We start from the raw sequence: 72089 nt of genomic DNA, 5'->3' as shown, positions 1-72089 counted from the left end.
TCCCAAACTCATTCTATGAAGCCAATATCACCTTCATTCCCAAACCAGGCAAAGACCCAACAAAAAAAGAACTATACACCAATCTCTTTTATTAAGACAGATGCATGCAAAGCTCCTCAATAAAACTGCAGCCAACAGAATCCAGAAACCTCACCAAAAAAATCATACATTATAACCAAGTAGGCTTTATCCCAGAGATGCAGGGATGGTTTAACACATGTAAGTCAATAAATGTAATCCATCACATCAACAGATCCAAGGTCAAGAACCACATGAATATCAACATTGATGCAGAAAAGGTTTTTGATGAAATTCAGCACTCATTTATGTTAAAAGATCTGGGAAAAAATAGGAATATATAGAACATTTGAAAAGACAATAAAAGCCTTACATGGCAGATCAAAGGCCAATATTATACTTAATGAGGAAAAACTACAACCAATTCCCCTAAAAACAGGAACAAGGCAAGTATGCCCACTCTCTCCACTCTTCTTCAATATAGTTCTGGAATTCTTAGCCAGAGCAACAAGGCAAGAAGAAGACATTAAAGGGATCCACACAGGACATGAAGAAGACAAATTATTTTTTTTCAGATGGCATTATTTTATAAATTAATGATCCCTAAAGCTCAGCCCCAAACTCTTAGAGCTTATAAACCAATTTGACAAAGTAGCAGGATACAAAATTAACCCACAAAAATCAGCCGCCTTTCTGTACACCAACAATGTACAAGCAGAAATGGAAATCAAGGAAACAACCCTATTCACAATAAAAAAGTATCTAGGAATTAAACTAACCAAAGAGGTACAGGGTCTATTTCATGGAAAGTGTAAAAGCCTTAAAAAATGAATCATAGAGTGTGAAGATTCAGGGTCTATGTTGAGGGGGTAAAATGATACAGGCTCCAGTCTCAGGATTATCTGAGGACTGTGTTTGGTATTAGGAAAGCTCTTGGTACGCCGGGCTAGAGAGGGAAAATGTTCTCTCTCCCTATCGCAAAACACATGTCATAGACTCCTGGGAGCTGAGGAAGTAGCTCTTCTGCTTACTTAAGCATAGATGAACAGCTGGTCAAGCATTTTCCTGAGATTGGAGAAGTGGTTTGAGCTTGTTCTAAAATAGTTTAGATAATAATATACCAAGACATTGTCTCATAGGTCAAGTAAAAATGTATCTGTTGAAATTTTTGTGTGAATATCTTCTGACCAAATCTTGGCAAAGATCATGCTTGCTTGTCTTTAAATACCTACTAACAATAAAGCACAGCATGCAGTGGAAATTGCATTTTTCACTCTGCATCCCCTGTGTCCTGGTGATTTCGTGACCCTTACCCAGGGACCCCAATGAACTAGACGTTGACAATTGGCGCCCGAACAGGGATCCTGCACTGTTGAATTCAGGAAGGGTTATTCAGGAAAGTACTTTTAATTACAGGGTGATGGGACAAGTTAAGTCTACTCCGTACTTACATATGCTTAAACATTTACTTGCTGCCTATGGTGTAAATATTTCTTCTTTTGACATAGAAATGTGTATTAATGTAGTTAGGGAATGGAATCCTTTGGTTCCCCGATAAAGGAACATTAGATGTTGATAATTGTAAACGAGTAAAGAATAATGTAGAAAGAGCTGTTCGAGAAGGGGAAGAGATTAGATTTTGGTCAATTTGGGCTATTTTACATACCCTTTTTAAAGCTTTGAATGAGGAAACATTAATGGCAGACTTAAAGAAAGAGGCCACCCCTTCTATTGAAGATTTACAATTGGACTCTGAGGTTAAGGATGCAATAGATAAGGATGCATTGCAATTAACAAAGAAAAAACTAGAGGTAAAAATGGGCTGAAAAGGAACAAACTGAAAGTGTAAATAAAATTTCTGAGCAAATGGAATTGATTTTATCAAAATTACAGCAAATGGAGTTGGAAATTAGCAGAGTGAATGGAGAACCTGAGAAAGTGAAAGTAAAGCAGCCTTCGGCTCTTCCCCTGGCCGATGCAATATTTACAGCATCACTCCCTCACAAAACAGAGGGCTCAGACAGTGAGTTTGATGATGAAATGCCTATTTTTTCTTATCCTGTAATTCGACCACCCCCTATGAATGGTATAGCTCAACCAGCCCGATATGAAGGTGTTGCTGTTGATGATATTGGTAAACTTAAAAAGGCAGTGACGTTGTATGGTCCTCAGTATCTTTATGTTAAGGAATTGCTTAATGGGCTTGCTCGACATTACAATAATTTTGCTCCCGAAGATTGGAAGATGCTTTGTAAAGCCTTGCTTAAGGAACCTTAATACCAACAATGGCAAATGTGGTTTACTGAGTTATGTACAGAAAGGTCAAGACAAAATGCACAGAGCAGTAATTCACGCCTACAGGTGATAACCTTTCCCATGTTGAGTGTAACAGAACAATATGTGGATGCTCCTATGCAAGTGAACTCTCCGAAAGAGATCCATGAGCAGTTACAAGACATAGCATGGGAAAGGATTCGGCCAGTAGAAGAGCATTATGGCTCTTGGACTAAAGTAATTCAAAAATCTAATAAACCCTGTGTTAAATTTTTATCACAATTAAAATAGCACCTAAAAAGATACAGGGGTAAAATATTTAGGATACGTTGTTTCTAGACAAACAGTGACACCTCAAAAATATCTTTATGACGTGATCAATTACATACGTTAAATGATTTTCAAAAGCTCTTAGGAGATATTAATTGGATGTGACCAGCCTTAGAAATTCCTACTTATCAATTACATAATTTGTTTTAATTGTTAAAGGGGAGCCTGATTTACATAGCAAAAACTTTAACTTAGGAGGATAAAAATGAATTACAATTTGTACAGCAAAAAATAAAAAAGAAATGCTTTTACATCGAGTAATGCTGAATCAACCCATAAATTTATATATTTTGGATACTTGGAAATACCCAACACGAATTATAGAACAAAATGAGCTACCATTAGAATGGATTTATACACGGCATGGATTTACAAAGAATATTATGCCTTATGAACAACAGTTGGCAATTATTATTCAACAGGACAGGCAACGGGTATTTACCCTATCGGGGTATGATTTATTTAAAATTATTTTTCCTTTGCCAAAAGACCAAGTAAAATATTTGTTAAACATGTCTGAAATGCTACAAATAGCATTAGTAAATTTTACTGGGCAATTTTCCTATCATTTTCCCAAAGGTAGATTGTGGGATTGCTTGCATAAACAACAATTTGTCATTAATGATATAATTACCAAGGCCCCTATTCCCACTGCTCTTACCGGTTTTACAGATGGCTCCAAAACAAAAAGTGCTTATTGGACAACAAATAAATATTAGGTACAAACAACTACTTTTGCATTAGTTCAACAAAATGAACTTTTTGCTATTATTAAGGTGCTGCAAGATTTTGTGGGAGATATTAATATTGCTGTAGTAGTTGTGACTAATATAGTCACTGCCGTTACATATTCATCTAAACCCCAGCTAAATCAATTATTTAAACAATTACAAGCATTACTGCAACATACTGCAACAACGTAATGCCTAAGTGTTTGTAACTCACATTGAGGCTCATTCTTCATTACCTGGGTACCTTGTATATGGCAATAATCAGGTTGATAAATTAGTTAGTTTTGCTTCTGCTGAACAGGATCATGCTCATTTACATACAAATGCTGGCCTTTCACATATGCATTATAAAATACCTTATTCTCAAGCTAAACAAATTATTAAAAGGTGTCCTATCTGCAGACCAATGCATTTGAGAGTTGTATTTGCTAGAGTAAATACTCAAGGATTACAACCTAACGAGCTCTGACAAATGGATATGACCAATGTACAAGCCTTTGGCCGTTTTTCCTTTGTACATGTTACAATAGATACTTATTCTAAATTTGTTTGGGCTTCTGTCCTTATGGGAGAAACTGTTAACCATGTAATAGAACACTTTTTGGAAGCTTTTGCCATTATTGGAGTACCTGCCAAAATAAAGACTGATAATGGACCAGCCTATAAAAGAATCAAATTTAAAAGATTTTGTGAACTTTATGATATATATGATATACTGTATATATTACAGTAATAGAATATAACCCCCAAGGACAAGCCATTATTGAACGAGTTCATGGCACACTAAAACAACAAATTAAAAAATTAAAAAGGAGGAAAAGGTTAGATGAAGGTATGGATATTTTGTGGTTTTCCATGCAAAATCCTAAAATAATTTTACATCAAGCTCTTTTTGTTCTCAATTTTTTAAACTTACCACAAGGAGATATTTTAACTACAGCTGAGCACCATTTTGAACAAGTTTCAGAAAATCCTTATTTAAATGCTCCCGTATGGATTAAGATTGCATTGGATGCAGAATGCCAACCAGGAACATTATTACATAAGGGGCGAGGGTATGGTTTTGTGTCTACACAGGATGGCAAACAATACTGGCTTCCAGCACGATGGATACAGACGCTGCCCAGTGAGGACAGCCAGTATCCCGCAAGGAATCAGCCACCAGTTGAGGAAGAAGAAAGCCCAGCTGCCCACCTGGGGGCAGGTTAAAAAGTTGACTGGAGAAGGACAAAACATGTTACAACGTGCTGGTAAACCTGTCACTGCTGAGAACTTGTTCTTGGCCATGTGTGCCCTGCTTACTGTAAACTCTGGCCATGCTAATGCTAATGTAAGTTATTAGGCCTTTGTTCCTAACCCTCCTTTATTGGAACCTGTTGTTTGGAGAGACATGGATATAACCATCTATACTGTTCCTGCTATTTTATCTCCTCCTTGGAATAATTTGACATTTTACAATAAGGATGATGGTAGCTTTTTAAATTTTACTTACTATATTCATTCCTTGCCTGTTTGGGGCCTCCTCCATGTTTAGTTATGAATTGGCAACATTGGGTTTTACCTGGGAAACACACTTCCGATTCTAGAACACAGCTACAGTGATTAACTACTTGGTCCATTAATAGTAGCTGGGAAAGTGTCACCTTTGATGGCGAGTTATCCTTACCTATGTGCCCTGATTTTACTTGCCTTTTGTGTGGCAAGAGTGTAGAGGAACATTTGGAAAAAAGTTCAATAATTTTATTAATTGAGGAACTTTTGAACAATTTATTAACACATGTTCAGAATGGAATATTACAAGATGTGATTTATCAAATGTTACTAGGATGCCGGATGCCATTAATGGATTGCTTACTGGAGCTCGATTGATAGCCTGGGGAGATGGAGGCATTACAGATGCTCGATGGGCTTTCATGGCTGCACCCACTGCTGATCAGGCTCATCGTTGGAAGGGCGCAGCGCCGCTATACCCCGTGATGCTACCAAATGGATTGTTTTCGGGGATGGCCAACTCTGCATCCACTTATAATTTTACTTTGTACAAATCTTATAATGTAACAGCTTGTGTACCTCTGCCTTATGTATTTTTAGTGGGAAATTTTACATTTTCTCCTACTATTTTTTTGTTTTAATTGTCGCCTGTATTCTTGCATTAATTCCTCTCTTAATTTTAATGACAGTGATAGTATTATGATTTTCCACAAAGAACTCATATTTGGCTACCTGTTAAATTAGGAAGAGAATAGTCCCCAAATCCTTTGGATAGTGTTGTTATTGAATTTTTTACCAAACTACTAAAACGTACAAAACGTACAATTGGAGCCATTATAGATGTGATTTTAAGCCAAATTGCTATTACTACTGTTGCTGCAGTGTCTGGAATTGACCTACACACTTCTTTACAAACTAAAAACTTTGTGAAAGAATGGCACCGGGATTCACATAAATTGTGGGTCTTACAGGCAAAAATTGATGCTCAATTACAAACACAGATTAATATTCTTAAACAGACAGGGGGATGGTTAGGAAAAAGTTATTGGCTTTAGAAAAACAGTTATTGTTAAAATATGATTGGAATTCTACAACCTTTTGGATTACTAATGTAAAATATAATAAATCTATACATGATTGAAATGGACTATAGCAGTATTTATCTGGAAAGTCTACTGCTGCTCAATTAGTTGCTCAGTTACAATTTAATGTACATGATATTTTTGGTAAACAATTTGCAAATGATGATGCTTCTAATATTGCTGATACATTTATTAAACGGTTAGAAGGGTTAGATCTGAAAGGAATACTACAAAGCATTTCACATACTGCTAGTGGTATGGGAATTATGATTGTTATTATTCTGTTTGCATTTTTGCTGTTATATTTGATTTTTATGAAACCAAAGCAAGTTTCTATGATAACCCTGTGGAAAGCTTTACTTTTAAAACAAAAGAAAAAAGAAAGAAATTGTGAAGACTCAGGGTCTATGTTGACGGGGTAGAATGATGCAGGCTCCAGCCTCAGGATTATCTGAGGACTGTGTTTGGTATTAGGAAAGCTCTTGGCACGCCGGGCTAGAGAGGGAAAATGTTCTCTCTCCCTATCTCAAAACACATGTCACAGACTCCTGGGAGCTGAGGAAGTAGCTCTTCTGCTTGCTTAAGCATAGATGAACAGCTGGTCAGGCATTTTCCTGAGATTGGAGAAGTGGTTTGAGTTTGCTACAAAATAGTTTAGATAATAATATACCAAGACATTGTCTCATAGGTCAAGTAAAAATGTATCTGTTGAAATTTTTGTGTGAATGTCTTCTGACCAAATCTTGGCAAAGATCATGCTTGCTTGTCTTTAAATACCCACTAACAATAAAGCACAGCATGCAGTGGCAATTGCTGTTTGCACTCTGCATCCCCTGTGTCCTGATGATTTTGTGATCCTTACCCAGGGACCCCAACGCACTAGACCTTGACAATAGAAGATACCAGGTATCGAAAGATTTCCCATATTCCGGGATAGGCAGAATTAATATGGTGAAAATGACCATACTGCCAAAATTAATTAACACATTCAATGCTATTTCCATTAAAATTCCAGTGACCTACTTTTCTGAAATAGAGAAAATATTCCAAAAATTCATATGGAAAAACAAAAAAGTTAGCATAGCCAAAATAATTTTAGGCAAAAGAAAGAATGCAGGAGAGATCATGATACAGGACTTCAAGCTATATAATAGAGCCATAATAACAAAGAGAGCTTGGTACTGGCACAAAGAGAGACCCAAAAATAAATGAGTCAGGTTAGAGGACACAGAAATATAGCCGCATATGGACAGTCAGTTGATATTTGACAAAGGAGCCAAAGATATACAGTGGAACAATCACAACCTCTTCAAATACTGTGTTGGGAAAACTGGCCACATGCAGAAAACTAAAAGTGGATCCTAGCCTATCATAATGCACTAACATCAACTCAAAATGGATTAAAGACCTTAACATCAAGCCTGAAAATCTGAAACTACTGCAGGACTGGGTATGAGAGACACTTGAACTTACAGGCATAGGCAGGAACTTCCAGAACAGATGCCCAGGGTCATTACAATTTTGAGAATGACTCGATGGGACTACCTTAAAATAAATAGTTTCCGCACAGATAAAAAAATAGCAACCACACTAGAAAGAAAGCCAAATAATTGGGAAAATATATTTACCAGCAATTATCTTGTACATGTAATTGTAACCCCTCTGCACAGTTTTTTTGCAATAAAAATAAAATAAAACAAATATTTACCAGCAATATATTAGAAAGGGTCTAATAGCCATTATATATGGTGAACTTAAAAAACTAACTCTTCATAAATCTAACAAACCAATCTTGAAATGGTCAAGGTTGCTAAAGAGATACTTCTCAGAAGAGATAAAAAATTGCAAAGGAACACGTGAGGAAATGTTCATAATTCCTGGCTGTAAAGGAAATGCAAATAAAAACAACTCTGAGATACCACCTTACTCCATTCAGAATGGCCCACATCCTAAATTTAGACAATGACAAATGCTGGAAGGGATGCAAAGAAAGAGAAACATTACTGCATTGCTGGCAGTAATGTATATTAATACAACCACTTTGGAAACCAGTCTGGAGGTACCTCAGAAAGCTAAATATCGACCTCTCCTATGAACTGGCCATACCACTCCTAGGCATCTACTCTGAACAATAGGAACCAGTATAGAAAGACACACACCTCAATGATTATTGCAGCACTGTTCACAATAGCCAAGATTTGGAAAGAACCCAGATGAGCTACTACTGATAAATGGATCCAAAAATTGTGGTACCTATATACAATGAAATACTATGCAGCCTTTAGAAAGGACAAAATGATGGCATTTGCAGGGAAATGAATGGAACTAGACCAAATTATTTGAGTGAGATAAGCCAAGAACAACAAGACAAATGGCACAGGGTCTACCTGATATGTGGATGCTAAAGCCAAAATGCAAGAAGGTATGACAAAGTAAACAGGACTCGAGAAACAAAGGACAGCCACTCATTTTGTTGTATCACCATTAATGACTCCATGTTCTTGACCATGTAGATGGTAGAAATATGCATGCAATAGAGGGAAGCCAGGAGGAGGAACACAATAAGTGGGAAATGGAACAACGTACAACAAAGTGGCCCATCATTTGCACTGGACATAGAAGAAAAATAGCTAAGCAACCCAAACACAGTGATGGGAAGGGAGGAATGTGTGGGAAAGAGGGAAAGAAGGAATAGCCAACACTAAGCAAAAGGAAAAAAATGTAAGCATCATCTGAGGTGGGAAAAATAATTTGGATTGTCAAAGCTCATAGAATTAACAAACTTTAGACCATGATAACAATAATTTGCCTTGTCAAGTTTAAAAAGTGTTTGTGACTTTAACTAAGTATCACAATTCCACAATACTGTGAAATATGTGAAATATATGTAATCACCTATCTCAATTTTTCAAAACGTGTGAGAAGGGAAGGGTTATGAGGGATGAGTGACAATATTGTCAGACACCTTGTATTCATGTACTGTTTTGTAGGATGGGAACATCTTTGTAAAACTACTTAAAGAAAATAATAATAAAAACTGTTTAAAAATAAACATTAGGATGACGATAAAAAAGTTCAAATATAAAATAAGAAATTAATCCAGTTGGAACGAAAATTTCTTTGGGGAGAGTAATGTAGTGTATTCTATAGCAAGTCTCACTTCAGCATTAAATTCAAAAGCTAGACCTCAAGTAAATGAAATAAACTAAGAAATTGAATTGAAAAAAGAAAAAAAAAAAGAAACTCCACCCACTCTTCCTTGCCTGGACAGCTGGTGTGGGTAAAAATGCATCATGCTCCTGAATTGGAACTGAAGTGGCAAGGACCTTACTTGGTCATTCTAACTTCACTGTTGCATATTATATTAGCATGAAAACAGCATTAGATTCATCAGTCTCTAGTAAAATAGGCAGTGGAGCCATATACAGAGAAGGCTACAAGATGGACTGTGCAGACACTCAGAGGGACCCTGAAGGATAAGACTTACTAAGTGTTAATTAGCAATAACTAGTGTGTTTCTATAATTTACTTGTTTACAATTAAATTTACATTTTAAGCCTGTTCATTGGGTGGAGAGATGGGATTTTTTAGGATTTGGTAAGAACGAATCAAGGATTTGATTTGACATGAAAACCAGTGGGGGATGTATAAAGCAGCAAAGCCCTAATAATCAGCATGACCCATTAATCAATGCGGCCCCATGTCCTGGCCCACAGGAGTGCATGAGTCATGCCACCAAAGGGGCCAGGGCATGCTGTTGGAGGGAGTTGGATGTCATCCTCAAATGAGCTGTTAAGAAGTTATTGAGGAATGCGCAGTTCATGAAGTGATGGATGAAAACTGTTAGGCAGGAGACCCACTAGGTCTGGGAGGGGTTCAAGCTATATATAGGCTGCATAGCCAGAGCAATGGAATTGGAGAAAATCAAGTGAAGACCTGGAAGGAAGGAAGTGGTGAGATAGCAGGGGGGAAGGACTTGGGAGAAGAGGAATTTGAGGGAGTGTAGGAGGGGAAGGACGCCAATTGGCCACCAGGCCAAAGAATTGTAGGCCTGTAGATAGTGGAGAGGCCTAAAGAGAAGAAGGAAGTGATGGAAGGGAAAAAGGGAAATGAAGGACATGTCTATAAAAAGGAGGGAGTTAGAGGAAAGGAAAAAGCCTTACCTATTGAAGTATGAAGTATTCGAGATGATAATTTGGGGGGTTGGTGGTTTGCACATAATTAACTATGTGCAGGGCTGCCCATTGGAGGTCTGAGATTTGGTGGTTGGGGCTGGCTTGTCAATGAGTGTACAGCCCAGGGCAAGGCAAATGCAGCCCCATTTCTAGCGTAAATAAAATTACCCTCAATGTGCCTTATTAGATTGTCTTGTGTTTTATGTAACATAAGTATACAAGTTTATAAGTTAATAGTGTCAAAGGCTACGAATTTTGTAAAATGTTATGAGGTCATAATAGCTTTGCAAAACCCAATGGGACAATGATATCACAATGGCAATATGATGTCACAATATCAAATCATAATAATATTTTGATGTCATAATTAGTTGGTGATGCCATAATGGTGATGAGGTCACAATAGGTTTATGATGTCACAATGGATTGATGATGTCACAATGGCATGCTAGACTTCAATTTTCCATAACTTCAAATGAGAATATAAATCCAGAATGGGATTGTGATATCTACAAAGTCATGCATTGGCCTAAACGTTATGAACTCCCAACAAGTATGTAATGTCACAATGGATTACAATGTTCATGATATCTGACAGAGTGATGACATAATTTTCATGATATCAGAGTGCATTTCTAATATCACATATCATACCTGAAATTAGTAAAAAACAGATTATCAGATCAAAAAGGGCTTGTGTGTCACAAGGGCATCAGGTCAAAGTTATGAGGAGAGGACCGGTTAATGATGGCACACTAGTGATTCTGCTTCGAAGGGTTTGTAATATTACAATGGTATAACTGATCCCAATTGTTAGACCACAAAGAATATATGGGTAAACAACTGAATTTTTTTGTCACAAAGGCCATATGCTGTTTCAAAGGTGCTAAGAGATCATAATCGATTAAAACGTCACAATGTGATGGTGATGTCACAATGGCAATGTGATGATGCAATAGGTTTGTGATATCACGGTGGTCATGAGGTCACCCATGGAATAGTGATGTCATTATGAATTTGTAATATTACAATCACATGTCTGATTTCAATTGCTACTGGTTTACAATGAGGATAAGAATTCAAGGAAGGAGCTAGAAGTCCTAAAACCCATGTATATTCTAACATGTGATTTCAAAATAAGTTTGTGAAAACAGAATGGTAGAGTAATATCACAATGTCAATATGATGTCACAATATCATGTCATAATAAAGTGTTAAGGGGGTTCTGAGGAAAATGGTGGAGGAGAAGCTGGAGGCTAAACAAGCTTTCTCATAGAAAGCAGTTTTAGTGTTCAAGTGAACAATCCTTGGGTAGAGAATCACACCAAATGTGCCATCACAGTACAGAGAGTGTGTCCAGAGAGGGAAAATCCAGTCAAGGAGACAGATCTGAGCACTTGCAAGTAGCCGTGGCTGCTGTGGCTGCAGCGGCAACAGTGGCGTCCATAGCCATCATACCTACAACAGAGAGATCCCAGGACAAAGGTGCCAGACACAGCGGACAGGGGATTCTACTCAACACCAGCAAGAACTGAGAAGGAGCAGATACCTTCATCCTTCAGATTGCAGACCAGAGAGTGCCCAGGAACTAAGATTCTGTCATGAGTAGAACCCTGAAATCCTCACTCCTCAGGGAGCAGAGGTGGGAATGCCAGCCCTATCCCCTACCACCACTGGAGATCTCCATCTTTGATACTGACAAAGACTCAGCTGAGCAGGTAGCTCCAACTCAGGCCTTGGAAGAAAACAAAAGAGTCATTTTGCAAGTCACAGGAACAAGAAGGGACCTGGCAGGCTCAGTTCCACCCAGGGCAAAGTCACCCCGCCCAGGCAGAGAGAGCTCTGCCCTCAGAGAAGTGACTTTCTTCACGGTGTAAACAGAGCCAGAGTCTGACCCTCCCTACAGAAGACTAGACAAACAATTGAAATTCAGTAAACATAAATCCTGAGAATGGCTCAAAGCTGGACTCTGTGTCTCAGAAGCTAGCCCCTCAGGGAAAAGCTACTGTTTGCTGAAAGGCCTCAAACCTACAAAGAACCTAGCCTCATCACAGCTTCTCCAAACTAGAGGAAATTGCCATTTCCCTCTTTTGGGATACTCAAAGCAGATCTCCGTCCCATTGAACTAGCCTGGGAAGAGGATCACAAAATCCTGCCTAACACAGAGCATTTTCTGCCCAAACAAACTGACTTAAGAAACCAATCAAGCCATAGGAAACAAAACACCACAAACAGACCAGAGACTCGACCAAGAGACTGGTTATGGACACAGGGGAGATACAAGTTCTTCCCATTCCCGCCCCCTAAAAAAAACTCAAAAGCCAAAGAACTCTTTTATGAATTTTTTTTAATTTTAATTTTAAAAATGTTTTCTGATAGTATTTTCTCTCATAATTTTTATTTTTGGTGTATGTGCGTGTGTGTGTTTGACCTTTTGGTCCTTTTTATTATTTTCATATTTTCTCTTTCTTTTTTGCATGACTTAATTGCTGTTCTGCTCATCCCCAGATATATACCTGTTGTCAATTATTACACCTTATCCTCCATTTTGTACATAATTAATCCAGAAATTTATTACTCAATTCACAACCTCTTAGGCTTAAATTCTTTACGAGCAGTTTTATTTCTTTATACCTACATAATTTTTTAGTAACCAATTAAAAAAACTTTTATTTTTTAGTTTTTCATGTCTCCTTTCTCTCCTCTCCTCTTCTCATCCTATTCTTTTCTTCTCTCAATATCATTTCTTTAAACTTACATAAATTGTGTTTCATTTCTTAAACTTGAATTTTTGTTTTTCCATTTTTTTCTTTAAAATATCTCTCCTATCATTCTGCCCAAACCACTTCCCTCTCAGAGATTAGGACTTGGTTAAATTTACTTTCCTTTAATCTATCCATATCCCTCTAGTCCTATTTTTCCCCACATTTCTACCTAAAGCTAATAATTTCTGGTTTGCCAAATCCTTCTTTGCTGTTTGTAACCCATTAATCCATGGTTGTTTGACGTTGAATAGATTGTATCTGTTGAACTATATTGTATTTGAAGCCATTTTGATGTGCGACTACAGGACTCTGGTTGATGCTTGCCTTAAAATAGTATTCTAGCACAAAATTGGTGTTACTTTCATACCAAGTTGGCAGAATAAGCTGGAAGAACACAAGAAAAATGGCAAATCCAGGTGTCTGAACTCCCACTCATGATAATCAGGTGACCGAATAGTTAATGAATAATTCAGAGGAGAATTATCAAAAGCTCTATGAACACTGCTGGTAAACATGGTGAATGAAATAACTGAAAACTTGCAAAGGACTCAGTGTGAGTATGATAGAGAGCGAGAGGAGGCAAACAAAAATTAATACAGGAATCTTGAGAGCATTAGGGAACTACTTAAAGATTAAAACAGGAATTGCATAAGCCGGTTGAGAACAGTTAAAGAGAAATACAGGGATAACATGAGAAGGTTGAAAACAGTCATAGAGAATTACAGGAATTGTGTAAATGTGAGGAAACTTATCAAAGTGTAATACAGGAATTGAGAGAGAGGGATGAGAATAGACGAAGATCAATACAGGCACTCATGGAATCCATAAACAGACAGCTGAAACAATTCTGAGAGACCACAAAAGGAATGATGAATGGAGCCCAACAGAAGGAATGGGAGTCCAAGGAAACCATAACCAATCAACTAAGTGATTTGAGAATAAACACTGAACACCAAATTAAGGAAGTAAAGTTGAAACAATATCTAAAACAAATCTCCAACAAAGAATTTGAAGCCATTAAAACCACCCAATTAGAAGGAAAAGTAATAAAAACAAAGAAGGAAGACTTGACAGTAAGTTAGACCATGCAGAATATTGAATCTCAGGGATTGAAGACAGCCTGGATATTATAGAGAAAGAACATACAATTATCCAAGACAAATTCTAGAAATACGATCTATTCAATATTTGGAAGACACCATCAGAAGGCGAATGTGAGGATACTGGGTATAGAGGAGCACCTAGAGACAGAAGTTAATGGTCTAGGAAATATATTTAACAGAATCCTAGCAGAGAACTTCCCAAACATGCAAAAATATAGGCCTATTCAGATACAAGAAGCCATTAGAACCCCATATAGACCAGACCAGAACAGAACATCCCACTGTCACATTGTAATCTGCACAGGATCAATTCAGACCAAGGAAAGGATCCTTAAAGCTGTCAAGTCGCCTCTAAAAGAAAAAAAATTAGAATTACCTCAGATTTCTCAGCAGAGATGAATAAAGCAAGAGCCTGGCATGATGTATGCCATGCCCTAAAGATAAGTAAGTACCAGCCAAGAATACTGTTCCCAGCTAAACCCTCCTTCATAACCGAAGGTCAAATAAAAACAGTGCATTGCAAAGAAAAATTGAAACAATAAATCTCCACCAAACCAGCTGTACAAAAGGTACATAAAGATGTCCTACGCATAGAAAACGAACAAAACCACAGTAAAGGGTGAGAAACTGCGTTCAAGGGAATAAAATTAGAACTCAACACCAAAAGCCACAAATGAAGTCCTGTAACACATGGAGGTTGAACAACACACTGTTGAATCACAAATGAGTCATGGAAGAAATTAGAAAGGAAATAGAAATTTTCATGATATTCAACAAAAATAAACACACAAATTACCAGCTCCTCTGGGACACAGCAAAGGCAGTACAGAGAGGCAAGTTCATAGCTGTGAGTTCCTATATCAATAAATTAGAGAGATTTGAAACCATCAATTTAATAAGACATCTGAACCTCCTTAAAAAAAGAGCAGCAAGATAAACCCCAATCCAAGAAATGGAAAGAAATAATTAAAATTAAATCAGAATTAAATGAATTAGAATCCAAAAACACCATATAAAGAATCAACAAAACAAAGAATTGGTTCTTCAAAAAATTTAACAAAATTGATAGACCCTTAGGAATTCTTACCAGACAAAGAAGACAAGACACCCAAATAACCTCAAAGATGAGAATGGAAACATCACCACAGAAACAACCAAGATTCAGAACATTATAAAGGAATACTTCTCAAACCATTATGCTAATAAGTTTGAGAACCTGGTAGAAATGGACATTTTCCTAGCTAATATCGACTTGCAGAAACTCAACGAAGATGAGATAAATCAAGTAACCTGACCATATCAAGCATAGAAATAGAAAGAGCAATAAGAAACTTCCCACTTAAGAAAAGCCCAGGACAAGATGGATTTTAAATGGAATATTACAAGGCCTTCAAAGCAGAGCACACACCAATACTCCAAAAACTCTTCAATGAAATTGACAGAGAAAGTTCACTACAGAATTCTTTCTATGAAGCCATCATAATCCTCACCCCAAAGCAAGGCAGGGACTCATCAAAGAAAGAGAACTATAAACCCATTTCTTTGATGAACATTGATGTAAAACACCTCAACAAAATTTTGCCCAATCGACTTCAACATTTCATCCAAAATCTCATACACAATGATCAATCAGTATTTATTTCAGTGATGAAAAGCTGGTTCAATATATGCAAATCAATTAATGTAACTTATCACATCAACAATAGCAAGGATTAGAACCACATTGTTATCTCAATAGATGAAGAAAAAGTATTTGATAAGATCCAACACCCCTTTATAATGAAGGCTCTGGGAAAACTATGAATCCAGGGAATATTCCTCAATACAATAAAGGCTATATATGACAAGCCTACAACCAGCATTATATTTAATGGTGAAAAACTAAAGCCATTTCCTCTTAACTCAGGAAGGAGACAAGGATGTCCACTCTGTCTGCTTCTCTTCAATCTAGTATTAGAATGACTATCTACATCAATAAGAAAAGATGCAAATAAAAAAGGGATCCAAATAGGGAAAGATGAAGTAAAATTCTCCCTGTTTAAGATGACATGATCTTGTTTTTAAAGAATCCCATGGACCACTCAGAAATTACTCATGATGATTCAAAACTTTGGCAAAGTAGCAGGGTATAAAATTAACTCTCAGAAATCTATGACTTTTCTGTATGCCAGCAATGAGAAAAGCGTGGCTGAAATTAGGAAAGCAACTCCATTCATAATACCCCACAAAAATTAAAATACCTAGGAATTAACTTAATCAAAGAAGTGAAGGATCTTTTTGATGAAAACTTTAAAAACCTGAAAAAGGAAATCGAATCAGAACTTAGAAAGTGGTAAAAAAAAAAAAAAAAAAAAAAAAAAAACCAACTCTCATGCTCCTGGATTAGAAAGATCAACATCATGAAAATGGTAATACTTCCCAAGGCTATCTACAAATTCAATGTGATACCTATCAATATTCCAAACTCGTTCTTCATGGAAATAGAAGAGGCAATGCAAAAATTCATATGGAACAGTAAAAACCCAGAATAGCAAAAACAATCCTCAACAGAAACAACAGTGCTGAAGGAATATCAATCCCAAATTTCAAACTGTACTACAAAACCATAGTAATGAAAACAGTTTGGTACTTGCACAAAATCAGACCTCAGGATCAATGGAATAGAATTGAATACCCAGAAAATGAACGCACTGACATATAGCCACCTAATCTTTGAGAAAGGAGCTAAAAAATAGCATGGAAGAAAGATAGCCTCTTTAGTAAATGGTGTTGGCAACGTTGGTTAATCACTTATAGAAAACAAAAGCTAGATCATTATATATCACCCTGCAGCAGAATCAATTCCAAATGGATCAAAGACCTCGGAGTCAAAGCAGACACCCTAAAAACTTTAGAGGACAAAATAGGAGATACTCTAGATATCCTTGGAACAGGACTAAATTTTCTTAATAGAGACCCATAAACACAACAAATCAAAGAAAGGTTGGACAAATGGGATTGCATGAAATTGCAGAGCTTCTGCATGGCAAAGGACAAAGCTCACAAGATCAATAAAAAGCCCATGGACTAGGAGAAGACCTTCACTAACCATAAAAGGGACAAGGGTCTCATATCTAAAATATACTTGGAACTCAAAAAATTAAATCCCCCAACAACAAATCCTCAAAGAAACCACTGCCCAATAAATAAGTGGGCTAAAGACTTACAGAGAATCTTCTCCGAAAAGGAAAGTGGGATCGCTAATAGACACATGAAGAAATGCTCAGCCTCCCTAGCCATAAAAGAAATGCAAATCTAAACAACACTGAAATACAACATCACTCCAGTTAGAATGGCTATAATCAAGAACTCTAATAATAACAGATCCTGGACGGGATATTGGTGAGATTGTAAACTTGTTCAACCACTTTGGAAAGTAGTATGGAGGTTCCTCAAAAGACTCTACATAGAGCTCCTTGATGACCCAGCAATCCCACTTTTGGGTATTTACCCAAGTGATCACAAACAAGAATATACTAAAGCTACCAGCATAACTATGTTCATTGCAGCATTATTTACCATAGCTAAGATATGGAACCAACCCAGATGCCCCTCAGTAGATGAATGGATCAAGAAAATCTGGTATATATACACAATGGAATTCTATGCCTCCATCAGAAAGAATGACATTGCCCCATTTGTTAGGAAATGGAAAGACTTGGAAAAAATTAAATTAAGTGAAGTAAGCCAGGCCCAAAGAAATATAGGTCCCATGGTTTCCCTTATTTGCAATAACCAATTTATGTCTGAGACAAGCTGAAACGGCCACATATGTTGATGTTAGGCGAAATGAACCCCTTGGTAAGGACTCAAATTGTTTTTCTTTTCTTTTTTCTAGTATATTTGTAAGATGATTTCTCTGTTGCTTTGCATGTTCCTACTCCACGGGATAACCCCTGTTTTCAGTATATTTGATGTTGGTATAATTTTGGGAGGGGAAGGGAAAAACAAATAGGGATACAGGGTGACCCATTGCAACAATGACATGTACAAGACATTATGTCGAAAACCAAACTTTATAACTTTGTCGTGGGGTGGGGAGGTGCAGAGGGAGAGATAGGAATGGATGGGAAGGGGAAACAACGGAGGAGGCAACAATGGATAAGAAATGTACTCATTACCTGATTCATGTAATTGTAAACCCACTGTATGTATTTTTACAATAAAAAATCATGAAATAATAAAGTAAAAATCCATGTCACTTTTTTTTGTCAGTCATGGGGCTTGAACTCTGAACATTGGCATTGTCCCTCAGCTCTTCAGTTCAGGAATGCCACTATACAACTTGAGAGCCACAGTACCATTTCTAGTTTTCAAGAGTTATATTGGAGATAAGAGTCTCACAGACTTTTCTGCCCAGGCTGGCTTTGAACCACTACCCTCAGATCTCAGACTTTTGGGTAGCTAGGATTACAGGCATGAGCCACCAAAGCCCAGATTCAAGACAATTTTTAAAAAGCAAGCTTATTGAAACTTCTGCCTTTTTCCAAGAAACAATCTTACTTTTTCAGCATTAGTTTATAACTATGAGTTACTTTTAGATGTAACTGAGTTTTTCAATAGAATCAAATATAAGTTTTATTATTACTAAGTATCCCACAAATATCACTGTAATTGATTTCCCCCAAAGTCAATTATTACATACAATATTACTCACTATTATTGTTAGAGTCTATATTACATATAATGTGAAGTGAACCATTTCATATAAATTAGTAGATGCTATTTTAGCATTATAAATTCACATCTGTGATTTTAAACGAAGGAAAGAAGATTTTTCAAGTTAAAATGAAATATGAATGTGTAGTGTGTCCCAACTGAACCTAAAATTCTGAGTTCATACAGACAAAATTATTTTCATTCAACTAAAGACTTTCCACTAAAGTAACACTATTAGAAATAGTGAGGCAAGAGGAGGAAGAATTAAAATCATGTCAAACAATGTCTCTGTTATTCTGCTAACCCCTCCTCTTTGATGACCTGCCAATTCCCCGTTGTCACAAAGCTTCAAGTGTCCCTCTTAGAATTCTATTTGGAAAAGTTCTCAATCACTGATTCTTTTTGTACTTTCTGTTATATGAAACAAAATATAGAAACAAAACAATTGATATAAAATGCACACTTATGTTGAAGTCACCACAACTGGAAAAACAACCAACAAAGTAGAATTCCCCCAGGAACAAAAACATGTTGTGTCCAGTTTTTTTTGAAAGCACAAATAACTCAAATACATGTTAACTTGGAGTAGAGCCATAAAGATAACTGTGTCTCAAAAATAAGGTTGTGTTAATTTGTAATTAAATTCATCTAGATGAACCTAATATAGCAAATCCCTTGAATGGATAAAATTGTTTAAAACAAATGTGACTGTATAAGGAGTGAGATCTGCATATATATAAAAGAATAAAATAACAAAATCATGACATACTTTAAAAATTCAGAAATGCAATGAATAAGTCCAATAATATCCATATTGAAAACTAATTCCTACTGATTTAACAAGAAAAAATATGCAACTATACAATCTGAGCAGTGTACGTGAGTCTACATAATTTTAACCTACTCCAAATTACACTTTGTAGAAGACTGAATGTGGGTTACCTAAAGGAAAACTTCAACATATAATATAAATGAATTAAAAATCTCATGAAAAGAGAAAAGTAGTTACTGGAAAATACTAGTTTAATAAATGGTGGTCAAAATCTTTCTAGTACTGAAAAAATTGCACATCTATTTATTTAGATCCAGAAAAAGACCCAAGTTACTCGAGCTGATTTGAAACTTTGGCAAAGTAGCAGGATACATCTGTAAAATTTCTATGGATGTTGACTCTGGCAAGGAATGTATTTCCTCTTTGCTCTGACAAATAAATATATGAACGAACATAACTTCTACAACTAAATATCAAGACCTAACTAAACATATAACCAGAAAAGTCATCATGTAAGCTGTATTGCAACTGGAGTAAAATTGAGATACCACTTCACCCCAATTAGAATGGCTATAATCAAGAACTCTAGTAACAACAGATGCTGGACACAAGGGAAAGTTACTGTATTGTTGGTGGGAGTGTAAACTTGTTCAACCGCTTTGGAAAGCAGTATGGAGGGTCCTCAAAAGACTCCACATAGAGCTCTCTTATAACCCATCAATTCCACTTTTGGGCATTTACCCAAATGTTCCCAAACAAGACCATACTAAAACTACCAACACGACTATGTTTATTGCAGCCTTATTTACCATAGCTAAGATACGGTACCTACCCAGATGCCCCTCAGTAGATGAATGGATCAAGAGAATCTGTTATATATACACAATGGAATTTTATGCCTCCATCAGAAAGAATGACATTGCCCCATTTGTTAGGAAATGGAAAAACTTGGAAAAAATGATAGTAAGTGAAGTAAGTCAGGCCCGAAGAAACATATGTCCTATAGTTTCCCTTATTTGCAATAAGTAGTATATGTCTGAGTCAAGCAGAAAAGGTCAGATAAGTTGATGTTAGGGAAATGAATCCTAAGATATATATTCAAATGGTTTTTTATCTTTCATACGATTGTTTTTAACACATTTATAAAATGATTTCTTTGTTGCTTTGTATGTCCCTCCCCCACTGTATAACCCGGCTATCACAGTATTTGATGTCTCTATAATTTGTGGAGGGGAAGGGAAAAAACAAATCGTTTAAATAAGGATAAAGGTGGACCCATTTCAACAATGAGATGTAAAAGTCGTTACGTCGAAAATCAACTTGACAAATTTGGTGCGGGGGGATGATGGAGGTGCGGGAGGAGGATGGGAAGGGATGTGAAGGGGAAACAAAGGAGGAGGCTACAATGTTTGATAAGAAATGTACTCATTATTTGCCCATGTAATTGTAACTCCTCTGTATAGTATTTTCACAATAAAAAAAGATAAATCAGTCATACTGATTCTGTATTTATTGTAAATGTTGTTTTTTTTCAATAATTATTTCGTTTAGTTTGCGTTTTTAAAACATTGTGTTAAATGATGTATATCTTGGTAACAAATTTTGGATGCCTCCTTAAATTTTGTTCTGAGTATAAAGTCTCACTTCAGTTCCTAACCCGTGAAATGATGTTGATTACAAAAAAAATTCTAATAGCCACTGTTTATAATACACAAAATCTCATAAGCATGACACCAAAAGCATTGGTTAACATTTGGATATCAGGGTCTCATGACTGATGAGGCCTATCTGCAGGAGTATCATTGTACCTAGATTCCTCAGCCTAAATTTAGCCACTGTTTAAAAATGTTTATATCTTTGTCACCCATCAGAGATTAAATCTGAATATAAAGCCTAAGGAAAATGATAAAGAATTTAGCTTTTCTGGATATAAAGTAACAATATGCATCATAGAGTAACTCACTGGTTTAAAGTCAACCTATTTCTCCAAAACATTCTAGGTATTTCCTTAAAATGTGTATTATTTCCTTGAAAGCAATGGGGAATGTGAGAAGAGGATTAACCAAGCATTGCCTTGAAATATACGTAATTTGGATGTACCTCTACAATTCGCTATAAGCATTTCTGATAAAAATGTTTGAATAATTGATTTTCTGTTCAGATATAATATATCCTAGTTTCATATACTAAACTACATTCAGAAAATGGTATATACCGATTAACTAAAGAAAGTCCTGGAAGAAAAAATGGCATCTCTATACTATGTGATGCCCAATTCTTAGGTATTTCATTCTGCCTCCATTTAGTGAATGTGATCGTTTAAATCCTTCATAAGGTATTAATTAAAATCGATCAGTGTCCTATAATATAATTGTGTATGATTTTGTTCTAGAATGATTCAAGGAGTGCCCATTCAATCACGACAAACATCACATTCCATTGGTATTCATATGGATAGGAATGAGTTTCTTAGGATCTCCTGCCATTTGAAGGTGGCAGGATCAGGATTCGAACTGTGGGCTCCAGCTCCCACCACTTAAACCTGAGAATAGGGAACTCACCTGTGTGTCCAAGAACATCAGCAAGACCAGTGATAAGACAGGCACAAGTGTCTCTCAGCATTCCTCCTTGATACTTACAAGGCTTCTCTGAACATGACTTTTTTCATTTTTTATTGTAAAAATATTATACAGATGGGTTACAGTTAAATGAGCAAGGTAAAGAGTACATTTCCTATTGAACATTGTTGTCTCCTCCTTTGTTTTCCCCATACCATCCCTTCCTTCCCATCTCCACATATACTCCCCCTGCCGATCTCAGTGACTTAATTTTTTATTTTTGGCTTTGTACAGGGTTTGATCTCAAGTAGTGGCAACTATGAACTTTCCCTCACATTGGGACACATTTACCAAGACCCTGAGTTCAAATCCCAGGCTAGGAAATAAAAGTGGCAGAAATTCCAAACCAGGGAGCTATATTTTTTATTTTAGTTAAATGATTAATTATTTTTTTTATTTATTCTTTATTTTGCCAATACGGGGGTTGAACTCAGGTCATGCAACTCTGCCTCAGCTTTGATCGCCCTAGGCTGGAGTACAACCTCTGGACCCAGAGCCGATCTTGGGATCCTAGGCCCAGAGGGCTTGCACGAAGAAAAACAAAAGTAGGATACCACAAAAAGTGGTGAGCTGTAGAGGGCTGGGGGTTTACGTTTTTTACCTTTACACGGTGACCATCCTGGGTCTGAATGACACAGCTGCAATTGGACCTGACCAGCCATTGCTGAAGGCTGTTGGACTATCAGGGAAACCATAGGTCTACCTGTCAACATAGGCTCTGGGGTCAAATCCCGGTCCTGACACCTACCAATGGCAGGAGATCACAAGAGACTCATTCCTGTGCATAGAAATACCTATTGAAAGAGTACTTCTTGATTCAGTGTAGTCTAAAATTGGATGCAATAATCCTATCATGTGGATTGATCTTAATAGTTTATTGAACATGAAAAGAATAATATTACTTCAGGGGCGGTATAATAAATGCCTAAGAGTTGGTAGGAACCTAGTAGGTTTCATTCAGTCATAGACAGACAGATCTGGTGCTCCTTTCCAATATGTATTTATTTGTATACCACCATCTGCCTATCCATGTATCACTGTTTTGGCCAAAACTGGGGCTGGAGGTCAGGACTTGGGAACCACCTGACAGCTTCATTGTCTAGAGGCTGCTGTGCTCAGACTCATCCATTCATGAATTGGGCCTGGTAGGCCCTGACTTCAGATCCCAGCACTGCTAAAAATTTAATCTTGGAGTAAGAAGCCGAGTATGACACATTTTATCCTTTTCTGGGAGAGTCCTGAGTGTCAGGCATGATGGATATCATATCTACAAATCTGGATGCTGTGATAGGATGTAAGCAATGTAATAAATGGTAGTGGTGTCATCAGAGTCAATAAAATAATTGCTAAATAAATGAATAAAACCAGAAATAAAATGAATAACTATACCAAACACAATATGTACTGAATATCTGTATGGAAGTATAAATCCTATATTTAAAATGGATATAAAGAGTACGTTTTCCCAGCCTGAAGCTTGAATTCAGGCCTAGGGAACAGGCCTGACTTTCTTGTCTTCAAGCATGGTCAGATTCCCTTCTCTCACAGTGCTGCATATTTACCCAGACCTTGAGTTCAAATACCAGGCCTGGCAGAAAAAATGGCACGAATTGCAAACCAGGGGGGTAATTTTTTTTTAATGGCGGGTTATTGGGGATGCCATTGTCCTGCATGACAACATAGGTTGTGAGCCCTGGAGAAGCAAAAGTTGAGAAGGTGACGCCTGCACAAATTGAGGATCACAGAGAATGGAGACATGCCCCAGACCTAGAGGGTCTGCGAGCACTCTCAGAGGCTGAAATCCACAGGGGGAAACTCCCGCTGCAGGAGTGGTGACCCCTGCAATGGGGTCACAGTAGCTCAGTGGCAGACAGAGTTGGAGCCACAGGCCTCCTGCCTCATGAGCTGCCACCATAGCAGGCTTAGGGATGGGAAGTGGGACAGGGGGCATCCGAAAACAAAATCTGCTTCATCCATGACCTGCATGATGACGTGGACTTCCATAGTCCAGCGGATGAGCACCACCATCGATGCAGCCAGCTGTTGGCACACATCTGCACTGTCTTGGAATCCCTCATGGCGTGTAAGAGCAGATGTTCATCCTGGATGAACTGTGTCTGGAGAAAGCCAAGCGCGTGTGCTGGCTCTCCCAGGAGAAGATGGAGAAAGGAGAGCTGGGGAGCTGCTGTCCCTTCTTGCAGGGGAAGGAACAGATAGAGGGCTCCAGATGCCGGCACAGGATGAGCCCCCACAACCAGAGCTGCTTCAGATGCCTCAGGCTCTAGGGTGGGCAAAATGAGGGAGGAGCTGAAAGGTTTTGAAGAATTGCAACTTCAAGACAGCTTGGAAACTGCCAGAGGAGAAATCTGGGTTCCCGACCCTGTAGATGACTCCCCTATGGAGCACATCCTGCAGCAGATGCCCCACACCCAGAGCCACCTACAGCTAGCAGGCTTGGTCATGGAGTGCTCCCTTTCCTTCTTCTGTAGATTGATGTGGATGATGACTCTCTATGTAACATACTGATTCTCAAAAGCCACGTCAGCCACCAGAAATAGGTGGCCAGGCAGCCTTCTCCCAGGCCTCCATCTGCCGTGTGATGGGAAGGGTAAACTGAAGGTCAGGTAGGGCAGAGGCTGCCGGGAAGCGGCCCAAATTCAAGGGACATATAATAGCCATTGGTGGCCAAGGAAGAGACCCATGTTATGCTTATCTCAAACAATAAATTGTTTTCAAAGGGAATAAAAGCCTCCAACAAAGATTTGTTCTTCCAGTCCTGGGGCTTGAACTCAGGGCCTGGCCACTGTCCCTGAGCTCTTTTTGGTTAAGGCTGGCACTCTACCAGTTGAGTGTTTACTGATAGTACATCGAAGATAAGAGTCTCACTCACTTTCCTGTCCAAGCTGGCTTGGCACCATGATCCTCCAGATCTCAGCTTCCTGAGTAGGATGACAGGTATGAGCCCCCAGTGCCCAGCTTGTGATGCCTTTTGAAGGTATTTTGTCAAGTCTGTAAAAGGAGTCCCAAAGTCCTGGATAGACCATGACCCAATCAAGAAGCTGGGATGGGGGAAGGTTGACCTTCTAGCCATTCTGTTCTCCAAAATTAAAGATGCCAGTTGGCGTTGTATGCATCAAACACCTAGGCCAACAGCCATCAGGCTTAGTGGGGAATAGGTAGAGAATACCCAAAGATTTCAGTGTAGAAATCTCTGAATTTGCAAGCATGTGGTGTGTGTGTGTGTGTGTGTGTGTGTGTGTGTGTGTGTGTGTGTGTGTGTGTGTGTGTGTGTGTGTGTGTGTTTGTGTGTGTGTGTAAACTCAGGGCCTAGGCTCTATCCCTGTGTTTTCTTGGTCAAGCCTAGTACTCTGCCACTTGAGCCACAGTCCCATTTGCTTTATGATGGTTAATTGTAGATAGGAGTCTCAAGGACTTTCCTGTCCATTGTGGCTTGGATCAAGAGTAAACACAACTCACAGGTACAATCCTTATGGTGGGCGACTCCTGCCCCCTGATGGCCAGACATGGAACATCAGAGGCCATGCCATTGTCCTCTAGAGTTCAATTGGGGGAAGTGACCAGGGCCAAGCTGACTTTTGCTCACCATGGGTGCTGATGCCAGAGCAGGTCTGTTCCACCCTAGGCCAAGAGAGCTCCAGGAGGCCGGGCTCCCAGGGGCACAAGGAAGGGAGAGGTCAGCTCTAGGCCGAGCTAAGAGCCTTTGCCCACAGACACCCCAACTTGGCTTTCCTGATCACCACAAGACCTGTCAAAGAAGAACCCCAAAAAAACAAAATTGGAGCTATGGGTCAAAGTGATAGAGCTCTAGCATTGAACCAGTGAGATCAGGGACAGAGCCCCCAAGGTTTGAGTTCAAGACCCCCAGCTGACCCTCCCCAATAAAACACAGGTTGGCTAAAGTAAACTTGTAGTATTTGTGAAGTGTTTTGAAGAATGGTGATACTAAAGAAAGTACCGTAATTCTAATGACAGCTGAACTTGTGACATACAGCTATGTGCTGAGTCCTTCACAGGGCGCTATTTGCTCGGTCCTTCCCACATGGTGTTTTGTGCTGAGTCCTCAAAAATGTGCTGTTTTCTGAGTCATCCCAAAGGGTGCTATCTGCTGAGTCCCTGAGAAGAGTGGGCCATGCTGGGTTTTTTAAAGGGTGCTGTGTGCTGAGTCCATTACACAATGTACTATATGCTGAGTCCTTCAAAACGTGCGGTGTGCTAATTCACCCCAAAGGGTGCTGCTATGTGCTGAGCTTGAGAAGTGAGGAAGAGGTGAATTTTTCAAGTGCTTTGTGCCAAGACCTTAAAATAGGGTGCTCTGTACTGTCCTGGAAATGGTGCTCTGGGCTGAGTCCTTGGTATGTACTGAGTCCTTCCACACTGTGGTATGTGCTGAGTCTTTCAAAATTGTGCTATCTGCTAAGTTTTTTGAAGGGTGCTATGCACTGAGTGCTTTACACAGTGTGCAATGTACTCAGTCCTTCAAAGGGAGATGTGTGTGTCTTAACACAGGATGCTATGTACTGAGTCCCTGGGAAAGAGTGCTGTGTGCTTGAGTTTTTCAAAGCATGCCATGTGCTGAGTCCTTCACACTGTGGGCTATGGACTCCCTCATTCAAAGGATGCTGTGTGCTGAGTACTCTACACAGGGTACTATATCCTGAGTCATTCAAAGGGAGCTGTGTTCTGAGTCCTTCACACAGGGTGCTTTGGGCTGTTTTTTGAAGTGCTTTTGGTTGTTTTTTGAAGTGTGCTGTGTGCTGAGACATCTCAAAGGGTGCTATGTTCTGAGTCCTTGAAAGGCAGTTATCCCCAACAATCACACACACGCACACACACACACACACACAAGGGTCACTGTACACCTGGTGTGTAGAGTGGAGGGGGAAGAAGGAGAGTATCCTCCAGTGGTGGTGGGAGATTCGATCCCCTGGGCAGATACTGGGGTTAGGAGGTAGTGATGAACTGAGGTGAGGCTACAATTGCATGGCCTGGAAGCCTTAGGGCCCAGTCAGGGCTTGGCTTGCAGCAGGGGTGGGGGGCCGGGGCCAAGGGGAAGGGGGCATGGCAAGGGGAGGAGGGGTAGGATCCAGGGCACACTGTGTTAGCAGCAGGGGGTGGGTGCACCCCATGGGGGCAAGACAGCCAAGGAGAGGAGTGGGGGCAGAGAGAGAGAGAGCAGATCGAAGAGTGAGCACACACACAAAGGCAAGCAGCTTTATAGGCTGGTGACCTCCCAAATCTTAGCGCAGGTCCCGGCAGGGAGCAGAGAGCATGGGGAGCCTGTGCAGCAGGACATTGCAACAGACAGCCACTCAGAAGTGTGGTGGCCATGGCAGGCCTGAGTCTGAGGTCCCTGCGCAGGGAGTATGGAGGTGGAGGTGGCTGAGGTGGGGGCAGTGTTGGCTGATGAGGAGGAGCAGAGGCCAGGTGCAGCCCCTACATGCCCAGCAGACACAAGCCTGCCCACTCCCTGCAGCATCGCATTTCAAACACGGTGTTTTTGGCTCAGACCCATGGTGCCTCTCGAAGTCGCCCAGCAGAGATGGCATGCCCCTGGCTTGCTTGCAGCCCCTACCAGGTCTCGGATCCCGGTCCTTGGACTACGGGCCTGCATGCACCTGGAGGCTCTGCCTACAGCTTCTCCCAGTAGCACACATGAGTGGCTGCCCCATGGGCCTGCACCCTGCAAACCCTCCTGCCAAAAGACCCTCTCCTGCTGACATGGACCTGACCCTCCTGTCTCCCCTCTCCTGTACTGCTATTGCCTGCCCCATGCCCCACGGCCTGACATGTCCCTGCGACAAATGTACCCCAGTGTTGGACAGTGGGAGTGGGTGACGACCCCGGGATCCCACCCCCACCCTAATAACCGGTATACCAGGAAATGGGGTAATGCAGGAATGAGTGAGGAGGGGTCGCCACAGAGCTCCTGGCCTGGAACAGTGGGAGCCACACAGCCGCGCATGTGCACCCTTCCTCTCCCTGTTGGGAACCTGGTGGCTTTAGTCAGAGGTGGGGAGCAGCACCTCCACACCTGCCTTCTCGTGTCTTTTGCTTTTTGCTGGGGGTGGTGGGTGTTGGATGCAAATGATAGGCCCTCCTTGCTGTGTGAGCCCTTGTCTTCTGTGCTCGGTCACCCTTTCACCTAAGGAGGGTCCCAGAAAAGCCCACTAGTTATGTGAAGGCACTTGGAGTCAGATAGAAGGTGAATATCTGGGAAGAACACACATATACCTGACCTGTCCCCCCACATCAGCTGTCAACAGTTCTCACATGGTGATCACATTTCCCAGCTCTCCCAGCATCTGCTGGCTCACAGTCCATCTGCTCTCCTAGTCCTTCACAAGAATTCACCAAGTCACCCAGAAGCATCTAGGCTGGAAGTAGGGAGTCTGTCCATGTATGTAGCCTTTAGGACCCCATGCATTTCCCAACACTGCCCCCACCCCAGGTCAAACACCCCTCTGGGACACTGTGACCCCCCTGCTTGTTTTCAGTCCTGGCTCTGAGGAGCCACCTATCTCAGGACACCTTCACACAGCGTCCTGGCCTGGGATTTTGGTGAATGGTGAATAAATGCTGGTTGTTCCCAAGGGAAAGTGTCTGGGCCTTGAGAAAGGGAGAGATAGAGTGGTTCTGCGTTATTAGAGTGGTGCTCCTTTGGGTGAGAGCCACTAGTTTGACAAGGGAATCCCTGTGCTCCAGCTTGTACCTTGTCCCAGAGGAGGAACCAACAACTCAGGAGAGACACTGCTGAGTCTCTTTGTGTGTGCATTTGTGTGTGTGTGTGTGTGTGTGTGTGTGTGTATGCATGAGAGAGAGAGAGGGATGGAGGCAGAGAGAGAGAGACAGAGAGGAAGAGAGAGAGAGAGGAAGAGAGAGAGAGAGGGAGAGAGAGGAGAGAGAGATCATCTTTCTCCTTATACCTGCCTGTCTGTGCTCAGGTGAGTGATCAGTTGGCAAATTGCATGTGCTGCATGGAGGAGTCTTCTGTCACAGGTCTGGATTTATGTATGTGTGGTGTTTGTGTGTGTGCGTGGTTGTGTGTGTATGTGTGTTTGGAGAGCAGGGAGAACAATGAAAACATATTTAAGTCATTGTGTCTAAAAAGAGCAAAAGCATTTTATATGTATGTGTGTGTGTGTGTGTGTGTGTGTGTGTATTTGTTCTTCTTTTTTCATCAATGCCAAGTATGAGTCCAGCCATATTTTTGTTTTCTCCTTCACCATTTCATGGCTCCTTTGGAGAAATTTTCAGTAGACATTCCTTTCCACCTACCTCTTCCCTATTTCCTATAGCCCACAGTAGCTGCTGGGCCGGTGTGGGTCTCCCCTAGGAGGCCTGTGTGAATTGCAGACCAGGGTGGACAGAAGGACTGTCTTCAGCTCATGAGGCAAGTGTGAATGCAGGCATACTCTTCTAGCCAGACAGTCTGCTCTCGTGTGTATAGTTGGAGCTAATTAGAGGGTTGGGAATGTGTCTGCCAAATATAATTAAGGAATTAGTTGCGGGGGGTGGGGGGGAGTAGGGCAGGGGCTGTGAGGCTAGGAGGGTCTGGGGCATGGTGAACGGTGTGACATGGCACATGGTTCACCAAGACCGAGGATGAGAAGGCAACCTTACCCAGGGCATTGACTGTGTCCGTGGGCATCTGGGCAGGGTGCTCTGGGCCCCCACTGGTGACATGGATTCCCTCCCAGGGCATTGTTCCAGTGGTCAATCATCTCTGGGGTCCTGCAGACTCCAATCTGTGTCCCGCCTGGGCAGTTTCCAGCTGGGCAGTGGTAGGCACGTGCATTCCCCCTGTGGAGCCCGCTCATGGCTCCATGGCTGTTAGCAAGGGCTGTCTGAATGCCAGTTTCTGTAACCTGCTCTAGGTTGTCTGGAAGGAAAAGGGGACAGCTGACTTTGGAACCCTTTGATTGGGACAAATTAAATACCATGTTTTCCAGGGATTTATCTTGAAGCTGACAATTTCCACTAACACCTGGGATTATGGGTCAAATTAGATGGAACATTTCAGCCACCAAACAATGACATTCAAAGCACCACAGGCAGAGTTCCCTAGCCAGATGGTCTCCTGCTATGAACATCATGCCTTGACTGCCTTTCTTTGGCAGCTGTTGATTCTATTCCTGCTCTCTCTAGGGTGACCACCACAGTCGAGGACATCTTGGGGAGCAGAGATTGTGACCTCACCATCCCCAGCCTGCCAGCTGTGAGCAGAGATGATTCCCAGCATCTGCACTGGACTCTTGGAGATTCAGAAACCTGGGATGCTTCGAGGATCCTTTCTCTGCAACTTGAACCTTGGGGGCCGGATATGTTAGACCATCCTGGCTAGCCTCAGGGGGAGAAGAGGAGGCCCCTTCAGCCAGGCCTTCATCTCAAGGCAACCTCGTTCACACCTGTGTGGGGAATTGAGTGCCACAGAGATGGTCAGCAGCTGAACAGAGATCTTTGAGAAGATAGGCATCCCAGAGGCCCCGGAATCCAGTGAGTACCTCGTGGCTCACTTCCTCGGAACCAAAACAGTTAAGTGCAGTGGCACCAGGAGGGCAGGAAGAGGGAGGACAGAGAAGTGTGGGAGAGCTACATCAGGTTTCCCCCCCACCAGGATACTTACCTGTATCAGATGGGACTTTTCTGTAGTATTGTCATAGAAAGATGCTCATTTATTTATCCAAAAAACAGTTACAGTATGAGCCAGGCTCCAGGGGGTCCATAGACAATGAAAGGTTCCAGTGCTGGTTCCACAGTACATGAAGAAACCTTGGTTTGAGCTGGATGCCGATGCTTCACACCTGTCATCCTAGCTACTAAGAGGCTGAGATGGAAGGATAGAGGCTTAAGGCCGGGGCAGGAAAGCCTGTAAGACTGTTATGTCCAACTAACTAACAAAAAGAAAACAGTAGAAGTGGATGTGTGGCTGAAGCTGTAGTCTGTTGGCCTTGAGTAAAAAGGCTCAACCACATCACCCAGGTTCTGAGTTCAAGGTCCAGGAGTGAGAGAAAGAAAGGAAAGAGAGAGAGAGGAGGGAAATACAGAGAGAGAAAAGGAAGAAAGGAAGGAAGAAGGAAGAACATGCAAGCCTTGGTTTGGAGTCCCTGGATCATGGGAGCCAACAATTCATATCTCTGTGGGGACAGTTGCAGAGCATAAAGGCAGTATGTAGGACCAAGCCACTGACCCCTCAGCAACTTCATGACATCCAGGAGCCTTGTGGTCACCGACTGCAGAGAGAAGCAGCCTTGAGTAGAGCCTTGGGCTCAGGGTGGGTCACCAGGTTTCAATCATCTTCCGCCCCAAGGAGTTTATTTTCTGGTCAGATATGAAGGAAATGTCTAAGGGCTAGGGAGGTGTTGGGGTGATGGAGTGTCAAGAGGGGGGAGCAAGGGATAAAAAGGAAGATGTAGAGGGAGGATGATCCCAGTTCAGGTGTGTCAGGACCTCGCCTGTCAACCTAGACCATCACTGATAGAGCTTTTGACCCAGCCACATTGCAATTAAATGTCCTGGTGCCTGTTGACCACCTGGCTATCATCCACCACAGGATGCCTGTGCAGTAAGACATTGGGGACTGGGATTTCCAGGCTCAATCTGAAGATCACATCCTCTGTGTTCATTTCTTTACCAGAGAAAGAGGTAAGCATGCCACTGGCACAGGACAGACAGGGAATGAGGGCGGGAGTCAGATCAGTGGTGCCCCAAGATTTCCTCAAGTGGGCGTTAGGACCCCGTGATTGACATTCTCAGAGGCAGAAGTGGGTGTCTTTGCTGGCTCAGCCTTTAGTCTAAATGGAAGATCTGTGACTCAGAGAGGGCCAACTGAAGGTGAGGAAAGTTTGGGTAGAGGCTGGTGGGAAAACTAGAGGCACTAGGCTCTGAGCATTGTTGTTTCTTTGAGAATACTCACCACCTAGGAACATTCTTGGGATGGATGAGCCCTTTTCTCCTTCCCGAGAGAGAGGGACCCTTGGCCCCGAAATCCTTTCATTCCCACATCTTGTAGCTGGATAACTAGAACTCACCCCACTGCCCAGTATTGAGACAGTACAGCGAGAGATCCTGAGTCTTTGATAAGGTCAGGGGGTCTCAGTATGAGATTGTACTTGAATGTCCTAACTAGGTGCATGGTCAGTCCCATCTAAGAATGTCTTGATGTAGGACATAGAATCTAAAGAATCAGAGCATGAAGGGGCCTGTTCTGGGAGTCTTGAATATCATGTCTTAACTTCGAGCTCCCATGTGCCCACATGCATCTCTTTCTTGGGTGGGTTTCAGCCTTGAGTAGCCTGGATTATAGCCACTGGCATCCAGCTACAAGGATATCTTTTCATAATTTCTTGTATTGCAACAGCTGTCTACTTGCCCTGGCCAAGATCTCTGACCTCCACAACAGCTCCCAGCAGCCCCTGATTGTGTGGAGACCACAAAGGTCAAACTGATCCCATTTCTTTGTCCTCAGGGGAGGAAGTTATGTTTCATCTGAAGCCTGGGGTAGGAGGGGTGGCTGTAGATGGATGCTCAGCTGGGAGAGAGGTAGTCTGTTTTAGCCAAGAAGGTAAATGTGGCCAAATGCTAATAGCAAGAAATGTCTGTGAGACTCTCCTCTCCCAAGAACCACCTGAAAGCTGGAAGAAAAGATGTGGTTCAAGTTGTAGAGAGCTAGCCCTGAATGAAAAAAGTGAGGGACAGAGCCTGGGCCCTGAGTTCAAGCCTTAGTACCAAGATGCATACTTGCTCATCCACACACAAACACACCACACACACACACACACACACACACACACACACACACACACACATTCAGAGGAAGGTAGTAATGATGAGCTGAACTAGAACTGGGGGCAGTCTGAGGCATAGTCACAGTAAACTCTCAAGCCAAATCAAGTGCTTTCTCCCTAAGTCTTTCTTGGGCTGAGGGGTCTCGGCCATGCCAGTAAGTTCCAAGCCCTGGGATTCCTGGGATAGCGACTGCTACAAGCAACAGCCAGTTGGCTGTGGATTTCTGAGCCTACAAGGCTTTCATGAGCCCAACTCAACACCTGCCCAAGATGTGCCTGACAAATTCACACACTTGTGATACCCGCATGAGTGGACGTTACTTGGAGTGACATCTTGCACCTCCTGCCCCTCCTGGCCCAGAACCCTGGTCTGAGATGGCAATCTACTGCTCAGATCCACAATGCACCCATGACAGATGCAATTCTGATGATCTCCATGCCCCAAGGCTCAATCTTTCTCTGGTACTGTGGCCCGCTCTGTAGGCAATGGCCTCCAAACAGGCTCCACTCATGACTTGTAGAACACCTACACATTGGGAGAACCTCAGGGGGCCCACTGGAAACTACTTTGCCTAGAGCCATAGAGTGAGGTCCAAGCAGAACAGGTTTTGGTCACGGGGCTTGAACTATGGGCCTGGGCTCTGTCCCCAGCTCTTAAGCTTACAACTTGAGCTACAGAACTACGTTGGGTCCTCTGGAGGATCCTTGGAGATCAGAGTCTCCCGGACTTTCCTGCCTGGGCTGGCATTGAACTGCGATCCTCACATCTCAACCTCTTGAGGAGGTAGGAGGACAGATATGAGCCACTGGCGCCCAGCTGATCTGGCCTTTCACCAGAGTGGACTAGGAGCTCCTGAAAGCTTTTCTTTATTTTTCTGTGCCAGTACTGGGCTTGAACTCAGGGTCTGGTTTCTGGTCTCTTAACTTTTTCCCTCAAGGTTAGTACTCTACCACTTGAGCCCCAGCTCCATTTCTGCTTTTTGGTAGTTCATTTGCAAGAAGAGTCTCACTAACTTTCCTCTCCTGATCTGGCTGGACCCTTGATCTCTATCTCAGGCTCCTGAGTACGTAGGATTTACAGGGTTTGAGCCACTGTTAGCATTGGGCTAGAAGCTTTTCTTCCTGCATTTGCCCTGACTCCTCCATGCAATGCATGGCTGAGGGTTAGGAACTGTGAAAAATAGGCTTCCAGCCACAGGAAATGGCTGGGGTCCCTGGTGGAAAGCCATTCTAATCTTCCCCCTAGGCCCCACTCTAAGACTCCACCCTCTGCCCTGTGACTCAAGTACAAACTTTGACCCAGCCTTGAATGTCCTACCAGACTTTTCTGAAGCCACAGAGCTTTCATTCCAACAACACCACCTGCTCTACAGCACACCTCAGGAGCTCTGTCCATGCTGTACCTTCTGCCTGAGGCTCTCTGTCTTGTATCCACATCTTAGAATTCCTGTAGAATTTTGGCACTGGATATATCACCTCCTGGAACAAGTCTTTGCTTCCCTTCTACCTCTTTTTTCATATTGAGTTGCTAGAGATGGAATTTTTGCAGGCTGACTGGCAAATGCTCTATATTGGGGTGTGTGTGTGTGTGTGTGTGTGTGTGTATGTGAGCCTCTCCTGGGTTTGAATTAATTGCCTGGATGCTATCTTATCCCTGAGCTTTTGTGCTCAAGGCTAGCACATTACTACTTGAACCACAGTTCTATTTCTGGCTTTGGGGGTGTTTAATTGGAGAAAAGGTTCTCATATAGACTTTCTTGCCTGCAATTGGGATCCTTAAATCTCAGCTTGCTGAGTAGCTTCCAAGGGTGAGCCACCAGCACCTGCCTTCTACCCTACCTCTTACATATAACCTCAGCCTTCCTCTGAGTCCCAGAAAAAATATGTCTCACCAGGTTCACTTCTTTTTGTGCCAGTCTTGGGGCTTGAAATCAGGGTCTGGGCAAGTTCCTGAACTTCTTTTGCTCAAGGGTATCACTTAAGCCACAATGCGACTTTTGGCTTTTGCTGTTTCTGTGGAACTGAGGAATCAAACCCAGGATTTAGTGCATGCTAGGCAAACACTCTACCACTAAGCGACATTCGCAGCCCAAGGCTCACTTCTAACGGGAGTTATGAGGGTGGGATTTATTGACATACCTCTTTAGGCATAAAAATCGCTGAAAATTTCATATCTATCAAGATTTGGGAGCAGCATGTGACTAGGCAATGAGGAATGATAAATGAGTGATAGCCACCAGGCCCCAGAGGATCTAGGCTCACATCCTACAGAGGGATAGAGAATATGGAGCCAGAAACTTTGACCACTCCTACAGTGTAGGAACTGTGATCTCCCTGGAGGCAGTGGCCGGCTTCTAGTTGTCCCGATGGGACACCTCAGCCAGAACATCAAGCTTCAGTTATTAAATGGCATACAAGGATGCTCTGTTCAAGTTGCCGGCTCAGACTTAGTACTCTTCAGGGCTTGTCCCAGCTTGCCCAGTTTGGGGGGCTGGGCATTGGCAACCTGCTGAATGCCCATCATCCATACATCATCCATCCAAACACAGAGATATGGAGTTATTGCCTCCTTGGGGGGGGGGAGCAGTTCCGTGTTGCACTATCAGCCTAGACCCTGTCCCTGAGCTCCTTTTGCTCAAGGGTAGTGCTCTGCCCTTGAGCAACAGCCCCATTCATGTTTTTTTCCCTGTAATCTCTTAGAAATAAGAGGGTCGTGGACTTTCCTGCCCCGGTTGAATTCAAATTGTCAGTCTCTACATCTCAGCCTCCTGAGGAGCTAGGATTACAGGCAGGAGCCCCTGGGTCCTGGTTTTCTTTTCTTCTTGTTGTTCTTTTTGTAATCATAACAATCTGAAATCTTCACGGTGTTATTCCAATGGTTTGCATTCGAAGTAAACTACCCAGGCTTGGAGTTCGAATGCCAGGACTGACACCCACAAATTGAAGGAGATACTGACAATCTCATTCCCATTCATGTGAATGCTAATGGAATGTTATAAAAATAATAATTAAATTTGCAGTTAATTCATGATTCTATTTTAGAATGCCATGCAAAAATTATTGGATTTATATTTTCCATTCTAGCACCTTGGTGTGATTCCCCTAATGGAAGGATATTGAATAATTTTTAATTAATGTTTCTATAAGTATTCAACCAGGATACTTTATTAAATGGAGGCATAATTTCATAACTAATAATTGGTAATAATGTATATAATTTAATATCCTCACATTCCCTCTCTCTTTATGCATATATATATATATATATATATATATATATATATATATATATATATACACATCTATCTATCTATCTACCAATCTACACAATCGATCTGTTTATGCTCTTGTCACTATTGGCACTACTGGGGTTCAGTGATAGAGTGCTTGCCTAGTACATACAAAGCCTTGGGTTCAATCCTCACTACAATGTGCATAGAAAAATCCAGAAGTTGTGTTGTCGCTCAAGCATCGGAGCACTAGCTTTGAGGATAAAAGCTTAGAGACTGTGTCTAGACTCTTACTCAACACCCAGGAATGGCACCAAATAAAGATAGAATGTTCTGACTGCAACTATATAACGATAGCACTGCAAATACCTCATCACAGAGCAAGCCAGAAGTCTGATGCTGACAGCTGACATCTAACCTGACTTAGCCAGATGTAAACAGCTGCAACCCAGCTCCACAGAACCAGATGGTGCTGGCTCCATCACCTTTGTCATCCAAGATACTCGGGGGCTGAGATCTGACACTGTTGGGTTTAAAACCCAGCCCAGATAGGAAGTCGGTGAAATTCTGAGCTGTGGCACAAAGTGGTAGAGTTCTAGCCTTGAGCAAAAGATCATAGGACAGTACCCCCAACCTTTCAGTGAAATTCCCGTGGCTGACTCCACCTCCCCCAAAAACCCATCCCTCTTAATCATTAGATGTGAACTTTATGTAGTTTGTTATGTATTTCTGAAAGAATGGTGATACTGAGGAAAGCACCCTAACACTGACAGCTTGTGGAATACAGCTATGTGATGAGTCTTTCATGAGGTATTGTGTGCTGAGTCCTTCACGGGGTAAATTCTTTCACTTAGTCCTTGTAAGGGCTCCAGAAGTCAGATGATTGTTCAGATGAGAATCTTGAGGCTCAGATATGACCCCATGTCAGTGCCAATTGTGTATGTACCTAACTCTAGTGAGTTGTCTCCTGCAGACAATTGTTTTGGTTTATTTTTCTTGGTCGTGAACCTTGAACTTAGGGCCTAGCCACTGAACTTTCTCTGTTGGGCTCATGGCCAGCATCCCACCATGTGGAGCCAAGAACCCTCTTGCAACAGAGTGTTAGAGTGTAGGCATCTGTAGCTGAGGTCTGTCATCCTGCCTACTCAGGAAGCTGAGATATGACGACCTCGGTTCCAAACTATCCCAGACACAAAAGGTCCCATGCGACTATTATCTCCTATTCACCACTTAGAAACTTGAGGTGGAAGCTGGGTGCCAGCAACTCACACCTGTCATCCTAGCTACTCAGGATCCTGAGAGCTGAGAATCACAATCCAAAGCCAGCCTGGGCAGGAAATTCCTTGGGAGGCTTCTCTCCAGTGAATTAACAAAAACCTGCAGGGGTGCTGTAGTTCAAGTGGTAGAGCACTTTTATTTAGCTGAAGAGCTCAAGGACAGCACCCAGGCCTAGACTTCAATTCCTCCAACTTACAAGAAAAGAAAGAAAGAAACCTGAAATGGATTGCTGGGAATGTGTCTTAGGGTAGAGTGCTTTGCATGTATGAAACCCTGAGCTTGATTATTTAGTACCACTTCACTAGAATAAAGCCTGCAGTGGCTCTGTGGCTCAAGTGGTAGAGTCCTATTTTTGTACAGGGGAAACTCAGGTACAGTGTTCAGGCCCTGAGTTCAAGCTCTAGGACAAGTGTATGCACACACATTCATGCACACACACACACACACACACACACACACACACACATACACACACAGATACCAGAAATGATGTTGTGACACCAAATGGTAAAGCACTGAGCTTCTGTTCTGAGCTCATAGTCAGCACTCAGGCCCTTTGTTCAACCCCAAAACCTAGCCACTCAGGGCCCAACTAGGAGAGGTCAAAGGTTTTAAAACTTGATGAACTTCACCGGCTCTAGATGGCAGGAAGCATTGTGATATTACACATGTGCTTAGATTTAGCAAGCTTCTAGAACCTAGGAAGGCACCGTTGCCAATAATGAATCATTTTATTAGATTCAGCTCCCTTGTTGTCTGCCAGAAAGGACCCTTGAATTTATTGTAGCAAGTTATTTCAACACTGGAACATAGTCTAACAAAGACAGGATAAGTGCAGGGAACTTGGCCTTCCACAGGAGGTGGCACAAATGGAGGCTTCTTGTCAAAATAGCACTGAGGAGAGAGATAGCTTGAGTTTCAAAGGGGCCTTTTTTTCCTAGGCTTCAGAGCCCACCCACACTCCTCCTCACTAATTGACCCAGATGGAGTTGTTTGTTACACAGCTGTACAGATGTGAGGATTTTGTCTGCCTGTTCCAACAGTGAGGCAGACTTCCTCCAGCAGTCCCTGGTGTGGAGAAAACCTCAGGCTACACTGGGATTGGGGAACCCCGGAACATGAACTGTCTTGAAAGCACTGTCTGTGCTATGAAATCATTTTATTCAAAGCAAATTTCCTAGTTTGGTGCCTTTCATCTTAGGGATTCTGGACCTTCACCGATAGAAATACATGCATACATATATGGGGAGACATGGAGTTACTTTTGTTTTTTTTGGCAGGTTCAGGGGTTGTATTATGAGCCTAGGCACATTCCCTGAGCTCCTTTTGCTCAAGGGTATCGCTCTGTCCTTGAGCCACAGCCACAGTTATGGCAATTTTTTATTTCTGTGATCCCACAGAAATAACAGTGCTGTGGACTTTCCTGTCCTGGCTGAGTTCAAACTGGCATTCTCTACCTCTCAGACTTCTGAAGAGCTAGGATTACAGGCAGGCACAAATGACACCCGGCTTTCTTTACTTCTTGTTCTTTTTTTCATTGTGACAAACTGAAATCTTCACAGTGTCATTCTAATGGTTTGCATTTTGAAGTAAACTACCCAGCGGAGTTCGAATGCCAGGACTGCCTCCTACAAATGGAGGGAGATCTTGAGAAAATCTTCGCGATTCATGTGAATGCTTAATGGAGTGTTATAAAAGTAACAATTATAAGCCGGGCGCCGGTGGCTCACGCCTGTAATCCTAGCTACTCAGGAGGCTGAGATCTGAGGATCGCGGTTCAAAGCCAGCCTGGGCAGGAAAGTCCGTGAAACTCTTATCTCCAATAAACCACGAGAAAATCGGAAGTGGCGCTGTAGCTCAAGTGGTAGAGCGCTCGCCTTGAGCTAAAGAGCTGAGGGACAGTGCTCAGGCCCAGAGTTCAAGCCCCACAACCAAAAAAAAAAAAAAAAGTAACAATTATATTTACAGTTAGTTCATGATTCTCTTATAGAATGCCACACAAAAAGTATTGGATTATGTCTTCCATTCTAGCACCACGGTGTGATAGTTCCAATTAAGGAATACTGACTACATTTACATTAATGCTTCAATAAGTATTCAACCATGATACTTCATTAATGGAGGCATAATTTAATAATAATTCATAATATATATATATAATTTAATATCCTCACATTGTCTCTCTCTCTCATATATAGCAAACTACACATCTATCTATCTATCTCTATATCAATCTCAATCTCTATATCTATATCTATCAACCACTGCTATGGCTTGTTCTCAGGTCCTCAGAACTGGCTGGCAGCTCAGTTTGCCAAGGACTATTTTTCTACACTGACCTTTTCATGAATTGGGCATTGTGGGCTGTGAGTTCAAGTCCAAGCATGGCCAAAATTTTACATGTGGAGTCAGAAGTAAATTTTGACACATTTTTTTCCTTCTCTGTGAAAGTTCTGGCTCTCAATATGGTGTATAGTATAACCCATATGTAAATATACCCATGTGATAAGATGTAATACATGAAATAAATGTTATATATGTAATAATACTAAATAAAATAAAAAATAAGGGTAATAAATGTCATAGGGAATAAACCCATGTATGTAAATAGATCTCATATATGAATATTATTTTTATCTGTGCTGGGGCTTGAATTCGGGCCCTGGAAACTGGGCTGAAATTGCTTTATTCAATGATAGTGAGCTTCCTCTGCCCCACAGTGACACAGAATTGCCCAGGCCCTGAGTTCAAATTCCAGGCCTTCCAGAAAAATGGTGCAAATTCCAAGTAAGGGCCTTAATTGTTTTTGGCCAGGCTTGAGGCTTGAACTCAGCTCGTGGCAACTCTGCTCAACTTCTATCATCCTAGGCTGGGGTGTAGCCTCTGGACCCACAGTCCATCCTAAGACCCTATGACCCGAGTTCAAAACTTGGGACTCACAAGAAAAAAAAGGAGAAGTGCTGGGAAGGTGGGTCAGTAATAGAGTGCTTAGCTTGCATGCATAAAGCACTGGGTTTGATTCCTCAGCACCACATAAGCAGAAAAAAGCTGGAAGTAGTGCTATGGCTCAAGTGGCAGAGCGATAGTCTTGAGCTGAATAGTTGATGGACAGCACCCAGAATCAGAGTTCTGGCCCCAATACCGAAAAAAAGAAGAAGAACAAAGAGAGAGGGGGAAAAAAGGAGAAGGATACAACTGAGAAGTTCCAGAAGTCGGTTTTACATAGTTTATTCCTTTGCATTGCAACCATCCTGGGTCTAAATGACAGGGCCCAGAAAGTGTACATGACCTTGTACTGCTGAAGTTTGGTGGACTATCATGGAAGCCATAGCCAAAACCAGCAACCTAGACCCGGGGTGCGAATCTCAGGACTGCCACCTACGAATGGTGGGAGATCCTAAGAAATGCTTTCCGATATACTTCCATACGAATTGAATGTTGTAAAGTAATTATATTAGTAGTGTATGATTATATTATAAAATTATACACAATAATTATAGTACACTGACTAAATTTCAATTAATACTTTGTTATGTATTCAACCACCATTCTTAAATAAAGGAAGGAATAATTTATCAATAAGTGGTAGTAATATAGTATATAAAATCAAATAATATACAGATATCTCTGTCTTGTTTTATACATACATGCATATATATATATATATTTCTATGAAACAATCTATATATCTGTTTCTACATTTGTCATTCCTGGGGCTTAGTGGTAGAGTGCTTGCCTAGTACATACAAAGCCCTGGGTTCGATTCCTCTCTACTGTGTGCACAGATACATCAAGAAGTCATGCTGTCACTCAAGCAGCCGAGCACTAGCTGAGCATAAAAGCTTAGTGAATGTCTCTAGACTCTTACTCAAGACCCAGGAATGGCATCAAAAAAAGATAGACTGTTCTGACTGCAACTATATAATGATAACACTGCAAATACTTCATGACAGAGCAAGCTGGGAGTCTGAAGTTGATGGTTGGCATCTAACCTGACTTAGCCAGAGGTCAAGAGCTGCAACCCAGCACCATGGAACCAGACACTGCTGGGTCACCCCTAGCTGCTAGGGGGATGAGATTAGACACTGGTGGGTTGAAAACTCAGCCCTGGCAGGAAGTCTACCAGACTATAAGCTGTGCCTCAAAGTGTTAGAGATGTAGCCTTGAGGAAAAGATCTCAGGACAGTACCTCCAACCTATTAGTGCAATCCCCGAGGCTGATGACACTATCCACAAAACACACCCCTCTAAACCATTTAATGTGAACTTGTGAGGTTTGTGACATGTATCTGAAAGAATGGTGATACTGATGAAAGCACCCTAATTCTAATGACAGTTTGTATGATACAGCTATGTGATGAGTCCTTCCAGGGGTGCTAGGTCGTTCATGGAGTACTGTGTGCTGAGTCCTGCACAGGGTCCTATGTACTGAGTCCTTCATGAGTTATATTGGTTCATCTGGTCCTTATAAGAGCTACAGAAGTAAGATAATTGTGCAGAGGCTCATATATGTCCCCAAGGCAGGGCTGAATTTATGTATACACTGAGCTCTAGTGACTTGTCTCCTGCAGACAATTGTTTTGGTTAAGTTTTCTCCATTACGAACCTTGAACTCAGAGCCTAGGTGCTGACTTTCTTCTTGGGCTCATGGCTAACGTTCTACCATGTGGAGCCAAGGACATCCTTGCAGCAAAGTGTCACGGCTTAGGTGTCTTTAGCTGAGGTCTATCATCCTGCCTGCTCAGGATGCTGAGGATCTTGGTTCAAAACTATCCCAGATCATGGTCCAAAGCCAGCCTGGGCAGGAAATTCCTTGAGATGGTTATTTCCAATAAACTACCAGAAAGCCTAAAGGGGTGCTGTAGCTCAAGTGGTAGAGCACTAGACATGAGCTGAAGAGATCAGAGGCAGCACCCAGGCCCAGACATCAACTCTTCCAACTTACAAGAAAAGAAAGAAAGAAACCGGAAGTGGAGCATAGGGAATGTTTCTTAGAGGTAGACGGCTTTGCATGTGTGAAACCCAGGGTTTGAATTCTCAGTACCACATCCCTAGGGAAAAAAAGCCTGAAGTGGCTCAATTGGTAGAGTGCTGTCCTTATACAGGAGAAAAACTCAGGTAGAGTGGTTAGGAACTGAGTTCAAGCACCATGACTGGTGTATGCACAAACACACACACACACACACACACACACACACACACACACACACACACGGAGGCATCGTTGCCAATAATGAATAATTTCATTAGGTTCAGCTCCCTAATTGTCTGCCAGAAGGACCCTTGAATTAGTGTTAGTAGTTTGTTTCAACACTGAAACATAGGCTTACAAAGACAGGATGAGTGCAGGGAACTTGGCCTGCCACGGGAGATGGCACAAATGAAGACTTCCTGTCAAAACACAGCACTGTGAGGAGAGATAGCTTGGGGTACAAAGAGGCCTTTTTCTCCTGACCTTCAGAGCCTGCCCACATACATCCTTCCTAATTGCCCCGCATGAATTGTTTGCTACACAGCTGTACAGGCAGGAGTGAGGCTTTTTCTCTGCCTGTTCCAACAATGAGGCACACTTCCTCCAGCATACTCGGGTATGAAGAACCCTCAGGCTACACTGGGAACATTGAGGGGAGCCAGGGAACATGCACCATCTTGAAAGTACTCTCTGTGCTATGAAATCATTCTATTCAAAGCAAATTTCCTAGCTGGGTGCCTTTATTCTTAGAGACTCTGGATGTTCACCGATACAAATACATGGATACATTCACAGACACATGGAGTTACTGGCTCTTTTTTTTGTGGCAGTTCCTGAGGCTTGAACTGTGAGCCTAGACCTTTTCCCTGAGCTCCTTTTGCTCAAGGATGCATTTTATTGTATCTTAAACCATGATTACACTAGGCTGGGGTGCAGCTTTTACACCCAAAGATGATTCAGGGATCCTAGGACGCAAGTTCAACTCCCATCTCTGGCCAAAAAAACCAAAAAAACCAACAACCAAAAACATCAAACCAACAAAAATGGATGAGGAAAAAAACCAGATAGTTTTATACAACAGTTTTACTTTTGTTTCCTTAGCACTGTGACCCTCCTGGGTCTCAATGACTTGGCTTGAAAATCTTACGTGAACTTGCATGGACGAAGGCTGGGGGCTGTCCATGAAGCCTGAGTCCAACCCAGACACCTAGGCCCTGAGTTCGATCCCAGGACTGCCACCTACACATGGCTGAAGATCCTAAGAAATGTGTTCCTATCTTTAGGAATACTAATACAATGTTTGAAATGTACTAATTAAATTACTAATTAGCTAGTCATTCTTGTATATGATGATAAGCAATAAATATAGGTCATTGATTAATACTTTATTAAGTATCCTACTGTGATTAATTAATGTAGGCATAATTTTATACCAAATAATTGGTAATAATATAATACATAGAAATAAGATATAGACATCACTCTTTATATACGATTATACACTAGAATTTACATAAATGTCTATCTGTCTCCCTGTATACATTTATAGATGCATATACATATGTAAATATACACACACGCGTGCACACACACACACACACACACACACACACACACACACTGCATTCTAAGCATCTATCTGTTTATATATTGGCAATTCCTTCGGCTCGATCTCAGGTCCTCAAATTTGCCCGCCAACTTCACTTGCATCAGACTGGTGTGCTAAAATTTGCCCATTCATAAAGTGGGCCTGCCAAAACTTTAATCCTGCTGGAAAGCCAACTGTCCCACTTGTTTTCCTTATCAGTGAAAGTCCTGGGTCTCAGGAATGATGTATAATACACAGGAAAATCTATGTCTTATGTAATATGATGCAAAAAATGATATATGTTTAATCATACTCACTAAAGTACATAAGAAATAAATAAAACACAAAATAAAATGAATACATTAACTGCAATATGCAGTGAATATGTGTATGTAAATATAAATCATTTATTTAAAATGTATATGAATATTATTTTTTCGAGTGCTAGGACTTGAATTCATGCCCTAAGAACAGACCTGACTTTCTTTTGTTCCAGCATGATGATCTTCCCAATCTCCCACAGTGCTGCAGATTTACCCATACGCTGAGTTCAAATCCCAGGCCTGGCAGAAAAAATGGCCTGAATTCCAAGTCAAGGAGCCTCATAATATTTTAAATATGTTTAATGTATGTATGTATGTATGTATGTTCAGATGAAATGGAAATAGAGCAACTATGAACTCAAAAGGAATGTGTAAAGAAGACATAGGCACAAAGTAGAGTATGCCAAGAAATGCTGAAGTATAATTTCAAATAATGTGCTCAGGTTTGAGGGTGTGTTCAAAGTACAGCTTCAGACAATGTAGTTGGATATCTTGGGGGGAAAACTGCTTTAAACTATTCTGGGATAATTGTACAAGTAGAAGCCCCTAACTCTGACTCTAATCAGCCACAACATCATCAACTTAGGGACAATTTTCCAAGGGCAAAGTGAGAAAAAGAAGGCTCATCACAGTTAGTGTTCAGGTTGAAGCAATAGCCATCACATAACTTTTCTTATAAATGTTCATTTATTTTGGAGCATTAAAGTAGGAAAAAGCCAAGTAAATATTCTGCATGTACCTAAATTAAGTGGAACGTATTATATTGGAAGTTATAGATTATGTCTTTTTATACTCTATCTTGGGACAAATGATCTACTGTCAGTTATTTTCTTCTCTTCCCCTCTTTTGCCCTTCCACTTACATAATTATTATTTGAAGCGACAGGCTTGAGCTTGCATTTCTAAATTCTTCAAAATTATCTGAACTATATATATATCATACTTCTGGCAGTCTCCTATATCTTTCTCAAGGGAAATATTTTGTCACTACCATTTTTGTCCTATATGATATTGGATATCTTCTTGCCTAATTCAGTCCAAGATATACATTAAACTTATCCAGATATCTCAACAATTGTACCACCATAAAATATTATCTTACTTAGAAAGGATTATTTTAGTATACCTGGTGAGGTGGCATCTGTCATTTTTGAATGACCCTAAATCATACTTACATGCAATCATGTTTAAAACCAATATGCCACTCAGTAGATGAACGAATTGACAAAATGTGAATTTTGTGGAATTCTATGCTTCCAATTCATAAGGAAATAGAAAGACTTGGAAAAATCCTACTAAGTAAAATCAACAAGCCACAAATAAACAGATTCCATGGTTTTCCTCATTTGTAATAAGTAGAAAATGTCTAGGATAGTCCTAGCAGATGAACAGAATTTCTCAACAGCTATGTATATATGACCATATAAGATGATGCTGAGCAAAATGAACTCCTGGATGTTGAAACAGAGGTTTAACTTTGTGGTTGTTGTTTTTAATGTACTATGTGATTTCTTTTTTCTTTTGTGTTTTCCCCTATGGTTTATCCCCTGCTGTATTTGATTTCAGTATCCTATGTATTGTATATACATTTATCTTAATTTGGCAAGGGAAAAGGCACAACAAAATGGCGAGACAAAGGACAAAGGGCAAACCAATGCAATAGCAATACTTACAAGACAACATGTTGGAAATTTACATTACAACTTGTCAGGAGTATTGGGGTGAAAGAAAAGTCTGAGAAAAATGAGGGAGGGTATAAAAAGTTCGACGTGTTATGTATTCACTACCTCACAATTACTACAACCCATTCTATATATCACCCTGACAATAAAATTAAATTTAAAAATGACCTGCATAAAATACAATTTCACTGTATTGGTATAGTAAATATTATTCTATGTGTATTACCTTTTTAAAAAAATGAACATTTTGGCTGCTAATTTGAATTAATTACCCCTTTCTTTATCAAAGAGACATCCACTGGAATTTACCAAACTATACAATATGCTTGCTATTATATTGAAAAAATATCATTTTTAATATTTTCTCATAATAAATCAGAAAACAGTTGAATTCTATGGAAACTCCTAACTTTTAAAACTTACTAATTGTTAAGAGGACAGAATATATATGGTCTTCAACATTCCTATGACTACTAACTACTCATTTTCAAATTCTGAAAATGCCATACCAGAGACATTCAAAACTACCTGTTTGCATTTTATTTCCAATGAGGCGTTACATATTTAAAAGTCAACAGAAAAAGTAGATACATTTTGGTAGAAGATAAAACTATAAAGTATCTATAATAATTCCTCAAAAGTAAACATTTGTTCATCAGAGTAAGCTATTATTTCTATGACAATCAATCCCAATTTTTATTCCATAAAGTCATCCTAGACCAACAGTTTCCAATTTGTAAGGTACATCTTAAAATTCCCTAAATTCACATCATGACTAGCTTATCACTATTGTGAAAAAATACTGCCCTTCTGCTAATGTGATGCCCTTTGTCTTGTGGAAAAAAACACTATACTAAACTTTGCTGCATCATTTTCCCCCAGTGGTATTCTTGAGATCAGAACACTTGCAAATATTATTTTTATTTTAATATATACTTATATATATTATCTATCATAGATATTCAGGAGATCTGAATGTCTGAATATTAAGATCTGAAGATTATGTTTCAAAGCCACCCAAGCAGGAAGGTTCCTTAAATTCTTCTCTCCAATAAACTGCTCATGAAAATCTAGACACAAGTGGCACTGAGGTTCCAATGGTAGAGCAGTAGCATTGAGCAAAATAGGCTCACGGACAGTGCCCAGACCCAGAGATCAAGCCCTAGGACAAAACAAACAACAAAAACAAAATAAAACCAAACCCTAAACCTTGCATTCTCTCATTGTATACAGAGGTAAATAATTAAGGAAATTTCTTCCTGTGTTTTGTAAAGGTAGAAGAAAAAAATGTCACACAATTAACCTCTTCATACTATGTTACACAAAAATCTCAAAAGATTGCTCGCTTTCTAAATTTATAAATTAATATCAATTTGTTGGCAACTATGTCTAGATTATTCACAGTATCATGTTACACATGAACTGTTGGAATTGTCGATTAACTAAGTTCTAATTATACCTCACTTGAAAGAATATTCTAGGCAAATAGAATGCCAGAATCATTTGTGAAGTTCTAAATTAAATCTTCTACTTGAAAAGAATTTTGTAGTATCCTATTGAATAGTAAATTACAAGCAAAAATATTTATTTTAAATCTAACTTCTAATTTGTATACAAAGCCCTACATTAAATCAATTTTCCTATTATTCAAGGCTTAAACTTTTGTAATCCTTCATCATTTCTTTGGAATCTAACAGAATGATTTTTACTTTTTCAAATTTTTGGTTGGGAATCATGATCTCTTTAGCATGTAGGAATGTTCTGTAATGAAGACAACATTTAAAACACAACTGAGGATTATATATTAGTTGCATTTCAATAGGAAACTTGACTTCTCAAAATATAATCACAAAATTAGCCCAAACTTCCAAATGTGTATGCCTTCCTTGTTTATTTTTTATTCCTTTCTTGGTTTGTTTTATTGAGACAAAATTATACTACCTAGTCCAGGGAATGTATCACTATGTAATTCCACTTTCTAATCTCCTGTCTTAGTCTGAGTGCTAGAATTCCTGGTATGAATCACATTGTCCTACCATTGTTTGTTGGTTTATTTAGATACAGACTCCAATAACATTTTCCACTAGACTGATGGCTCAGACTGTTCATGTACTATGTTCAAAGCTATTCTAACATTTGATACAGGATATGAACATTTTCAGATGCACCTGTAGGGATCTCTGATTCATTCCTCCATGGATACGTTCCCTTTATTAATGATGACTTGACTTTCTATCTCTGGCCCCTACCTATATAATATTCTCAAGCTTTTTTTTCTTTTTTGGGTCCGGTCGTGGGGCCTGAACTCTGGGCGCTGTCCCTCAGCTCTTCAGCTCAAGGCTAGCGCTCTACCACTTGAGCCACAGCACCACTTCTGGCTTTTTTCTTATGTGGTGCTGAGGAATCGAACCCAGGGCCTCATGCATGCAAGGCAAGCGCTCTACCACTGAGCCACCTTCCCAGCCCTATTTTCAAGCTTTTGGGGGGAAAGTTCCCTTGAGGACTTTCTAATATTAAAAATTATCACTTGATTCTAATCTTACGCAGGAAATATTTTCTATTATTTTCTTACTTTTCTAAACATTCTGAGACTTCCCAGACTCCTTTCCATTATTAGGTTTTATTTCTCTAGGAGTATCAACTCTAAAAGTACAAACATTTTTCTGAGTGTAAAATCTAAGCTGTAGCCCAGATTTTTTTTTTTTTTTTTTTTTTTTTTTTCTTTTTTTTTTTTTTTTTTTTTTAATTTAATTTAATTTTATTTGTGAACATACTGTACAGAGGAGTTACAGTTACATGGGCAGGATAATGTGTACATTTCTTACCAAGCATTGCAGCCTCCTCCTTTGTTTATCCTTCACATCCCTTCCCAGCCTCCCCCCTCCCCCCCTAATCCCAATCCTTCTCCTTCCTCCCTCCCCCCAGCCCCCCCCCCCCCCCACCAACATTGTAAAGTTCGTTTTGGACATGACAACTTGTACTTCTCATTGTTGCAACAGGTCCACCTGTATCCTTAAACAACTGGTTTTTCCCCATCTCCTCCACAAGTTATACTGACATCAAATATAGTGAAAGCAAGGGTTATACTGTGGGGGAGGGACATACAAAGCAACAAAGAGATAATCTTATAAATGTGTTAGAAACACATGCATGAAAGAAAAAAACATTAAAATACACATCTAAGGGTTCATTTTCCTGACATCACATTATCTGACCTTTTCCGCTTGACTCATACATATACTAGATATTACAAATAAGGGAAACCATGGGACCTACGTTTCTTTGGGCCTGGCTTACTTCACTTAATATAATTTTTTCCAAGTTTTTCCATTTCCTAACAAATGGGGCAATGTCATTCTTTCTGATGGAGGCATAGAATTCCATTGTGTATATATACCACATTTTCTTGATCCATTCATCTACTGAGGGGCATCTGGGTTGGTTCCATATCTTAGCTATGGTAAATAATGCTGCAATAAACATAGTTGTGCTGGTAGCTTTAGTGTGGTCTTGTTTGTAAACATTAGGGTAAATGCCCAAAAGTGGGATTGCTGGGTCATAGGGGAGCTCTATGTGGAGTCTTTTGAGGAACCTCCATACTGCTTTCCAAAGTGGTTGAACAAGTTTACATTCCCACCAACAATGAATTAAGGTTCCTTTCTGTCCACATCCCCTCCAGCATCTGTTGTTGTTAGAGTTCTTGATTTTTGCCGTTCTCACTGGAGTGAGGTGATATCTCAATGTTGTTTTGATTTGTGTAGCCCAGATTTTTAACTCGAGTTCATATAAAGATAGATGGACATACACATTACATATGCTGAGTGTACACTGTTAGAAATATGATCCTAAGCAAGGTTCCAGTGGCTCACGCTTATAGTCCTAGCTACCCAGGAGGTTGAGACTGAGGATTGCAGTTCAAATCCAGCACGGGTAGGAAAGTTTCTGAGGCACTTATCTCCAATGAAGCACCAGAAAATTGGAGGTTGTGGCTCAAGAGGCAGAGCACAAGCTTTGAGTTGAAGAGAAGGGGGACAATGCCCAGGCCTGGAGTTCAGGCCACACGAGCATCAAAAAAAGAAAAAAGAAAAAGAAAGCAAAAGAGAAAAAGAAATGTGATCTTAGCCACCAGTTCATTGCTAGTATAATTCCTGCTCTCTCAACATGGCCTTTTTTTCAGTTAAGTCCATGCTCTTATATCTGACTTGCTTGGAACCAGAATTATTCTTCCATTCTACTTTTTTACAAATTCGCATGATTAACTAACATGTTTAGAGCTAGTAGAAGAAAGAGAGTGGCCTCATCCTTCATATTCCATTTAGGAGTAATGCTTTCTCTATATCACTCCCATAGATCTACATACTGGTCTTGGCTTTATTGTTTCAAAGTTATCTTATTTGCATAGTCTTATATAATGCATTGAACCATTATACCTAAACGTAGAACTTCTCTTTCTTCTATTCCTATTGTTTCTCCTTCTACTAACTTATGTAAACTTGGGAACTAATGCACAACACACACACTCACAAAAAATGTTTCTGAGAACCTTCTTCCCACTTAAAATTGGTCTTAATTTACAGAGCACTTAGGAAATTTGAAGTTAATGTACTCCAGGATAATTTTTTTTTCGTTTTTTTATTGTGAAAATGGTGTAGAGAGGGGTTTGAGTTACATAAGTAAGTTAATGAGTACATTATGTAACGAGCATTGTTATCTCATTTGTTTCTCCCCTGCCATCCTTTTTCTTCCCACGGTCCCAAATCCCCCCTCCCATCCCCAGATTGTAAAGTCCGTTTTCAACATAGAGTCTTGTTCATCTCATTGTTACAATGGGTTATACTGTGTCCTTGTTTCAGAATTTTATTTCCCTTCCACTCCCACAGTAGAAAAATGTATATGCAAGATGCAGGTCACCAACATCAAATACAGTGAAAATGGGTTATACCATGGAGGAAGAAAATAGAACATAGACTAAAAAAAATCACAGCATGGTAATAAAAGAGTTCCTGCTTGACTTGACTCCCTGCTGCCTCTGACTGTCTCCAGGTCTAGGAGAAGCTGGGGAATGGGCAAGCGGCGCACTTACCTTTCCTCGGACCCGGTCTGTCTTCTGCGGGATGGACCAAGACCCAACATCTGGCACCCAACATGGGGCACGAAAGGAAAATATTCCAGCCGAGACTAAGGGGTCTCTAAGGGTAAGTGAAATCCTTAGTATGGGTAATGCTATCTCAGAGAAGGAGGAGGAGGGGGCAACATTAGGCCTAGAGGGAGTAAAAGAGGACTTGGGAAGTGGTAAGGAAAAGGGGTTACCCCTCTGACTTGGGTGCCCCTGACAGTCCTATGCCCTCACCCTAATCCCACAATTTAGGGGGGGAGGTACAGTGCCCTATGCGGCCCTGCAGAGGAACCTGGGAGATCTGGACCCCTACAGACCTTCCACAGAGAAGCTGAGGGCTGGAAAAATAACCTACGCTGAGTCCTATCTTGTAAAGGAAGGGCCACCCAGGAGCCTGGACCCTGGGCCAAAGGATTCAATTCCCCAAGTGTATTCAGTCAATCTGGCACCAGAACTAACAGACCCTTGGAATGGTATCCATGGGAAGCCAAGGATATTAAACAACTCCGCAAGGCAGTGGCAGAGCATGGTCCGAACTCTCCTTGGGCCCAGACCCTATTACAGGACATTGCTTATTACCAGTGTGTCCCTAAGGATTGGCTAGATGTGGCCAAAGCTGTCCTCACCAGTTCTCAGTTTATTAAATCGTGTGCCTTCTTTAAGGAGGAATGCAGATGGCAGGAGGAGAATACCTGGGAGGCTCAATCCACAATACCGATTACTTATGCTATGTTAACAGGGGCAGGGAAAGGGTACTCCACCGGCATCCAACAGGCCACAATACCTGGCCTGTACGGTGACCAGGTGAGGCAGGCAGGACTTGCCGAGTGGTACTAATTGGATGAAGGGCCCACTGAGTCTGCCATAGCATGAGTAAGACAAAAACTGGGTGAGCTTCTACCTGATTTTATAGACCGAGTCCAACAGAGTGTTCACCACAAGTCGCCAGCAGGGGACCTCCGAGATCAGTTTTTTAAAGCTACTGCTTTGGGAAGGGATGAATGCAGACCACCACGTAACCTGCATGGGATTGAGAGAGTGTTCCCTGAGCACATGAGTGGTGGCCTTGCAGGATGTGGAATGCAACAGCCCCAGGCCCAATCATTATCTTTACCTTTAAAGGCTCAGACATCTGCAATGTCTAAGGCTATTACCCAGGCTCTGGCAGCCCAGGGCCAAGGAACCCCAATGCCATCAGTGAGAGGGACTTGTTTTAAATGTGGACAGGAGGGCCCCTTTAAGCCGGACTGTTCACAACAAGCCCCCCTGCCCCCCACCCCCTGCCAACCAGCCCAGGGGGTCCAAACCACTCCCTACACCCTGCCCCAGGTGCAGGAAGGGATACCATTGGAAAAAGGATTGTCGATCCAAGTTTGATTTAGATGGGAAGCCTTTAAACTAGGGGAGGGACATCCTCCAGCCCCGTTAGCTCAAGGAGGAACCCCTTCTGCTGTAAGGCCCAGGCAGCCTCATGGCAGGACAACCCAGGCCCATTGGACCATCCCCCTGGGGGAAGGACTCCACCCTAAAATGAGTATTTTCATAGGTGTAAAGCAGTTTCACTGCCTAATTGAACTGAGGGCAGATTGACCCATACTCAGGGAGGAGGAAGTTCCCTAGGACTGGAAGCTTGCACACGGGCCCCCAATATTGCGGGTAGGGGGCAAATCCTAGTCCAAAAGGTTGGTCGCCCTTATGAAATGGACTAGCTTAGATGAAGAGCAGGGAAAGATATGCCCTTTAGTGGCAAAAATCCTCACCACCAATTTACTAGAGCAAGACATGCTAAGACAAATGGATGCTGTCGTCACTACAGACCATCGAGCATCCTATGATGATATCCTGGATGGAGAAGAATCACAAAGGCTTAAACAGGATCTAGAGGGAGATAAGAAAAAGATTTTTTTTAACTTTCATAAGTACAGAGAAGAACATAAGGGACCCACTTGGGTGCACCCCCAATCCTAAAGGCAATTGTCCCCCAAGTACCTCCCATTAGGTGGAAACCAAGAAGCCCTATTTGGGTGGAGCAGTGCCACTGACCAAACCTAAACTTGTAGCACTCCACCTTTCGGTAGAGGAACAGATAAAACTTGGGTAAATACTCCCTTCTGTGAGTCTTTGGAACACACCTGTATTTATTATCCAAAAAGCATCCGGGGCTTGGTTCATGCTCCAAGATCTATGAAAGGTAACTGAAAGGATGGAGCTAGTAGGAATTCCCTAAGAGGAATGCCCTGGACTCCTGCTTCAGAATATACCTTGGTTGTAATTGATATTAAAGATGGTTTATTTTCGATCCCCTTGCATCTGAATGACTGAAAGAAATTTGCCTTCTCCATCCCTTCTCTTAATTTTTTCCCATCCTCTTTGGGGATTTGAATGGTTATTGCTGCCACAGAAAATGGCCAATAGCCTGGCCTTTTGATAACAATACTTGGCCACACTTTTAGGGCCTGTGTTGGGTTGAGACACCTCCCGTCCCTATGCCTACATGGATGACATAATTCTGGGGCACCAAGACCTGGGCCGCCTGGAGGGCCTTCTAGCCCAGATTCTCACCATATTAAAAAAAGGGGAGTTTTACCATAACCCTAAATAAAATTCAAATGGTACCTCATTTTTATGGTGTTCGGATCCCACCATACCTTGACTCAGGCCAGCCCCCTTAAGCCTTTGCTGGATATTCCAGCATCTCTGTCCCTAACCCAACTTCAAAGTCTTTTAGGAGAAATCAATTGGCTGTTGCCATGGGTTCCCATCCCTAAAGGTAGTCTTGTGCCCTTATTCACCCGACTAAAAGACAGGACACACCAAGAAGTTATTACAATTACAAGCAGCCATTGGGCAATATTTTTACAGTTCCAAAGAGCCCTGGATGAACTTTCCCTGAAGAGGTATTCTATTCTTAAGCCCTTTTCCCTCTCGTTGTTTGCAGGTGTTACATTGATTTCTGCAGTTTTAAGTCAAACGGGGAAAGCCATTAGAGTGGGTTCACACTCCCCTGGGGGACACACCTCAGGTGTACTCTCAGGCAGACCAACTTGCTGATGCTATTGTCAAGGGAAGGACCCAATCCCAAAGGCATTATGGCCTTGACCGTCACTCTACTGTTTTTCCTTTTTGGATGGCAGACGTTGAGTGTTCACTTGAGCCAATGCTCAACTTGCTCTCTCCCTGGAAGGGTTTCTAGGTCAAATTGACTACCATTATGGGTCATCTAAATGGACCGTCATGTTATGGTGACTTCCCCTCATAATGCCTTCTCTATTTTCTCCTACACCTATTCCTGGCTCCTTCCATGTTTTTACTGATGGAGGTAAAACAGGTTCTGCATATGCAACCTTTGAGGAGCAACAAAAGACCCCAAGCCAACAAAGATTTCAACCTTGTCAAGGGTCAGCACAATAAAAAAATGTTTGCTGTAATTATGGTCCTTCAGGGCATTCAAAAACCCTTTAATTTGTATTCTGATAGTTTATATGATTAACTTGCTCCCTCATGTTCCCCAGTCACATATTAAGCTGGATGGAAACCCTATTTTCCCATTATGGACACCCTTAAGGGCCTATTAGATGGACAGGGAACCCCTATTCGTATTCAACATTTGAGAGGGCATTCAAAACTTCCTGGGTTTTTATCCATGGGCAATAATTGGGCAGACCAGTTAGCTACTGGCCCACAAGCTTTAATGTTACAAGAGGCCATCCATTTACATGATTTAACCCACAATAATTGGAGAGGTTTTCAACATAGATTTCCTCAGATTCCTGTAAAGGACCTCAAAAAGATAGTACATACCTGTAAAACATGCCAGCCCTTCTTAAAAGTACCCCCGCTACAACCACCAGGGGTAAATCCCAGAGGCCTCAAACCCAATGTCCTCTGGCAAACTGATGTGACTCATTTTCCAGACTTTGGTAAGCTTAAATATATTTTTGTTTCTATAGATACCTATTCAGCACATACAGGAGAAAGAACTAAACATTCAGAAGCACATTTACTTCAATGCTTTGCCACCTTGGGTCTACTAGCACAAGTTAAAACTGATAATGGACCTTATTTTGTTAGTAAAGCAATGTCAGAGTTCTCTAACAGATGGCATATTACTCATACTACAGGAAATCCCTATAATCTCCAAGGCCAAGCAATTACAGAAAGAAATCACCAATGTCTTAACGAGCAATTAGTAAAACAAAAAGGGGGAGTTAACCCCCATATATAGTTACAGATAGCTTTGTTTACCATTAACATTTTAAATTTTTCAAAAGGGGCAATTGAATCCAGGTTTCAGAAGCACTGGGGACAACTAAATCCTAAGCCCCAAGTGAAAGTCAGGTGGAAGGACCCCCTGACACAACAATGGAGTGGATCTGACCCCCTAGTTACCATGGGCAGGGGATTCAGATACGTTTTTCCCATAGGGGAGACAGCCCCCATTTGGATCCCAGCCAGGAACTTTAAGGTTTTACCCATTTCTTCTATACGGGAAGAAGCCCAAGGATAAACTAACCAACAAGGAAAGTAAAACGGCTATGCTGGTCGAGGATTGTGTTTAAAAGAGGGAAAGCTAAAAAGATATTTACTAACCATCCCCAAAGGCAATCAGCCTTTGAGAAACTCTTGCATTCTTTAACAATTGCAGATGGTGATGCTCCAGCTGTTGGCTGTCCTGACCCTCCCAGTCCTGGCAATGGCCCTACGGAATCCACATCAACCTCAATGGGTGACCTGGGCAGTGATCAGCATTGGCAATGGAGAAATCATCAACAGCACCAAAAGGAAGCTGTCCCTTCGACCTGGTGGCCTGAGGTTTATTTTGACATATTTGACCTGGCTAGAGGATCCTGGGATGTTGGAGATTGAGACCCCCTTTACCAAGGATAGCCTCAGTATGGGGGCCGCGAGGATGCACTGTGCCTCATGTGTGGTACCCCCAATACCCAGGCTGCTCCCATGCTTTAAAGAGGTCAACCTTATAAGATAGTGACTTTTATATATGTCCCAGAAGTAATCTAACTGCTTCGGACATTTCTAACTGTGGTGGGGCTGAAGTTTATTAACTTTACTGAGGAGGGAAAAAGGATAACTAACTGGGAGATGAGCAGGATATGGGGTTTGCGGATATATTGAAAAAGATAGAGCCCAAGAGATCCAACGCATGGCTCTCCGTGTCTATTATGATAAGCTTATTGCTGAAGATTACTCCATACTTTATGTGAACCACGGAAAGAGGAGGTGCCAATTGGGCGAACCCCATAAGAGGTGCCCTGACCTGAACCTCAGCAAAGAGGTGGGTTTGCCATTAAAACAAAAAGGATGAATCTGTAGGGCACATGGACAGCAAATGTGGCGCTGAGAGACAGTTGAGTGGACAGAGTCCGAGTTGTTTATGTTAAAATCTGACTGTGTACCACAACCAGGTAAAGTGACGTCTGTACTTGAATAGCTCGAAAGACAGCAGGGAAAGTATAGAAAGCTTAGGTGCATGATAAGGTGACCTCTACAGTGATTGGTTGGTTCCCTTTCCTCCCCTTCCATGCCAAGCGGTTTTTTGCTTTAAAACTTGCTTGCTGCATGGTGATAAACGAGTTCCTGCTTGGCTTGACTCCCTGCTGCATCTGACTGTCTCCGGGGCTATTGGAGGCTGACGAATGGGCCAGCAGCACACTTACCTTTCCACAGACCCCATTCATCTTCTGCGGGACAGATGAAGATCAAACAGGTAGGAGGAGAACAAAGGAGGAAGCAACAATGCTCAATAGGAAATGTACTCATTACTTTGTTAATGTAACTGTAACCCCTCTGTACAACATTTTTACAATAAAAAACATACAAAAAATAATGTAGTACTCAAAGAAGCACTTTGGGGTAAGGGAAGGATATCTGAATAACTGTACAAAATTCTACATTGCTTTTTTTTAACTGTTCAGTATTGAACTGAATAAACATAAGTGCTTCCATTAAAAATTTGAAGTCACTGTCTTGGAACTGAGGCCAGTATTTCTGCCATTGAAGGGATTTGAGCTCATTGTCCAGGTAACTCTTTTACACCATTGGTGAAGGGGAAGCTCACTCTCCTTGAGGAAAAGAAATTCAAGCTAGAGTTCCCAGGGCCTGCATTGAGGCCCTGCAATGTAAAAAATATTTCTATACATGTGTAATATATGATATATATGTACATATGCATGTTTATTATATATTGATTATTTTAATTATTGATTTTGTATTTGTTTTATTTTATTCATTTTATAGTATATCGTACTTTGTATTTATTTTTATTTTTATTTTATTTTATTTGAGAACATACTGTACAGAGGGGTTACAATTACATGGGCAGGATAATGCATACATTTCTTACCAAGCATTGCAGCCTCCTCCTTTGTTTACCCTTCACCTCCCTTCCCAACCTCCCCCCTCCCTCCCACCCAATCATACCCCCCCTCCCACCACCACCGACATTGTAAAGCTGGTTTTGACATGACATTTTGTACTTCTCATTGTTGCAACAGGTCCACCTGAATCCTTAAACGACTTGTTTGTCCCCATCTCCTCCACATGTTATACTGACATCAAATATAGTGAAAGCGGGGGTTACACTGTGGGGGAGGGACATACAAAGCAACAAAGAAATAATCTTATAAATGCGTTAGAAACACATGCATGAAAGAAACAAAAACATTAAAATACATATTTGAGGTTTCGTTTCCTAACATCACATTATCTAACTTTTCCCGCTTGACTCATACCTATACTAGATATTGCAAATAAGGGAAACCATGGGACCTATGTTTCTTTGGGCCTGGCTTACTTCACTTAATATAATTTTTTCCAAGCCTTTCCATTTCCTAACAAATGGGGAAATGTCATTCTTTCTGATGGAGGCATAGAATTCCATTGTGTATATATACCACATCTTCTTGATCCATTCATCTACTGAGGGGCATCTGGGTTGGTTCCATGTCTTAGCTATGGTAAATAATGCTGCAATAAACATAGTTGTGCTGGTAGCTTTAGTGTGGCCTTGTTTGTGGTCATTTGGGTAAATACCCAAAAGTGGGATTGCTGGGTCATTGGGGAGCTCTATGTGGAGTCTTTTGAGGAACCTCCATACTGCTTTCCAAAGTGGTTGAACAAGTTTACATTCCCACCAACAATGAAGTAAGGTTCCTTTCTGTCCACATCCCCTCCAGCATCTGTTGTTGTTAGAGTTCTTGATTTTTGCTGTTCTAACTGGAGTGAGGTAATATCTCAATGTTGTTTTGATTTGCATTTCTTTTATGGCTAGGGATGTTGAACATTTCTTCATGTGTCTTTTGGCCATCCTTCTTTCTTCTTCAGAGAAGCTTCTCTTTAAGTCTTTCGCCCACTCATTTATTGGGCAGTTGTTTCTTTGAGGATTTGTTGTTGGGTGGTTTAATTTTTTGAGTTCCAAGTATATTTTAGATATGAGACCCTTGTCCGTTGTATGGCTAGTAAAGATCTTCTCCCAGTCCGTGGGCTTTCTATTGATCATACTAGCTATGTCATTTGCCCTGCAGAAGCTCTGCAACCTTATACAATCCCATTTGTCCAGCCTTTCTTTGATTTGTTGTGTTTCCGGGTCTCTATTCAGAAAATTTCGGCCTGAGCCAAGGAGACCCAGGGTTTCTCCTATTCCATCCTGTAAAGTTTTCAGAGTGTCTGCTTTGACTTCAAGGTCTTTGATCCATTTGGAGTTGATTCTGGTGCAGGGTGATATATAAGGATCTAGCTTTAGTTTTCTACATGTAGTTAACCAGTTTTGCCAACACCATTTACTGAAGAGGCTGTCTGTCTTCCATTCTATTGTTTTAGCTCCCTTATCGAAGATTAGATGGCTATAGGTCTGTAGGTTCATTTCTGGGTTTTCAATTCTATTCCATTGGTCCTGAGGTCTGTTCTTATGCCAATACCAAGCTGTTTTGATTACTATGGCTTTATAGTAGAGTTTGAAATTTGGTATTGATATTCCTCCAGCAGTGTTCTTTCCGTTGAGGAGCGTTTTTGCTATTCGGGGTCTTTTATTGTTCCATATGAATTTTTGGATTGCCTCTTCTATTTCCTTGAAGAATGAGGGTGGAATTTTGATAGGTATTGCATTGAATTTGTAGATAGCCTTGGGAAGTATTGCCATTTTCACGATGTTAATCTTTCCAATCCAGGAGCATGGGAGGTTTTGCCATTTTTTAAGTTCTGTGTTGATTTCCTTTTTCAAGATTTTAAAGTTTTCATCATAGAGGTCCTTCACTTCTTTAGTTAAGTTAATTCCTAGGTATTTTATTTTTTGTGGGGCTATTACAAATGGAGTTGCTTTCCTAATTTCAGGGACACTTTTCTCATTGTTGGCATACAGAAAAGCCATTGATTTTTGGGGGTTAATTTTATAACCTGCTACTTTGCCAAAGTTTTGAATCAGCTTGAGTAATTTGGGAGTGGAGTCTATGGGATTCTTTAAATACAAGATCATGTCATCTGCAAAGAGGGAGAGTTTTATTTCTTCTTTCCGTATTTGGATCCCCTTTATGTCTGCATCTTGTCTTATTGCTGTAGCTAGGCATTCTAATACTAGATTGAAGAGGAGTGCAGAGAGTGGGCATCCTTGTCTTGTTCCTGAGTTAAGAGGAAATGGCTTTAGTTTTTCACCATTGAGTATAATGCTGGCTGTAGGTTTGTCATATACAGACTTTATTGTATTGAGGAATGTTCCATGGATTCCTAATTTTTCCAAAACCTTCATCATAAAGGGGTGTTGGATCTTGTCGAATGCTTTTTCTGCGTCTATTGAGATAACCATGTGGTTCTTATTCTTGCTCCTGTTGATGTGATGAATAATATTAATTGATTTGCGTATATTGAACCAGCTTTGCATCCCTGAAATGAATCCTGTTTGATCGTGGTGTATGATTTTTTGGATGAATTGTTGAAGTCGGTTGGCCAAAATTTTGTTGAGAAGTTTTGCATCAATGTTCATCAAAGAAATGGGTCTATAGTTCTCTTTCTTTGATGAGTCCCTGCCTGGTTTTGGGATGAGGGTTATGATGGCTTCATAGAATGTGTTCGGTAGTGAGCTTTCTCTTTCAATTTCATTGAAGAGTTGGAGGAGAATTGGTGTGAGCTCTGCTTTGAAGGCCTTGTAAAATTCCGCTGTGAAACCATCTGGTCCTGGACTTTTCTTAGCTGGGAGGTCGCTTATTGCTGTTTCTATTTCAATGCTTGATATGGGCCTGTTAAGATAGTTTGCCTCATCTTGGTTTAGTTTTGGCATGTCAATATTTGCTAGGAAGAGGTCCATTTCTGTCAAGTTCTCAAACTTATTAGCATAAAGTTTTGAGAAGTATTCCCTTATAATGTTCTGAATCTTGCTTGTTTCCGTGGTGATGTTTCCATTCTCATCTCTGAGTTTATTAATTTGGGTGTGTTCTCTTCTTTTTCTGATAAGATTTGCTAAGGGTCTGTCAATTTTGTTAAGTTTTTCGAAGAACCAACTCTTTTTTTTGTTGATTCTTTCTATAGTTTTTTTGGATTCTAATTCATTTAATTCTGATTTAATTTTGATTATTTCTTTCCGTCTACTGGATTGGGGTTTATCTTGCTGCTCTTTTTCAAGGAGGTTTAGACGTGTCATTAAATTGTTAGTTTCAGATCTCTCCAATTTGTTGATGTAGGAGCTCAGAGCTATAAACTTGCCTCTGAGTACTGCCTTTGCTGTGTCCCAGAGGAGCTGGTATTTTGTGTGTTCATTTTTGTTGAATAGCATGAACATTTGAATTTCCTTTCTAATCTCTTCCATGACCCACTCATGATTCAGCAGTGTGTTGTTCAGCCTCCATGTGATACCGGACTTTCTTTGGTGGCTTTTGGTGTTGAGTTCTAACTTTATTCCCTTGTGGTCAGAGAGAATGCAAGGTATAACTTCAATGTTTCTGAATTTAGACAAGTTTGCTTTGTGGCCTAAAATGTGGTCTATTTTAGAAAACGTTCCATGTGCTGCTGAGAAAAACGTGTATTCTGATGCTGCTGGGTGAAATGTTCGGTAAATGTCTGTTAAGTCTAGTTGATCTATGCAGCTGTTTAGATCTGCGGTTTCTCTGTTGAGTTTTTGCCGGGTTGATCTATCTAGTGGGGAGAGTGGTGTGTTAAAATCCCCAACAATTAATGTCTTTGGATCTATATGGGATTTGAGGGAAAGTAGTGTTTCTTTGATAAATTTGGGTGCTCCATTGTTTGGCGAATAGATATTTAGAATTGTAATATCCTCCTGAAGGAGAGATCCTGTAATTAGTATGTAGCGACCTTCTTTATCTCTTTTCACGAATTTTAATTTGAAGTCTATTTTATCTGATATTAAAATTGCAACTCCCGCCTGTTTATGGGGGCCGTTTGCTTGCTAGATTTTGTTCCAGCCTTTAACATTGAAAATGTGTTTGTTTTTACGGGCAAGATGTGACTCCTGCAGGCAGCAGATAGAAGGGTCTTGTTTTTTAATCCAACTAGACAATCTATGTCGCTTAATTGGAGAGTTCAGTCCGTTAACATTAAGAGATAGGACTGAGAGGTATTTGGGAGTTCCTGCCATGTTATCAACCTTCTTGGGGGCTGCGAAAACTGGGTTCTTCCTATGGTTCTTGGATTCTCAGTTTGGGTGCAGTTTCTTGGCCTTTATTGCGGTCTTGTTGGTTTTCTATGTGTAGGACATCTTTAAGAATCTTTTGTAGGGCTGGTTTGGTGGAGATGTATTGTTTCAATTTTTCTTTGCTATGGAAGGTTTTTATTTGGCCTTCAGTTATGAAGGAGAGTTTAGCTGGGTACAGTATTCTTGGTTGATAGTTGTTTGTTTTTAGGGCATGGCATACATCATTCCAGGCTCTTCTTGCTTTGATTGTCTCTGCTGAGAAATCTGAGGTGATTCTAATTGGTTTCCCTTTATAAGTGATTACCCTTTTCTCTCTGACAGCTTTAAGGATCTTTTCCTTGTTCTGAGTTGATCCTGTGTGGATTATAATGTGACGGTGGGATGTCCTATTCTGGTCTGGTCTATTTGGGGTTCTAAAGGCTTCTTGTATCTGGACAGGCCTATCTTTTTGCATGTTTGGGAAGTTCTCTGCTAGGATCCTGTTAAACAGATTTCCTAGACCATTAACTTCTGTTTCTAGGTGCTCCTCTACACCCATTATCCTTAGATTAGGCCTTCTGATGGTGTCTTCCAGGTGTTGGATAGATCTATCATATTTCTTGGACTTGTCTTGGATGGTTGTATGTTCTTTCTCTATAATATCTAGGCTGTCTTCAATCCCTGAGATTCGATCTTCTGCATGGTCTAACCTGCTGTCAAGACTCTCTACTTTGTTTTTTATCTCTTTTCCTTCTAATTGGTCAGCTTTGATGGCTTCAAGTTCTTTGTTGAAGCTCTGTTTTAGGTCTTGTATGAATTTCTTTACTTCCTTAATTTGGTGTTCAGTGTTTGTCCTCGAATCACTTAGTTGATTGGTTATGGTTTCTTTGGGCTCCCATTCCTTCTGTTGGGTTCCATTCAGCATTCCCTTTGTGGTCTCCCTGACTTCCTTCAGCTCTTTGTTAATGGATTCCATGAATGCCTTTAGTGATCTTTGTGTGTTCTCTACCTGGTCTCTCAATTCCTGTATTACTCTTTGATTAGCTTCCTCCCGTTCGTGGGATTCCTGCAGATCTCTTTGAGTGTTCTCAGCCTGCTCACGCCATTCCTCGCTTTCTCTTTGAGTATTCTCAAGTTGTTCACGCAAATCCTGTATCAGTTTTTGAGTAGCTTCCTCACGCTTATGATATTCCTGTATAAACTTCTGGGATGCCTCCTCTCTCTCCCTATCACGCTCATACAGAGTCCTTTGTACGTTGTCAAACTTTTCATTTATCATGTTTGCCAGCAGTGTTTGTAGAGCTGTTTGGGAACTCTCCTCTGGATTATTCATTATCTGTTCTAACCCCTGATTATCAGGATTGGGAATTGAGATACCCGAATTTGCCATTTTTCTTGTGTTTTTCCGGCTTACTCTGCCCATTTGAGATGAAGATAGCACCAGTTTTGTGCTAGAACACTATCTTAAGGCAACCATCAACCAAAGTTTGCATTTGTACAGTCAATAGTCTACAGATACAATCTAGTTCAACAGATACATATATTCTACATCAAACAACTATATGTTAAAGGACTTCGAACCGCAGAGAAGAATTTGGAAAACCAGAAATTATTAGGGTTAGGGAGAGATGTGGGTAAAAAATAGGAATAGATTGGTGTGGGGAGGCACAGGGAGAGTTAACTATGTCCTAATCACAATGCAGGAAATAGGTTGTGTAGGATGTAAGTAGAGAGAGAGAGAAAAAGAAGAAAGGGAAAGGGGAATGAAAAGAGACCAGAAAATAAAATAGAAACGTAAAAATTAATGTTATTTTAGAGATTAAAAGACCATCTATTTATAGAGGAATATGAGTATGTTGAGAGAAAGGGAGGGACATAGAGGAGATGAGAAAAACTTTAAAAAAATGCTTAAAATATTATATACGTATAAAGAGGTAGTACTGCTATTAATGAATTTAAGTCTCAGAGGTTTTGAATTGAGTAATAAGTTTGTGGATTAAGTGTGTACACAATGGGGGATAGGGTCTACTGGTTAACTACGGGTTTATCTGAGGATGTGCAGGACAAGAGTTAAGTCACATAAAGATGCACAAAGAGGAAAAGATGGAAAGGATAGGAAAGTGAGAAGAAAAGATCAGAAGTTCAGTAGAGCTAGAAAAAAAAACAAAAAGATAATTAAGAATGAAAGAAAAATAGAAAGAAGACAAGAAAAGAAAAGAAAACACACATTCACATATTCCTAAAATAAAAATCATAAGAGAAGAAAAAAAAAAGTTAATGGAAAACAATTATTTTTTCAGAAGAGGCAAAAATTAAAAATTAATAAAAGTTTTAGAAAAGCAAAAAAAATTTTATATATATATAAGGTAACAAAAAATGAAAAAAAAAAAAACCAAGAAAAAGAAAAAAAAAGAAAAGAAGAAGAAGAAAAAAAAAGTTCTTTGATTTTTTTTTTTTTTTTTTGTGAAGGGTGGGAAGGGTCCTGTATCTCCCTTTTGTCTGTAATCAGAGTCTGGTTGGAGTCTCTGGTCAGCTTGAGGTCCTGTGGCTTGATTGGTTTCTTAAGTCAGTTTGTTGGAACAGGCAGAAAAATGCTCTGCTTTACCCAAGATTTTGAGATCCCCCTCCCAGGTTAGTTTACTGGGAGGGTGATCTGCTTTGAGAATCACAAAAGAGGAGGATGCAGTGGTGAGGCTAGGTTCTGGGTAGAGTTGAGGCCTTTCAACGAACAGTAGCTTTTCCCTGGGGCTATTTTGTGAAAAAAAAACTCACAGCACCCAGCCTGGAGCCATTCTCAGGGTTTCTGTTTTTCAATTGATTGTGGAGGCTGCTAGAGGGCGGGGCAACCTCTGGCTCTGGTTACCCGGTGAGGAGAGCCACTCCAATGGCTGGCGCCTGAGCTGGGTGACTTTTCCCTGGATGGAACTGAGTCTGTGAGGTCACTTCGCCGTTAAGTTCTTGTGACCTGCTAAATGACTAGTTTTATTCCAAGGCCTGAGTTGGAGCTAGCCGCTCCTCCGAGCTTTGTCGGTTTCCAAGATGGAGATCACCGGTGCTGGGGGGGGAGGGGTGTCCTTCCCTCCTCTGCTCCCAGAGGAGGAGTGAGGAAGTGGGGCTTCTACTCACGCGGAGTCTTGGATCTCGGGTCTTCTCTGGTCTGCAAAGTGCAGGATGAAGTTGTCCGCTCCTTGTCGGTTCTTGCTGGTGTTGAATAGAATCCGCTCGTCCGCTGCGTCTTGCTCCTTCGTCCCGGACTGCGTCTCAGGTATGCCTCCGCGGTGGTGGTCGCCGCTGCAACCCTGCCGCCGCAGCGGCAGCTGCTCAGATGTGTCTGCTTGGCTTCCCCTCTCTTGACTAACTCTCTGTCCTGTGATGGCACACTTGGTGTGATTCTCTGGCTTGGGACTGTTCACTGGAACTCTGAAACTGTTTTCTATGCAAGAGCTTGTTCAGATTCCAGCTTCTCCTCCACCATCTTCCCGGAACTCCCGTATTTTGTATTATTATACACATAATAATTATTATGTTTTGTACATCTATTATAAAATTATACACAATAAAGCAGGTCATTGACTTATTTTTCATTAATACTTTATTAAGTGTTGAAAAATGATACATAATTAAATGGAGGCATTAGTCACAGTCATCACATGTTTAGAGTCTCTCCCAAGTATGAGCTTTGTCTTAGTTATCTTTTGACAACTTTCTATAGGGATTCCTTTAGATGATTTATACTCAGAAGCCTTTTTTTGAGGATAGGCAAGTTGCGGAATAAAATTGTAAGGGTGGGGCTGGGAATGTGGCTTAGTGGTATAGAGCTTGCTGAGCATGCATGAATGCCAGGGTTTGAATCCTCAGTGCCACATACTCAGAAAAACCCAGAAGCTGTGGAGTGGCTCAAGTGGTACAGCGCTAGCCTTGAGAAAAAGAAGCTCAGAGACAGTACCCAGGCCCTTAGATCAAGCCCCAGGACTGGCAAAAACAATAGGCCAGATGCTGCTGGCTCACTCTTGGAACCCTAGCTTCTCAGGAGACTGAGATCGGAAGACCAAAGTTCCAAGACAGCCTACACAAGGAAAGCCTGTTAGACTCTTATCTCCAATGAATCACCAAAAGACCTCACATGGCGCTGTGGCTCAAGTGGTAGAGTGTTTGCCTTGAGCTGAAGGGTGCAGGGACAGCACCCAGGCTTCAGTCTGAGAAAAACAACTGGATAAAGAGTGAGGGATAATCAAAGTACTTTTCCTATTTGCTAATTATGAGAATATTTTCTGGAAAATGAACATTGATATACACCAGAGTTGGAGTCAGGGCTCAAGGTTCAAGTATAGCAGATCCATATGCCCAGCCTCTCAGACTCTAACATTATAACCTTGTGTCCTACAGAGTTCTGAAAGGTCCAATGTTGAAAGGCATAATATGCTCCCCAAGCCCTTTGTGATAAGCACTTGACTCCTATTGTCAATGTCATTACAGTTCTGAACCTAGCACAGCACAGTAGCTCAGGCCCATCACTCTAGCTCAGGAGACTGAGGTCTCAGGATCACAGGGTGAAGCCAGCCAGGGCACGAAAGTCTATGACACTCTGACTTCCACTTCTGAAAGGTGAGATGTTCAAGAGATTCCTATGTTTCCCTTGCTGATGAGAGGTTACTTGCACTCTAAATGTTCTTAGAGTTCTCAAGCTATAGAAACAGGAAAGAAACATTGTTGACCCATCCTGGGTTCAAATGAAGTTCTCAGGATCCAAGCCTTAGCCCTGTTAGCAGGAAGAACTCCAGTGTAACACTGAATTTGAAGGACAGAAAACAGTTTCAAAAGCCGGGCTAGGTGAAGAGACCTAGGCCTGTAGGATTAGGAGGCAGAATGTACACACTCAAAAGGGAAGTGAGCTGTAAAACCACTTCATTCATTCCAGGCATAGCCTGCAAAGAGGAAACCTCAAACATTTGTTAGAGTTACACTAGGGTCAGGCTTTTCTCAGCCTCTTCAAACAATGACTAATTAACCTTCTTCCCTCAGGTGAAGGGAGCCTCAGGGTATCTTTACGTTAATAATAGAGAGCCAGTTTAATGGGGGAGAGGGGAGAAACAGAGTAGAAAAACCCTACGCTCTGGTCTTAGGGAGTAGGTTTTTGACTCTCTGTCAGATTTGAAGGCCCTTCTTCTACCTCTTCCAGTCCATTCTCCTTCCTTCGTTCTCCACATCATTAATGCAAATTCCCAGTCCAAGGATAGGCAGGGTCCATTCTCTCCTATCTCCAAGCACCTGAGTTAGAACCTGGCTCTGCCCTCTTGGCTCTTCTGCTGCCTGAGAAGTGGGATAGGGACAGTCTTCCTGCTCTGTGGTGTGTGATGGCGATTCTGGTGGCCTAGAGCACTGCAGAAGGCCTCATGACTGGGAATTGTTCCCTTCTTTCCTCCTGAAGTTTAAGACCAGATTCACCTATCATCTATCTATCTATCTATCTATCTATCTATCTATCTATCTATCTATCTATCTATCTATCTATCTATCTATCCATCTATCTATCATCTACCTACCTACCTACCTACCTACCTACCTACCTACCTACCTAGTGAGCTAGCTATATCTTTGTCAGTTCATGGGTTGAACTCAAGGCCTTGGCACTGTCTCTAGCACTCTACTACTTGAGCCATAGCACCAATTCTGGCTTTTTCTGTGTATGTGCTACTGAAGAATCGAACCTAGGGCTTCTTACATGCTAGGCAAGCACTCTCTCACTAATCCACATTCCCAGCCTCCTCATCTTTTTCTTAATGGTAGTTTTTATGTAATTTTCTACCAACTTATGTCCCCAAGTTTAAATTTCTGAATACTGGTTATTTCTACGAATCCTGATCTTCTCTTCTCCTGCCTGATTTGTGACTGTTTCTACTTGACCTCAAAATAAAATTTAAATAAAGTCTGCTGAGATCTTAAGTATGCCTCATATAAGGACACAGGCCTAGAACCATGGAAGAGAATAGCCATGGCCAGAAATGAAGAGAATGATGTGGTATGTGCAACAAGTGTATCTGAAAAATAAATCAGTAAATAAAAGCAAAAGCAATGCTGTTTGTACTCAGGGTAATATACACCCATAAGTAGATAGGGTACTGGTACATAATTTGGCCTTCTCTTTTTGAATTTGTGTGGCCATCCCAGGGCTTAAACTCAGGGCCCCATGCATTCCTCAGTTGTTTTGCTCAAGGTTGAGGCTCTAACTCCACCACAGCTCCACTTCCAGCCATCTGATCATTAATTGGATATAGGTGCACCCAGGCTTGCCTGGTCTGTCCTGTATCTCCTGCTCGGCTCTCTCAAAGCTGGAGGTCTACCGTCTGGGCCACTGCTCCTCTTCTGGTTTTCTGGTAGTTTATTGGATATAAGAGTCTCACAGATTTTCCTGCTCAGGCTGGCTTTGGATGGCGATCTCCTGAGGAGGCTTCAAGCGGCTTTCCTCATGGATTTACTGAGAAGCTGCTCCACACAAAACCTTAGTCCAAATCTTGGGAGGTACTAGCAAAACAGAAACATGAAGATGCTTCTAGTGTGTTCTAGATACTTGTTGGGGACACATAACACTCATAAATATTGGATCATTTTATAGGGGAAAGGAGCAATGCAGAAAGTACGAGGATCACTCCAGATTTCAGTACTCTCATCCTGAGACAGTAAATTCACTGCAGCTCAAAGCTAAGCGACAGAGCTGCATGAACTGTGGACCTTAGCTCCCAAATCCTATGACACTCATTTCCCACTTTTGGCTGCTAAACTGTGACCAGAGGGGAAAATGAGGAGAGAAAATGCTTCTTAGAGAAAGCAGCTATAAAGAACATTGGGTAGTTTAATTATAAATTCAAACTATTGGAATCACCCTTGAAGAAATTAGGTTGTCCAGATTAAAAAATGAAGAAGTAAAGAAAGGCAGGTGCCAGGGTCTGCTGACTATAATCCCAGCTCCTCAGGCAGATGAGATGTAGAGATTCTCATTTTGAGTCCAGCCCAGTTAGGAGAGTCCTTGAAATGCTTTTTCTAAGAGATAACAGAAAAACTCAGAAGTCGGACTGTGATTCAAGGCTAATGCACTACCCTTGTGCAAAAGGAGCTCAGGGACAACCCCTAGGCTCATAGGTCAACTCCAGGACCTGCCCCCCCCCCAAAAGAGCCTTTACCTCCATGTCTTTGTGTATATATGGATGCATTCCTATTGGTGAAACACCAGAGTAGCTGTTATGAATGGCACCAAGCTAGGAAATTTGTTCTCAATACAATGATTTCATAGCACAGAGACAGCTTTCATGACAGTGCATGTTCTGGGGATACCATGAGTGGGCCCAGTGTAGCCTAAAGGATTCTCTGTACCCCAGGCCTGCTGGAAGATGTCTCTCTCATTGTCTGGACAGGCAGACAAAAGGCCTAACTCCTGTACAGCTGTGTAAGGAACAACTCCATCCAAGCCAATTAGTGAGGATGAGTGTGGGCAGGCTCTGAATGCCAAGAGAAAAAGGCCTCTTTGTACCCCAAGCTATCTCTCACCCCAGTGCTCTGTTTTGACAGGAAGCCTTCATTTGTGCCACCCCCCGTGACAAGCCAAGTTTCCTGCACTTACTCTGCCTTTGTCAGACTATGTTCCCGTGTTCGATAGAGTGCTAAATGTAATTCAGGAGTCCTTCTGGAACACAATTATGGCTCTAAACCTAATGAAATGTTTCATTGCAGACGATGATGGGGCTATGATGCCTCTCCTTGGTTTCCTGAAGCTTGGGAAATCCAAGCATGTGTCGGATATCACAATACTTCCTGTCACATGGAGCTGGTGAAGTTCATGAGGTTTTGAAATCTTTGACCTCTCCTAGTTGGATCCAGGGTGGCTAGGTTTTGAGCACAAGGCCTGTGTTCTGGCCATGAGCTCAGAGCAGAACTCTATTGCTTGGCCATTTTGTGTCACAGCTTCTGCTTTCTCTCTCTCTCTCTCTCCTTCCTCTCTCTCTCTCTCTCTCTTCTCAGTCTCTCTCTCTCTCTCTCTCTCTCTCTCTGTCTGTGGTGTGTGTGTGTCTGTGTGTGTCTGTGTGTGAATACACTAGCCCTGGAACTTGAACTCAGAACATGAGCATTGTACTTAGTTTCTCTTGTAAAAATATAGCCCTTTCCCACTTGAGCCACAGAGCCAATTCAGGCTTTATTCTGGTAATGTAATCAGGCCCAGGGTTTCATATATACAAAGCACTCTACGCCTAAGGCACATTCACAGCCCTTTATTTCAGGTTTGTTAGTATGTTTCTGTCTTTTTGTTTTTGTTGTTGTCGGTTGTAGGAGTTGAAGTCTGGGCCCTGGGTGCTGTCCCTGAGTTCGTTAGCACAAGTCTTGTGTGCTAACACTTTAGCCACAGAGGCATTTCAGGTTATCTGAGCCTCAATATTCCTGTCTGCATAATCATCTCAATTGTGGAGCTCTTAAAAGGACCAGATGAAAGAATGCACCCTGTGAAGGACACAGCACATGGCACTCTTTGAAGGACTCAGCACACAGCACCCAATGGGTAAATATGAAGCACTGTGGGGGAAGGGGCTGCTCACCGTGCTGGAAGACAAGAAAGTCAGGCCTGTTCCCAGGGCCTGAACTCAAGTCTTAGCACTCATATATTTTAAGTACATGATTTATATTTACATACACAATACTGCATATTGTGGTTAGTGTAGTTATTCATTTTGTGTTTTATTTATTTATTATGTATATTAGTGAGTATGATTACGCATATAACACTTTTTACATCCTATTCCATAGGACATAGATTTGCCTGTGTATTAGACATCATTCCTGAGACCCTGGATTTTCACCAATTAGGAAAACAAGTGGGACAATTGGCTTCTTCCACCAGGATTAAGTTTTTGGCAGTTCTGTGATTTGAACTCTGCACCTAGAAGGCTCACTTCATGAATGGGTCAGTGTTAGCACACCAGTCTGATGCAAGTGAAATTGTCGGGCAAACTTGAGGACCTGAGATCAAGCCCTAGGATTGGCCAATATATAAACACATAGATGTGTAGATGCAGTGTGTGTGTATTTACATATCTATATGCAGCTATACATGTATACAGAGACAGACATTTATGTAGATTCTTGTTCATAACTATATAAATTGATGTCTATATCTAATTTTATATATTCTATTACTACCAATTATTTGGTCTAAAATAATGTCTCCATTAATTAATCACAATAGAAGACTTAAAAGTACTAAATTAATCAATGACTTGAATTTATTGCATACAATCTTATACTAGAATGACTAGCTAATTAGTAAGTCAATTAGTACATTTCAAACATTCTACTAGTGTTCCTATACATAGGAACATAGGCTCTTCAGCAGTGTGTAGGTGCCAGTCCCAGGATCTAACTCAGGGCCTAGGTGTGTGGGTTAGGCTCAGGCTTCACTGACAGCCCACCAGCCTTCAGCCATGCTAGGTCACATTCAATTTTCTAGCAGACCCAGGATGGTCAAGTGCAAAGGAAACAAAGGTAAAACGGTTGTGTAAAACTTCCTGTTTTTCACCCTCCTCCATTTGCGTTGGTTTGATTTTTTTTTTATTTTATTTTTATTTTTTGCCAGTGCTAGGAGTTGAATTCGGTCCTAGGATCCCTGGATCATCTGTGGGTGTAAAAGCTGCACCCCAGCCTAGGGTAATCATGGTTTAAGACACAATAAAATGCTTCCTTGAGCAATAAGGGCTCAGGGAAAATGTCTAGGCTAACAGTTCAAGCCTCAGGACCTGCCACACAAAAAAGAGCCAGTAACTACATGTGTCTGTGTATGTATGCATGTATTTCTACCGGTGAACATCAAGAGTTGCTATGTTGAAAGGCACCCAGATAGGAAATTTGCTTTGAATAGAATTATTTCATTGCACAGATAATTCATTCAAGACAGTGCTGGATCTGAGGCTCCCCCTCACTGTTCCCAGTGTAGCCTCAGCATTTCTCCACACCCCAGGCTGCTGGAGGAAGTCTGCCTCATTGTTGGAACAGGCAGACAAAAAGCCTCACTCCAGTACAGCCCTGTAACAAACAATTTATGCGGGGCAATTAGTGAGGATAAGTGTGGGCAGACTCTGAAGGCCAGGAGAAAAAGGCGACTTTGTTCCACAAGCTCTTTCCCCAGTGCTTTTTTTTTTTACAAGAAGCCTTCATTTGTGCTGCCTCTCAGGTCAGGCTAAGTTCCCTGTAATTATCCTGTCTTTGTTAGACTATATCCCAGTGTTGAAACAAACTGCTACCACTAATTCAAGAGTCCTTCTGGCAGACAACTGGGAGCTGAACCTAATAAAATGATTCATTATTGGCAAGGGTACCTCCCTAGGTTTCCGGAAGCTTGCTAAATCTAAGCTTATGTGTAATATCAC

Source organism: Dipodomys spectabilis, unplaced genomic scaffold (assembly GCF_019054845.1).
Source record: "Dipodomys spectabilis isolate Male_0828 unplaced genomic scaffold, ASM1905484v1 ptg000070l, whole genome shotgun sequence".
Taxonomy (NCBI): Eukaryota; Metazoa; Chordata; class Mammalia; order Rodentia; family Heteromyidae; genus Dipodomys; species Dipodomys spectabilis.
Note: the sequence above shows the minus strand (reverse complement) of the source record.